Source organism: Cetorhinus maximus, chromosome 13, assembly GCF_964194155.1.
Source record: "Cetorhinus maximus chromosome 13, sCetMax3.hap1.1, whole genome shotgun sequence".
In the NCBI taxonomy this organism is placed as follows: Eukaryota; Metazoa; Chordata; class Chondrichthyes; order Lamniformes; family Cetorhinidae; genus Cetorhinus; species Cetorhinus maximus.
In genome coordinates this window covers 98,572,904-98,644,992 of record NC_135891.1, presented here as the reverse complement: position 1 = coordinate 98,644,992, position 72,089 = coordinate 98,572,904, and the positions used below count along the sequence as shown (strand labels likewise).

The following is a 72,089-nucleotide window of genomic DNA, read 5'->3' as shown; positions in this document are numbered from 1 at the left end:
CATAGGAAGTGTGCTGTGCACCGAAATCAGAAATAGTTACATTATGTATTTAAAGGGCACTTATTTGATGCATCAAACATTCGTGTGTGTGTGAGAGAGAGAGAGAGAGAGGGCCAGAGTGCCTCAGTACACTGGAATATGGTCAACGTTGCGACGGTGAGGGTCAGTGGCTGTGTTCCACATCATCGATCTCAGCTGCTAATAGCGCGAGGAGAACTCCTTCCCTGAGGAAACTGAGACGATGCAAACTCAGGAGGACAATTATCCATGGCCACTCTTGTTTTTAATACTAGTGACTGGTTCATAGTATCATTGTCACAAACCTAAAAGCAAGGCCGCCACCAATCTTACTGGCTACAGACCATGCATTCCTGTGGAAGACGAGCAAGGTTGGGGAGGTGCGGGAATATGTCTGTAACACTGGAACTCCTCAGGCCAGGCCTCAGGAACAATTGCGCAAACTCGGCTCGCATGGCAATCTGCGGCGTGTGTACGGTTTCTCCCACCGCTGGTGTTATTGGTGTGATGAGCCTTCGCTATGCGGTGGTTCCGTCCCCAACCGTTGCGAGCCAGCGTCTACCTAGCAGTCATTTCAGGGTGCCAAAATGGCATTGCTTCTCACCACGCACTTGGCAATCTCTGCCTTTCACATCACAGTCAGCTTATGCAAAATTCACATGCAGGAAATTATATAACGCAAACACATGTGAACCCCACGGCAGCCTGGGAATAATGTACACTAAAGTGTAACCTTGTAAGCAGGATTTACTTCTGGGATGTTTCTACTGGGGGGTAACATGGCACGAATTCCATAAATCGTCTTCAGCTTTTGGGCAGATCCATAATAATAATCAGGGCACTTCAATTGCTGTCTTTGACATCACAGGCAGTGCAAATACATGTGCAGCAAATGCGCCCTCTGCAGTTCTGGCATCATCAAACTAATATAATACTTAAAGAATATGATCCTTGTACAATCCAAATAATGTTGTCTTATCGATTTGCAGTAGTACAATATTACGTAAGTGTCACTTGAATGCACTGATCCCTGTTGTGAGACTGCTTCTGATGTAATTTCCACACCTGCTTAGCACTAGTCCAGCTGCTCCATCACACACACAGAAAATGCTCTGTTGATCATAAAGCAGTCTTTCTATAACATTTATATTCAAAATGGCCAAAATAAGGATGTCTTTTTGAGCTGGAGGCACCTTGAGATGTCGAGATAGACTGATGTGCAATTCAGAGGGCTAGAAGCAGTCCTTGCTTTGGGAATTTAGTCTTGGCCTTCATTCCCAATCAGTTTGGGAAAGTGAATCTGCCTCTGCTTTTGGGTAGTTAATTTTTTTATGTTGTAATAATTTTGGTGTTTTTCCCATGTCAACATGGTTCTATAGTAGCATTGTTGCTCAGAAACAGAACATTGTGGGTTCTAGCCCCACTCCAGGACATTGTCACATAATCTAGCCTGTCACTTTAATGCACTACTAAAGGAGGCCTGCATTGACTGTGGTAATGTCCTTTAGTGAGAAATTAAACTGAGGCTGTTCAGGTGACATAAAAAAATCCCCTTGCACTTATTATAGAGCAAGGAGTTCTCCAGATGTCTCAGTCAATATTGAACCCTCAATTAACTTCCTCATTTGCTATTTATGAGATCATGCTGTATGCAAATGTTCCTTTGCCACAAAATAACAGTGACTACATTTCAAAGGTAATGTGTTAACTGTGATTCAGTTTCAAATGTCCTGAAAATGTGAAAGGTGCTATATAAATAAAAGTTTGTTCTTTATTTCCAGTTCATATATCTGCCTAGTAATCCTAAATGGGACCACACATAAAAGGTGCAGGAGTCGAGCAGTTCAAGAACACTTTCTTTACCTGGTAGGAAGATTGTAAAGGTCATTGGTGCATAGAGTCTCAACTTCCCACAATTTTAAAAAGTGCAAAATAAAATCAACCTTCATACACAACATGAATGTGCTTTCAAAGCTTTATTAAAATGTTGGAGAGATTGTAGTAAGGAGACCATAATATTCCCCATTTTCTGATCTGGTCATGCAAAAGGCCTTTCTCACATTCCAAGAATGAATCAAAATGACTTTCACTTAAAAATTGTTCTGAAAGCAATACTAGAGTTAGTGATTGATGCAGTGATCTTGTCAGAATTTAATGATAGGTTAGATAGGTTTTTGAAAGAAAGGGAAATAAAAACACAGGGTCAAACACGTGCATGGGGTTGAGTCTATTGCACAAGTGGAGATAAGCATCCACATGGAATGGTTGGCCTGAATGTCCTCTTTCCCTGCTGTAATTTCTATCTAATTTTCTTCGTCTCCAAGGCTGCAGTCACTAGTAAGGTTATCTGTGCCTTATTTTTCATTTCTTCATTTCTCTTGTCACACGCATTTTCCCAGTCCATTACAACTGGACCCTGGAAAAATACTCTCGCTATCTCTCTCTCAATTCCCTTTCCTCTAGTGCTGCACTAATTACAGTACCTGTAGTACTACTGACCTGTTCAATTCCTTCCTTCAACAATCTAGTCATGCACCATAACCCACTTCTGAAATTTCCCCGTAGAGTTCACATCTTCATTCACATGTGTCTGTGGGCCAAATATTTGAACATATTTGGTGCATGACTGGTGTACTCCATTGGATGCCAGTTCGAGCTTGACAATGTTAAGCAATACCATGCCTCCTGCTCCTTAGGCAAAGCCTCTATTACTTCAAGTTTATTTTGGTGCAAGGACAAGGGTCCATGTCTCTTTTTCTCCAGGGTGAACTGTCCCCTCAAGCTCCTTTCACTCACCCCATGTACCCTCACCTCCAACACCAAGGAGATCATGTGTTTCTTTGTTTCGAAGAATGTGACCACCTGTGTAGCTGCCTTTTCTGCCAATTCCTCCTCTTCCCAGCTCTTGCTACCCCAATAACCCTATCATGAATTCCCCTTCATTCTGCCTCCACCTTCTTCAAGCTCATCTATTCCTTAAGATTCATCTTCTGCTTTGTCAATCCCCTCTCCACCTAATTCCAAATCACTCATTTATCTTTCCTGACTGTCATACGTGATAATATTCTTAGTGATTCATTTGCTTAGGCACTGTTCCTTTCTCTTTAAAACTCATGATCTCCACCCCTTTATTCAAAAATCTGCCTTGACCCATTTGTTCTTTTCAGATATCATCACATTTCTAACTTTCCCACCTTGTTCAAGGGCCTTGGACATGTCACAGCCGCCTAGTTTCATTTCTCTGCTCTAAGCTGCCTGCAGCACAAAAAGACCACCTAGCCGAAATAACAATTTCTATGTTTGCAACCACAGTGCATTATCCCTCTGTTATCCTCAACCTTCCTATGGCGTTAATGTGGGTCAACTTCACTATCCTCCTCTGGCATCACTCCCCTGACTTTGCATTGCTCAACTCTTGCCTGTGCCAATGAAACAGGGCATCTCTAACTATGGCATCTCTTCTCACCAGTGTAAGCTTCAGAATTTCTGAAGAATCTATCTTTTATTCCTCCAATACATTCTATCCCTCAGTGATTTTACCTGTGGTCAACTTCCAGATTTATGCTGGAAGTTTACTCATTTGCCTCCCTACCAGTTATGCACCCGACAGACATTGCAGTTCTGTCAAAGTGCCTGTCTGATAAGTTGCAGATGAGTCAAAATTTTCTTCAACTCGACACTGGAAGCAATCATTTTGGCCCTAATCATAAACTGTGCTCCTTTGCTGACTCCAACCCTCTCACTGGTCACCCGCTAATGATAAATAACACCCAGTGAAATTCTGACACCCTGACTGCACCAGAACTAAGTTTCAAGTCCTCTATCCTATTCATCACCAAGATTGTGCCCACCTTCATACCATTAGTCCTGCCCTTATCTGACCACCACTAAAACAGTTACTCATGGTTTTGTCATCTCTAAGCTTGGTTTTTCAAACATTCACCTTGCCAATTTCCATCCCATTCTCTCTTCTTTCCCTCCCCCCCACGCCCCCCCCACCCCCCCACCCCCCAATCCATAAACTCAAATTTGTTCAAAGCTCAGGTGCATTAATGTCTCACTAATCAGTCACCATCATCTTCACTGAACTACACTGGCTACCAGTGCCCCATTGCAATTAATGTAAAGTCCCCAACCTCATCTGAATTCCTTCTTTGACCTTCCCTACATAACTTTGAATTTCAGCCTTATGTTCCCTCCTGTTTGATCCTCCAACTTTGCTGTACCCATGACCCATCTACACTCAGTTACTATTACCCCTTTTTTAACTTCCTTCAACTGACCAACCCTAATCTCAGGAATTCTCTTCTTAAACAACTCCACATTTTTACTTCTTACCTCTTGGCAAGTATTTATAAAAAAATACCTTCTGTACCAAGGTTTCAGTCTCCCCTCCTAAGTCTCCCATTAAACCTCAATTTTGCCTTTGCAAAATGCCTTGGGATGTTTTTCTACATTAAAGGCACTTTATAAACTACAACAACCTGTATTTATAAAGGCATAACCAATGTAGTGAAAATAAAACCAGGCACTAATATTACTGCAACCATGCCAATAAAAGCCATTAATACTCAGAAGAATCCGCTCCAGGGTAATCTATAAACTGCTTTGTAAGATTCAATCCTATCACTTTGTATCATGGACACTGGACCACATATACTTCACCCTGACCCAACAATTTACAACATTGTAAGTGAGAATGGATGCAATAAAAAATGAACACTTATTGATTAGAATAAGTGAAAAAGATAATCTTTCCTAACACAAACATGTTAATGGAACACTGTTACTTCATAAGACTTTTTATTGGATTGCTAAGCAAAATTTTCTACAACAATCAGACTGGTTAGTTAATAGCATATTTTTTGATAGAACACAAATTATATTAGTCAAGGTTCAATTTGCAGTAGATAGACATTGCACAAGATGTATACATAAAATATCCAATATGCTGGTACATAAATCTATGAACCATGCTACATAGGCACTGTCAATCTATATATATAAAAATGAAACATCTGTCTGTCTGTTTGTTTGCTAGTTTGTTTGTTGACCTCCAAGCACTTTGGGCCAACCTTAACCAAATTGGTGGGATGATGCCTTGGACCAAAGAGCATGTCGTAGAGGAGTTGATATCTAAGCACTGCCATCAGGAAGGGAAGCTTTGGCTTCCTAGCAGAAATCCCGCAGCCCTGCTTATACTGTGTTCCTGCTGACACCGTATCTCAGACATGCTTTAACCAACCTTAACCATTCATTCCAAGCAAGAATACAACAAATTTATGACATTAATCCCCAACTTTCTTTCATATTTCATTTTTTTCTCATATTTTATTTGTTTCATGTAAGTTATGTTCTGAGACACTACACATTATTATTTGGTAAGGGAAGCGACAGGCGGCACACAGAGCTAGGGAAAGCGGAGAGGCTAGAGCAAAAAGGCAAATGGTTGATAGAAAATGACAGCCAGCAATTAGAGAAAGGGAAGATGACGAGGCTGGAGCAAGAAGGCAAAAAGTTGACAGAGGGCGACGAAATGCATAAAGAACCAGTTCTGCAAGTAAGAGATGAAGACTCTTTACAGAAGCTTTCACCTATGAGCCTCATCGTAATTATTAGTTTGACCTGGCAGTAGATCTGAGGTATTTTGGTGCAAAAACGTGGAAAAAAGAGCCACCTTCAATATGTTGCACAACTGGTAAAGCACAACTGCCATCTTTAAGTGAGGCACCTGATCCACTGAGTGCTCTTCTTATGGGGAACAATAACAAAATCAAAATACTTCTTGAAAAACATCAGAAAATATAACAGGTGAGTAGGATCAGCAAGAAATCTCTTCATTTTGTCTCAAGAAGGAAGGGCTTCTAATGTGGTCTTTTATGAAATATTTAATGTTTCAATAATCACTGAAAATGCAGAAAAATTGGAAAAATTGCAAAAAAATGGCACCCGAAGGGAGGAGGAGTGGCACCCTGGACACCCTTGGGTCATCCACTGAGGAATCTCAGAGGCTGTCCACTCCCTCCGAGTCTCCTTTGCCTGTGACCCTCTCAACCACATCCTCTGTCACCACAGAGGAGCAGCTGACCCATAGGAGGACAGCCAAAGCAAGCCGAAACCCTCAAGAACTTGGACTTCCTGAGTACACACGCCGAAGTCATCAGAGACAACAGGGCCAATCATTGAACAGGCTGTCTCCACTCCTGCTGCGGATGTCAGGGCAGCACCTAAAAGAAGTGGTAGGCCTAGAAAAGTTATGAGATTCTGATCATAAGCGGTTGCATGGGTGAACAGACTTTGTCAGTTTATAATCTGAAAATATATCCACTTTCACTGAATAATGTGTAATGTTGTTTTTCAGCTGCAATGACAAGCTTTGCGAGTCTTCCCCTTGTATTCCACCCCCCTGCCCCCGCCACCCAGCCCGCCACTAGCAGTTCAGCTGCACACAGCCAGACCATGAATGATTCTGGAGGGAGAGTGTGTGTGTGGCAGGGCCTTTCGGAGTCTTGTGCAAACACTCTCCCACACACACAGAGTCTTCATCTATCACAATCATCTCACTTTGAGCATTTTCACTGCTACCTGCTGGGATTCTCTTCCAGTTGTCCATCTGAGCTCATCTGCATCTCCGCCCACCCACTGGTCCCACTCCCATGCAGCACCTGTGCCCGTCCAGTATGAGGCTCTGCTCACTTTTGACTTCGACAACCATGGTCGTGGTCAAGTATCTTGTCAGCTCCCCCGTCCTTTCCCCTCCCCAACTCATGTCCTTTCCCCTATCATTGTGGGCCCCTTGGCAGCACCTCCCATCTCCACACCATCACCTACCAACTCAAACACTTGTTATTCCAGGATGTCCAGGTGAACGTGCACATTCCCTAACTTTCTGAGCATCCCACCCCCAGCCACATTGACCTCCTCGACCTCCTTCCCTCTTGCAAAGTTCATGTCTGCCTCCGAGTCCCCACCAACCACCCTCACCATCCCTTCTACCATTATCGACACACCCTCCCCCTCCCACCCCACAGGCTGCTTCTGCCCCCTCTCACACTCACCATTCCCTCCTACCATGCCTACCCTCAGTTCGCTCCCCAAGAGGCAGTCATTGACTCTACAGACCCCTCCCTTGCACGTTCACCTGGACATCCCACCCTTACTCCCTCCTCCACCCTTAATCCCTCCTCCTCCTCTCGAACACCATCCCCCCTCCGCACTCCCTCCTCCCCCAGAAAACCTTCCCCTCTCGCATGCCCTCCTCTCCCTGGACTCTTTCCCCTCTCTGCACTCCCTCCCTTACACCTTCCTCCCCCCTTACACCTACCTCCCCAATTGCAGCATTGTCCCCTGTTACACCATCCTCCTCCGTACTCCCTCCTCCTCCCTACCGCCTGACACCTTCGTCCCCTACTCCCAACGCCACCCCACCGGCACTTTTGTTTCCACCCCTTCCCAACCTCACCCAACCCGACACCTTTGTCCCCTCCCTCCCAATCTCATTCCTCTCTGGTACACCTTCCTCTGCCACTCACATCTGGACCTTCCTCTCCCACCCCTTCGCTGATCATTCACAGAAGCCCATGGCCAAGACCGTGATGTATACGAAGCAGACCCGAAGCATCAACAGAGACCTTCCACCTTCCAAGAGCTGCTTCGCTGTGGAGCCGTGTCCATGAGCACCCAGCATGCAATGCACATGTTGCTCCAGGGTCCGGTAGCTGTGGGGCTCCAGCATCTTCTGCTCCTCGGATGTCCGCAATCTGAGCAAGGCCCTAAAGGTAAGTCCTGACTTCTGCACATCTCACTTGTCCAGCCGTGTTCCGGGCCGGTATGTTTTCTCACCGGCGTAACGGTAAAAGGGTAAACCGATTCCAGTTGGGCGTTACTTTCGCATCCCATTAGCAGAATGCAAATTGTGTTCACGTCGGCCACCAGGGGGATTCAAGTTCTACCATGGCAGAGCCCATCGGATGATCCCGCTATGAATTCATTCACACCGACATGAAACCAATTCCTGCCCCTCACAGAGAATTGTTACCCCTGCCCCCCCACCCACCACCAACAGGACTGGACAATTCCGCCCTTAGGGCGGGATTTTCCAGGGTTGTGGTGGCAGAACCCACTGCAGGGGATTCACCGGCTCCACCAAAAATCCATTGACTTTTGGCAGAACCAGATGATCCCAGCAGTGGGCAGGGCCCGAAAGGCCTATTGACCAAATAACTGGAGTTTTGAGCCTGGAGGGCAGATTGTCATGGTAATTACAGAAAACTTTCTAAAAGGGACAAGGAAGAACATTCTGAATGAATTGGGCACAAAGTCAGTACTGTAGTTGTCTGGCTAATGGGACATTCTGCCTACACAGAATTATATAGAAATTACAACAGGCATTTGTCCCAGTTAGTTCACTCTATCTAATTAGCAGAAGCCAGTACCTTCAGCAGGAGAGATTTTTTTAAAGTTTTAAATTACTTAATGTTGTGAAAAAGATAGTAGCAAACTGTTGTAATCTTTGGATATTGTTGCTATTGGCAAATGCTATTCATAAAATTACTCAAATTATCAACAGTAGAATTATAATGACATTTTGCTATGAATGTTATGCCTGGGTAAGAAATTGTACATAATTGCTCCAATAGTACAATATATAAAGTGCTTTAAATTGATAGAAGCCTTAATTGGTTACTTATATGGTCCTTTGAACTTACGCAAATTCTGCTTTGAGTTGGCAGGAATCACAATATACCAAATTTATCATTAGCAAATCACAGTGAAATAAATCCACAGGGATGTTGAAGAAGGAACACTCTGTTCTATACATGCCACTCATCCCTTTTTTACTTGAACAGTCAGCATATTTAGGTCAGTTTCTACTTGCCTACATTCATGGATGAAAATCACTCCCACTCACAGCTACTGTAGGCGGAAATGTTTAAGACGATTTTGCAAGATCAGGAATTCTCTCCCACAGCAGCGTTCCATCTGCTAGAGCAGAAACTGTGGTGACAGTAAAGGACAAAGGGAAAAGAGTACCAGCATGAATTGAACAGAGAGAGAGAGAGAGAGAACCAACATAAACTAAGCAGAGGACAGAACAAGCATGACTTGGGGAGGGAGGACAATACCAGGATACTTGAGAGGAACGGAGAATGGCAGTATGAATTGGGAAAGTGTGCCAAGAAGAATGTCTCCATTAACTAGGGGAATGGGGAAGAGAATGCCATTATGTCACTATGATAAACATGGAGGCTGTTTTTAAAGAAGTATGACAGGTTTAGCAACAGAGATTTCACAGTGATACATATTCACAGTAGTCAACAATGAGGGAATATAATGGCATGTTAAGTATTCCTTCAGCATAAATTCTGACAAGCCCACACCCCGTTGCATTTTCAGTGTAACTACATGTCGCAGATTAATATTTGGAGCTGTTTTTGAGGTGTTAACTTTTCGAATCTGTCACTTGGCCTAGCCAGCCACTCAATTCAAGGGCAATTGGAAATGGGCAACAAATGTTGGCCTTACCAGCCCACATCCCATGAAAGAAGATTTTTAAAAATGTTTTTAAACTGTTAATCAGATAGGGGAAGATTTTCTGTGGGGTTTTCCAAACTTTCTACTGTAAGTTTGGAAGATTGGGAGAAACCCCCTAGAAAGTCTACCCTGGTTTCTAGTATAAACATAGGTAATTTGTTAGAATTAGTATAATTGTGGTTAACTTAATAATAGGGTACATATGATTGACTAGAAAATGAGGAAAATCATTCCTTTCATGGGATGAAGTAGTTGAAAATGAGTATAAAAATGACAAGGGGTGTGACGTGAGGAGAAAGAACAAGAGCCAACAAGGTCTGCACACTTTCCAGAGGATTAAATGTTATTGCATTCTCATTTTTCCTTAAATTGTTGTTTAAAATCTTAAGTACATTATACTTGGTATTCCTTGATTCAATAAACTAAATTGTCATATACATACCAATTGTCCTCTCCCCCTAATTTTCTTACACTAGGTCATGAAACATCTATGCTCTCCAACTGAGCATTTGAAACTAAATTTCTTCAAAGAGAACATTTTGAAAGAGGTTTTGAAAATTATCCATTATTTTACATCTGCCAATACCCATTTTTGCATCTGGTGTTATGTCCTTTCTCCAACACAATTACATGTGAAATGTTGTGTTTTAGATTCACCTAAATTTGTATTTTTTAATTCTACAAGCCAGCATATATAAGCTTGACCCAAATAAGTTGTTTGATTCAATCTCAAACTCTGCAACCAAGAGACATTGGCTCAAGTTCTGAAAACAGAAAGGGAAGCTACAGAAAAATAATTCTTGGCCCACTTTCACAATTAGCCTGCAGCTATTTTCAGTGCAGGTTGCTTACCATCTACTCTTTTAGTTTCTGATTAAACCAAGGAGTACATTTCTGAAAAAGGGACCTTAACCCTAAATTTAAGTGTAAAATGTATACTCTGTTAAATGCATTTATCATTCCCTCATAAAAATTAAAAATTCATTTTGATGAGTCTGCTGTCTAGTGGTGAAGATAATTTAAGATCTTTATACTTGTGGTTTAAAATTATCTATTGCCCTTTAAAGTCAAAGCAGTTGTATTGACTATTACAAAACTGACTTTTCTCACTGCTTCTCATTAGCAATGTAAATGAGAATGGAAAAATCAGTGCAGAGGAGAGAATCAAATCTGTAGCATGTGATAAAGGACTTGAAAGACTTGCCTTTGATAATCACTAGACATCCCAAAGCACTTTACAGCTAATGAAGTTTATTGAAGTGTAGTCACTGTTGTAATGTAGGAGTCATGGCAGCCAATTGTGCACAGCAAGCTCCCACAAACAGCAATGTGACAATGGCCTGATAATCTGTTTTTGTGATGTTGATTGATGGATAAATATTGACCAGGATACCTGAGATAACTCCCCTGCTCTTCTTCAAAATAACGCCATGGCATCTGTTACATCCTTAAGAGAGAGTAGGTGGGCTTGGTTTAATGTCTCATCCAAAAGACAGGATGCAGAATATTGGCGCTGCAACATTCTAATTACAAGATTTGAGTTCAGACACAGGCCTCTTAGTTAGAAGTCCTCATTTCATCACTTCATACTTCTATTTAATGAAAGGGCCTAAATATTGTCATCATTTATGTGGTGGTTTAATTTGGGTCTGCCTAACAAAGGAAACATATTTCATGTTGTGACCTGTCTGTATATTAATTAGGCTCATATAAATAACTGGCTGAAATTAGTAATCTTTCTTGATCAAGTTGTAGCTCCTCCAACAATACTCAAGAACCTCCACACCATCCAGGACCAAGCAGCACACTGATCAGCACCCCCTCCACCATCAGCACACAGAGGCAGCATAGTGTACCATATAGAAGATGCACTGCAGAAACTTGCCAAGGCTCCATTTCGACAGCACCTTCCACACCTCCAACATCTACCACCTACAAGGACAAGAGAAGCAGATGCATGGGAACACCATTACCTGCAAGTTCCCATCATTGTTACATACCAGCCTGACCTGGATTTATACTGCTGTTCCTTCACTGTTGCTGGGTCAAAATTCTGGAACTCCCTCTCACATAGCACTGTTGGTGCACCTACACCAGATAGACTGCAGTGGTTTAAGAAGGTGGCTCACCACCATCTCCTTCTCAAGGGCAATTAGGAATGGGCAACAATTGCTGGCCTTGCCAGTGATACTCACATCCCATGAAAAAATTTAAAAAGAAAAAAAAATACTGCCAATTAGGTATTAACAAGTATGCTATTTGTTAGGATTCTACTGTCCTTGCTGGCATCTGTTTAAAATCTATCATGGAATTGAAGTCTTTTCAATTAATTGGTCACAAATTAGTTCATTAGTTAGTGTGTCAAATTTACATGTGGAAGCCAATTATTACAACATTGCCACGTTTTGTTTTATGGGCTTACCATTTCCCTGGCATCCCTGGCAGAATGTATATCGTTTGATCATCAAACTTTTCTTTGGCCCCAAGTACTTTTTGAGAGCACTTACTACCAGGGGACATTGACACTGCTCTCTGCAGTAAAGAACGAGAGTCCAGAAGGCAGTGTTGCTGCATGGTGCCAGGGTTTACGACATCTGCTCAGGGCTGGAGAGGAACGTGCAATGGAAGGGGGAAGGATCCAGTTGTCGTGGTCCATGTAGGTACTAATAACATGGGCAGGACAAGGAAAGAGATTCTGCATAGTTAGTATGAGGAGTTAGGCACCAAATTAAGAAGCAAAACTTCAAAGGTAATAATCTCTGGATTATTCCCTGAGCCACGTGCAAATTGGAATAGGAAAAATAAGACCAGGGAGATGAATATGTGTCTCAAGGACTGGTGTGGGAGAAGTCGGTTCCAGTTCGCTGGACACTGGCATCAGTACTGGGGAAAGTGGAAGCTGTACCATTTGATCAGTCTACACCTGAACCGTATTGGGACCAATGTCCTAGTGAGCTGCATAACTAGGGAAGTAGAGAGAGCTTTAAACCAATCAATGGGGGATGGGATCAAGCTTTGGTAGATTGAGCAAATCAAAGGATAGAGTCAAGGCAGGAGAGCAAAATAGTAAAATATGGGAAAAGAGGATCAGAAAATGGCAAGGAGGACAGAGAGAAAAAGCCTAAGAATGCACCAACAAAGACCACATGTTACAAAGATGACAAAAAGACAAAACTAAAGGCCCTGTATCTTAATGCACGTAGCATTCTTAACAAAGTAAATGAATTTATAGTGCACATTGAAGTAAATAAATATGATTTGATAGCCATTATGGAGACGTGGCTGCAGGATGACAAGCATTGGGTCCTAAATATTGAGGGGTAAATGACATTCAAGAAGAATATGAAGCTAGGTAAAGGTGGAGGGGTAGCACTGTTAATCAAGGATGGCATTGGTGCAATAGTCAGAGATTACCTTGGTTCAGGAGATCAGGATGTAGAATCAGTTTGGATGGAGATGAAGAATAGTAGGGGAAGAAAGTCACTACTGGAAGTGGTCTACAGGCCCCCTAACAGTAACCACAATGTAGGGCAAACTATACAAGAAGAAATATTGGGCTCTTATGATAAAGGAATGGCTATAATCATGGGTGATTTTAATCTACATTTAAACTGGAAAATCAGATTGGCAGTAGTAGCCTGGATGAGGAGTTCTTTTGAGGTAGTTTTGTGGAGCAGCACGTTCTGGAACCAACCAGACAGCAGGTTATATTAGACTCGGTATTGTGTAATGTGACAGGATTAATTAATGGCCTCAGAGTAAAGGCACCCCTTGTTAGCAGCGAACACAAAATGATTGAATTTTACATCCAGTTTGAAAGGAAGAAGAGTGGGTCGAAGAATAATATTTTAAACTTAAATAAGGGCAACTATGTGGGCATGAAAGTGAACTGGGATACTAGGCTAGAAGATAGATCAATAGAGAAGTAGTGGTAGACATTTAAAGGGATATTTCAAAATACTCAGAATAAGTATATTCCTACTATAAAGAAAAATTCTAAGAGGAGCACCCACCATCTGTGGTTAACTGATGAAGTTAAGGAAAGTACCAAGCTTAAGGAAAAAAGCATATAACTGCGTAAATTGAGTGGCAGGTCAGATGATTGGTCAGAATATAAAGAACGGCAGAGAATAACTAAAAGGTTAATCAGCAGAACAAAATTCGAGTATGAGGAAGCTAGCCAAAAATGTAAAGACAGATAGTAAGAGTTTCTACAGGTTTTTAAAAAGGAAAAGAGTGAGTAAAGTGGGTGTCGGTCCTCCAGAGAGTGAAAATGGGGAGTTCATAGTAGATAATAAAGAAATGGCAGATGAAATGAACAAATATTTTGCCTCTGTGTTCATTATAGAGGATACAAAAACATTCCAGTAATAGCTGTAAATCAGGAGGTGGAGGGGAGAGGGGAACTTGGTGAAATTACAATCACGAGGGAAGTGGTACTGAGCAAACTGATGGAGCTGTGGGCTGACAAGTCTCCGGGTCCTGATGGACTTCATTCTAGGGTCTTAAAAGAGGTGGCTAATGAGGTGTTACCACCGGTCCCTGAGTAAGATCCCCTCAATTTGTTAAATTCCCGGATGAGATCCCTAATTTGTTATGATCCCAGAAGAGGATCCCAAATTGCCAAGCTCCCGGGTGAGGAAGGATGAACAGGCTCACTTTCTTTATTCAGCCCCCTTGGTTGGTCGCAACAAGGTTAATTTAAAGAGGATCCCCTCCCTCCTGGATACCTTTTTTAAAGAAACACATGTTTTTACTTAAAAGGTCAATATGTCCATAAATAATTAGGGGTCATGGCAGAGGTAGTAGGTGTGTTGGTGGTAACTTTCCAAAATTCACTAGATCCCAGAAAGGTTCCATCAGACTGGAAAGTAACAAATATAACACCTCTATTCGAGAAGGGAGGGAAGCAGAAAACAGGAAACCATACGCCAGGTAGCTTCACGTCTGTCGTGGGAAGGTGTTGGAATTGAGCATTAAGGAGGTTATAACTGGGCACTTAGAAAATCTCAAGGTAATTGGGAAGAGTCAACCTGCTTTTGTAAAGGGGAAATCATGTTTAACCAATTCATTGGCGTTCTTGGAAGGAGGAACATGCGCTTTGGATAATGGGGAGCCTGTAGATGTGCTGTACTTGGATTTCCAGAAGGCATTTGATGAAGTGCCACATCAAAGGTTATTGTGGAAAATAAAAGCTCATGGTGTAGTGGGTAACATATTAGCATGGATAGAAGATTGGCTGGCTGGCAGAAAACAGAGAGTAAGAATAAAATCTTTTTCTGTTTAGCAGGATGTGATGAGTAGAGTCCCACAGGGGTCTGTGCTGGGGCCTCAACTTTTTACAATTTATATCAATGACGTAGAAGAGGGGAGCAAAGGAATGCTAGCTAAATTTGTAGATGACACAAAGATAGGTAGGAAAGTATGTTGTGAAGAGGACATAAGGAAGTTGCAGACAGAGAGATAGGCTGAGTGAATGGGAAAAAATCTAGCAGATGGATTATAATGTGAGAAAATGTGAAGTTGTTCACTTTGGCAGGAAGAATAAAAAAGCAGAGTAGTATTTATATGGAAAACAACTGCAGAATTCCGAGGTGCAGAGGGATCTAGGTGTTCTGGTACATGAGTCACAAAAAGTTAATATGCAGGTACAGCAAGTAATTAAGAAAGCTAATGGAATGTTATCCTTTATTACGAGAGGAATTGAACATAAAAGTAAGGATGTTATGATCCAGTTATACAGGGCATTTGTGAGACCACATCTCGAATGCTGCGTGCAGTTTCAGTCTCCATATTTAAGGAAGGATGTAAGTGCGTTGGAGGCAGTTCAAAGGAAGTTTACTAAATTGATACCTAGAATGAGCAGGTTGTCTTATGAGGAAAGGTTGGACAGATTGGGTTAGTTTCCACTGGAGTTTAGAAGAGTAAGGGGCGACTTGATTGAAGTATATAAGATCCTGAACGGTCTTGACAAGGTGGATGTGGAAAGGATGTTTCCTCTTGTGGGTGAGTCTAGAACTAGGGGGCACTGATTTAAAATTAGGGGTCGCCCTTTTAGGTCAGAGATGAGGGGAATTTTTTTCTCTCAGAGGGTTGTGCAACTTTGGAACTCTGCCCCAGAAGGCAGTGGAGGTGGAGACATTGAATATTTTGAAGACGGAGGTAAATAGATTCTTGTTAAGCAAGGGAATCAAAGGTTATCGGGGTAGATGGAAATGTGGAATTCAAAACACAACCAGATCAGCCATGATCTTATTGAATGGTGGAGCAGACTCGAGGGGTTGAATGACCTAATCCTGTTCCTATTTCTTATGTTCATCTGTTTGTATATGAAATGTAGAATACCAAATACAAACCGAACAATTGAACACTATGGGCAGAATTTTCCCAGAATTGCGGTAGTGGGCGGGTAAAATGGAGTCTTACTCGCCAACGAAAATGGCGGATTTTCACGCCGTATCTTTCTGAGCCCGCCTCATTATTTATGCATTCCCGGGAGACGCTGTTTCCATGGCGGGTGGGTTCTCATTCTCTCATTCGCCCGCTCATCATCACCCCACTGTTGTATCACGCCGGTTGCCATCTTTAAAAGGCAGCCGCCAATAAAGCGCTCATCGCCACCAGCTCATCTCTGCTGCTTGGGAGACACGGCCAGCAAAGGAAAAAAGACTGCAGCCACCCCCCCCCCCCCCCCCACCCCCCTGCTTCAACGACAGGCCCTTGAGTGACTCCTGGAAGCTGTGGAGGCCCCCGGGTAGAGATGGGATCTGCTCTACCTCTGCAGAATGGGTAACAATGTCACCAACCCGGCGTGGGAGGCAGTGGCAGCGGTGGTCAGCGCAAACACCCTGCAGAGGAGGACAGTCACCCAGTGCCGCAAAAGGATGAATGATCTCTTCTGTTCTGCCAGGGAAAGTCACTCTTTTCATCACTCCCAACTCACACACTCATAAACTCATCACACATCCACAGGGCCCTCACTCACTGCCAGTGCAAGGGACATCACCATTCACCCTTTCAAACACACACACACCATCATTGTCCTCATCCAATCCACGGGACCAATCACCACCCGCATAGGCCAGGCACACTTATCATCTGGCCCGATAGGAGTCCTGATACACTCTCCCCATCTCTATCCATGCAGGACAAACTGGGTCACAACAGGAGGGAAAGGTCACAGACAGGTGGAGGGACACCGGACGATAGAATTCGAAAACAGAGCCATCCAGCTGGCCGGCGATGACCGGGACCGGTCCTGTGCTGACGGTGAGGTCGGCGCTGCTCTACCAAGTGAGGATCCAGCAGTGCAACATCCATCAGACAACCATGCTGTGAGTGATTTGTTATTATTGGCATTTATTTCGAGAGGACTAGAATATAAAAGCAGGGATGTGCTGCTGAGGCTTTATAAGGCTCTGGTCAGACCACATTTAGAATATTGTGAGCAATTTTGGGCCCCGTATCTCAGGAAGAATGTGCTGGCCCTGGAGAGGGTTCAGAGGAGGTTCACGAGAATGATCCCAGGAATGAAAGGCTTAACATATGAGGAACGTTTGAGGACTCTGGGTCTATACTCGATGGAGTTTAGAAGGATGAGGGGAGATCTGATTGAAATTTACAGAATACTGAAAGGCCTGGATAGAGTGGACATGGGGAAGATGTTTCCATTAGTAGGAGAGACTAGGACCCGAGGGCACAGCCTCAGAGTAAAGGGAAGACCTTTTAGAACAGAGATGAGGAGAAACTTCTTTAGCCAGAGAGTGGTGAATCTATGGAATTCATTGCCACAGAAGGCTGTGGAGGCCAGGTCATTGAGTGTATTTAAGACTGAGATAGATTGGTTCTTGATTGGTAAGGGGATCAAAGGTAATGGGGAGAAGGCGGGAGAATGGAGTTGAGAAACTTAGCAGCCATGATTGAATGGCGGAGCAGACTCGATGGGCCGAATGGCCTAATTTCCGCTCCTATGTCTTATGTTCTTATGTGTCCTCTTTCACAGGCCACTGCTATGCACTAATTATCTCCCCTTGCTTTCACAGGCACATCTGCCAAACAGCTGACAGAGTCCATGACCCAGGGCCTCCAATCAAGCTCCAAAGGAACCTCTGAAGAGGAATCTGGAGGCACCCTCCCTGAAGTCCCATCACAGCCTCACCCACACCCTCCACCAGCGCAGAGACACACACCTCAGTGGGACCCAGCTTTAGAGTAGCCTCGGGATCACAATCTGGTGAGCACATCGCACTGTCTGATCCACAGCAGGCGGAGGCAGGGACTTCCCAGGTCCCCGGCACTCGGAGAACGGCTGGAGGCCAGAACGTTGCTGAGTCCGAGTCAGATGAGGAGCCTCTGGACTCGGTCATGTCACAGTTGCTGGAGCTGCAAAGGCAAGCTCGGGAACATCAGGAAGGGATGTCCGCTGCACTCCTCAGATTGCAAGGCACGATGTTGTGTGCCATGGAGAAGATGGTATCCGTGACCTCATGGATGCGTTTGTGGGTGGCGGATTGTGAAATCCCACAGAGGTCACCTGTGGAGCCCTGAAAGGAGCCACGGGCATAGAAATTGAGCGCCGCAGTCACTTTCACAGCCACTGGTAGTGGATGCCCTTCATGTCCCCTTGGCGCCAAGCCCTGCAGTAAGTGGCAGATGTGAGTGCCCAGCTCCCTAGACATGCGCAGTCATCGGCGACACAGGTTCTCAGTCATCTGCAGGAATGGCAGGCCGCGTCTATAGACCCTGGGTGTCGCTAGGTGCTGACCAGCCACGGCTCACTGTCACTCCTGGGCAGTGTGTGTGGGAGCCCCTGCTGACCCTTCTTCATGAGGTTGCTGCTCCTGCCTTTGCACAGCCAGGAGCCTCAGTCACTCTCTCCTCAGTCTTCTATGGTCTCTGTCGACCATCAGACACACAGCTAGGTCACCAGGATCCATGATCCTGACATGGTCCTCCTGCAGCATGCAAGAGAGAGAGACGTGGTTATCATGGGTGTGCTTAGCACCTTTCCTGGCCCTGTGTTAACACCCCTTAATGCTTCCCGGAGAGTGCTGGTCACCCCTCGGATGCCCAGAGATGAGTGCGCTGCATGGCTGCCCTGTCAACCTGTGACATGGGGGACACTGGTCCAAACCGGGATGCTGAGATTGCAATGGGGCTGTGAGCACCTCCAGCAGTGACTGCTACATGGCCAGTGTTGGCCAGGAGATTGTACAACGTGCACAGTCCAACTGCTCCGCGGTCCAATAAGTGGTGGAGGACTCGAAGTCTATGCCAGCGGGGGTGGGGGTGGGGGTGGGGGTGGGGGAGGGGTAAGGTATGGAGCGCTTGGTGGCCCTTTTGTGCTTCCTCATTCATTACATGGGTGGCCGGACCAGGAGCCTGACCACAATCATATCACTGTGACTGCGCCTGATCTGTCTCAGTTGCAGAGACATGGTCAGTTTATACAGGCGTCCCTAATGCGTGTTCACTCCCCTCGCTTACCCTGCCCCCCACCTCAATTGCCTGTGTGCAGGATGCAGCTCCAGGGCAGCACTGGACCCCTCATCTCTCAGCAGTCACCTCCGAGGCTGGCCAGCACTTGCCCCCAGACACCAACCCCCCCACCACCCCCCCAACAACCCCCACCCTCAGCAGTTGCCTGTGAGGCCGGGCATCAGTTTCCCCCACCCCCCGACTCCCCTGAGGCCTGTAAACAGCGGGTGAGCTGTGGTGAACGCTGCTGATAACTCACCTCAGTTCCCCCAAAGTGAAGCCACCAAGTGCATGTCGCCTGCGTGTTGTTGTGAAACATGTCGCCGTGCCTCCCCCACAGACAATACGACGGGTTCTGAGAGCCTGGCGGGATGGCCTTTTATTTATATGCTAATGTATTACAATTAGCTCCCCGCTGACCGATGGCGGGAAACGCGGCCCGTCAGCAGCGGGCTGAGCGGACGATCGCGACTTTGTCTTCACGCCGTCGTGAAGCAGGTAGTGTCATATTTTCTGCGCTTGCTGCCTATCACACCCTCCACCAACGAGCTCATAAAATTCCACCCTACATGTGCAGCTCATTGTGAACTGCACATGGTTGTGAAGTGCATAACAAGACAAATCCTACTATTCTGCAGACATTTTACATATACAAAATAACTTTAAAGAAGTGTTCTTGGGAGGTGGGTGATGCCAGTGAAGGCTGCGTCCAGCTCTCCTCTTCTTACGCAGTCCCATGGGAACGAGGATGACCTGCTTCCATTCCAGTTCGATTGGCCTTATTAGCCATATCTGAACCATTGCATGATCTGCAGACTCTGGCACACGCAAGGTGCTTGGAGACTCAAGTAGCTGATCTGTTTGCAGGTTTGTACGCTCTCTCCAACACCTCAACTTCATCTCTGCGTGTTTCCGATGAAGACTCTCAATGTGTTCAGTGCATTCTGATGAACTTCTCCATTTTAGTCCATTAGAAGCCAAGAATTCCGAGTTGGTGAGAATGTTTGACCTCCTCAGGGTGTGTTTCCACAGTCCTCCCTGGAGTCTCCAGACATGACTGAGTTCAGGGGAGAGCAGTTGCTTGGTGTTCTGGTGGTGCCAGGCAAATGAACAACATGCCTTGCCCATTGGAGCTGGTATTGAGTGATTAGCACCTCGATTCTGGACATGTTGGCTTGGGAGTGGATGCTGCTGTTGACCACCTTTCATGCCACCTGATTTGGAAGATCTTGTGAAGGCACTGTTGATGGTACTTTGCCAGTGCTATGAGATGCCTGCTGTAGGTTGTCCCAGTCTCTGCAGCATATAGGAGTGCAGGAATCACTGCTGCATTCAGTTACTGTGAGGTGAAGAGCCTTCTTTCCAAGTAGAAAAGCTTGCATATTGCATAGAAGTGGAGTCACATGTAAGTCAGACCAGATAGGGGAAGCATAATCCCTATCGCAAATTGAATTTTTAACAACAATCAGCTTTAAAACCTTAATTCCCGCACCCCTTAAACATCCCATAATTGGCAATATTACTGAATTCAGTTCACAACATGGAAAATAGGAACATGATTTAGGAGCAGGAATAGTTCATATGGCCCATTTACCCTACTTCTTCATTCAAAAAGATCACAGTTGATCTCTACTTTTACTTGTGCCTATTTGATCGGTTCAGCTCTTTATGAAAATTAAAATTCCCCACGATTATTGTCTTATTATTGTTGGCTTACCTCTTGATCATGGAACTACAACTCAGCATTGGGTCATCTTTAAAAGTCAATTCCTTTTAGATAAGTTTTTGCTCAAAACACATTCAGTTGTTAGCCAAAACATCTTCAATGGTGACAATTGACAAAAAATCAATTTTCAATTACTTACTCCCATTGTATTAATCTGGTTTAATTTAAATCAACACTTTTTTTGCCAATTGATTTGTGATGCTATCCCACAACTGCAACATTTCAATTATTTTAGTTTAGGTTCTGATGGCCGTGTGAGTGAAGGTACTGCTGGGCTGCACTGCACTGAAGCAGAAGACTCCAGATTTGATTCCAGTTCTTTGTTGCAGAATTCAGTTGGCCATTCAGCTCACCTGGCCTATCCTGGCACTAATGTTTCACACACGTCTCTTCCCATCCCTACCTCCCTCACGTGCTTATCTGGCATCCCCTATAAATGCACTTTGATAATGTGGCATAAGCTATAAAAGTTAATAAGATTTTCTGTATTTAAAAATCAGTAGCAAAAGTTACATCTCAATCCACAATCCCACTCCCTGCAGTGCTCCCATTCTGTCCTCTCTGGCTTTGGTTGTTGAAAAAAAAACGGCACCCCAACTCAGGTGTTGAGCTGATCTCAGCCAGAGTGGTGACTGGAGTGCTACAATTGGTTGGAACGTTCCTAGATTAGGAAGGGCAAAAATAAAAAAAAGTTTCTGAATGCTACACATCAGTTCCTGCAGGATCAGGACCTGCACGTATCCCAGGAGACAAGCACCTTCAAAAGAGAAATGGGGGGATGGTGAAAGAGAGGGAGTCACAGGGGCAGGACCAAATGAGCAGAAAACATTTCAAAAGATTGCATGGATTTTTCATCCTCCTTGCTAGGAGAGGAAACAGTCAGAGAAAGTCACTCTTACAACTTTTAGCAACATCAAGAACTAATTAACAGCTAAACCTAAAAGAAAGAAGACACTTCTAAGGGGATAGAGTTGCACTTTCAACACATTTAATTGACCATCCTTGCTAACTTACTGCATGCACCTACGATGACAAGACAGGTAGTTATTTGCTCGTTTTAAACATTGCATTGGTGCTTGTGAGGTTGGTGAACAGAGGTATACTTTAAACAAAAACAAAAATACCTGGAAAAACTCAGCAGATTTGACAGCATCTGTGGAAAGAGAAACAGGGTTAACATTTTGATAGAAACAAAAAGCTAAAAGCTACTGCCGATGCTGGAAATCCAAAACAAAAACAGAATTACCTGGAAAAACTCAGCAGGTCTGGCAGCATCGGTGGAGAAGAAATCAGTTAACGTTTCGAGCCTTCACGGCCCTTCGGCAGAACTGAAGCATAGTTAGGAGAAAGGAGAAATATAAGCTGATATTTCTCCTTTCTCCTAACTATGCTTCAGTTCTGCCGAAGGGCCGTGAAGGCTCGAAATGTTAACTGGTTTCTTCTCCACCGATGCTGCCAGACCTGCTGAGTTTTTCCAGGTAATTCTGTTTTTGTTTAACCTTTTGAATCCGTATGACTCTTCCTCAGTGCTAAAGAAGAGTAGCAATGTGATGGATTTTATGCTGTTTTAGAGGGGGTGAAGCAGGTGGAGCAAAATGGAAAGTCAGGGATAGGTGGGAGGTCAGGAGAAATTAACAAAGATGCCATGGGCACAAGACAAAGGGAATGCAGTGGTAGTGATAGTGGCATTAACGGTAAGACAGCAGAATTTATCTATCTTATCTTTATGCCACTATCATAAAGATAGCAGATACATTCTGCTATCTTACCATCATGCCACTATCAACATCTTTTTACCTTTGTCTCGCGTCCATGACATCTTTGTCAATCTCTCCTGACCCCCCACCTATCCCTGACCTTCAATTTTGCTCCACCCCTTCTTACAAGAATATCTTTCTTTTTATTCATTCATGGGATGTGGGCTTCACTGGCAAGGCCAGCATAAAGTATTATCAGGTATTTTGGTGGACTCCCAGCATTGGTTCAGCATTGGCCAGGAGCTAGCCCGCACCATGTAAGCGATGGTGACTATGCATAAATCAGACGTTTTTTAAAAATTAATTTACGGAATGTGGGCTTCACTGTCTAAGCCAGTATTTATTGCTCATCCTTAATTGCCCTCGAGAAGGTGAGCTGCCTTCTTGAACCACTGCAATCCCTGTGGTATAGGTACACCCAGTGCTGTTAGGGAGAGGGTTCCAGGATTTTGACCCAGCGACAGTGAAGGAACAGCGATACATTTCTAAGTCAGGATGGTGAGTGGCTTGGAGGGGATCTTCTAGGTGGTGTTCCCATGTATCTGCTGCCCTTGTCCTTCTAGATGGTAGCAGTCGTGAGCTTGGAAGGAGCTGCCTAAGGAGACTTCATGAGTTCCTGCAGTGCATCTTGTAGATGATACACACTGCTGCCACTGTGCATCAATGGTGGAGGGAGTGAATGTTTGCAGTGCCAATCAAGTGGGCTTTTTCCTGGATGGTGTCAAGCTTCTTGGGTGTTGTTGGTACTGCACTCATCCAGGCAAGTGGACAGTATTCCATCACACTCCTGACTTGTAGATGGTGGACAGGCTTTAGGGAGTTAGGTAAGTTACTCACCGCAGGATTCCTAGCCTCTGACCTGCTTTTGTAGCCACAGTATTTATATGGCTAGTCCAGTTGAGTTTCAGGAGTGCTAATCCATCAGCTGAGGGTGGGGGAGGGGTTGGGGTACATAGCTATCAGCAGGAAGTTTCCTTGCCCATGTTTGACCTGATGCCTTGAGACTATGTTAAGGACGCCCAGGGCAGCTCCCTCCCAACTATATACCACTGTGCCACCACCTCTGCTGGGTCTGTCCTGCTGGTGGGACAGAACATACATACCCAAGGGATGGTGATGTCTGGGACATTATCAGTAAGGTATATTTCCATGAGAATGAATATGTCAGCCTGTTGCTTGATTAGTCTGTGAGACACCTCTTCCAATTTTGGCAATTTTAGCCCCCAGGTACAAGGAGGACTTTGCAGGGTCAACATGTCATTTCCGGTGCCAAGTTCAATCCACCATTTTCATTCCTTTTAGACTTTTTAAGCGGTTTGACACAACTGAGTGGCAATTAAGTATCAGCCACATTGTTGTGGATCTGGAGTCACATGTAGGCTGATTTCTTTCCCTCAAGGGCATTAGTGAACCAGATGGGTTTTACAACAATTGGCAATGGTTTCATGGTCATCATTGGACTTTTAATTCCAGATTTTTTTTTAAAAATTGAATTCAAATTTCACTGTGGGACTTGAACTGGGGTCCCCAGAGCATCACCATGGGCCCCTGGATTACTAGTCCAGTGACACTACCACTGGTGTAGCTATAAAATGATGTGAGGATGCGTGGTGGAGGAAGAAATAAAGAAAATAGATCCTCGTCTATTATGAAGAGCTTTTTGTAGTTACCCCAGTGTCAGAGGTGACTTGCCTTTTTCAGTATCACAAGTGAGCTATGAACAATTTTGCAGTTAGGTTGGAAGGGAGAAAAAAAAAGCATGAAAAAGGAAATGTGGTCATTTTAAAGTAAAAGAGAATAGACGTAACTTGAATATTTTTATTCCAGTACACTGATTTTGTCATACAATTTTATTGAGCATATAGGAACAGCAGTATGAAATGTGTCTTTGCTGGCAGAAGAATCTATCACAAGTTCCAAACACCAGCAAAAGACTACTGTACATGTAAAATAATTCTATTCACCTTCCATCATGAATCTATTCTAAATATTCTAGTTTCACCTTAAAAGTAATTTACAGAATTAGATTTTCTTTTAATATAATTAAATGTATATCATGCGGATTTTAACTGGATCAATTCTAAATTAGTGCAGAGTTGTTGACAATTTACGACCTATATAAATAGATACCTTCTAAAAAGAACTGCAGCATTTTTGTACCAAATGTAAAAAGGAATTCTACAGAATTGTTTGCATGAGAAAAAGACTAGCATGTTCCCCATGTCCTGAACCACATATATCCCCTCATTCCTGTACTATACATATCCCCCTCCCTAATAAATTTCTGTGGAATGTAATCTTAATTGGTAAAAAAAAAGTGGTAAAATTTCTAATTCCTCATCTGATCTCAGATCCCAAAGAAACTCACTTAATTCAGTCCTTTTATCTTACCTTTCAGAATATATTATTTGTACAGGTGTAAAATATTATAAATTGCTGCTTTTTTAGTCTAGCAATTTCTTACACTAGAAGTAATGCATTTTGTAGAAAATAGTGTCTGAAAACATTAAAAAAGATAAACTGAGACAGTAAGATCTACTGCATCATGTATAAATGAAATACTCATGCTTTTGGTTGTACAAAATACCAGAAACTAGTCAGTAAGAATCGGAAAAAAATAATTCATATATATATATAATATAATCTAAACCTCCTAGCTATGATAGCCTTAGGTTCCTATCTTTGCACATAATTCAATTCATATATTCTAGTTTACCATACATTAAAGGTATTCAAACATTATAAACATGCATACAAGACAGAGCAATACCTTTCAAATCACAGACATCCCAGTAGATCATAGGATTATCAAAACCAGTGCACCAAATATATGCAGTCACAAGGAGACTAAAAAGTTAACATTTTGCATAATTTCAACAGTTTGTGGTGAAAATTAGCTATTTAAAAAAAAATCCAAGTTCCACAAGTTGCAGCCCATGGTTTTGGATCAGCGATGAGTATGGTCATTTTGTGAATATTTCTTCCCATGTTCATAGTTTATCACTGAAAGGCAAAATTTAATAAAGTAAAACAGTCACAAATCAAATTTCAAAACACCAAACCATTTCTATTTTATAAATTATTTTGGTATGATAATGAGTCAAATATCATTGTCATCAATTTAAACTCAAGGAAAATTCAAGAAAGATTTTAGATTTCTATTTTGGGGAGTTGTTGAGCAGCTGTAAGTAATTTTCCCACATTAGACTTCAAGTGTCGGCAATCACTTCAAGATTAGATACACAGTCAGGATCACACTATTTATACAAACCTCAGACCGTTACCTCGAGCTGCATTAATGTGATTTTTTTCCATCTCCTACATCATTTTCTAGCCTTTGAGTGAGACTGCTAATTTAATCCTACAATATGGAGTGTGTACACAGAATAATGAGTAAATGTTTAAATATTTTATATTATGAATAAAATTTGTATCGGACTTTTGTACATAGATATAACAAAGGTATAGAATTATATGTTGCTGAGAGTGTCAGTTTGCACGATGGGCAGATAATTCTGTTCATTGCAGCAAATATGTGAAAGTTGATCAGTCAGAAGGCAGGTTGAGGTATAATGCGCAAGTAGTATATTGCTATTTTAAAAATGATGGAATTGTGTGTTTACACAGTTGGATGTATGAAGGGTAGATGTTATGGGTCACAATGAATCATGTCAGTGGTGAGCAGGTACTACGCAAAGATGGAAAGAGGAAGAAACAAGTGGAGATGATGATGATGAGAGGTTGATTATAGCAGCAGAAAATTCTGTTCCAGGCCTACAGCTGGGAACATGCAAGATGCCAGCTTAGGGTTAACAGAGATTCCAAAAATGTAAACACTGCTCCACGGGGATTCAGGTCAATGTAACTGTAAAGCACACACCACCTAACTTGGGGAAAGAAAAAACTGCATTAGTACTTTTCACAGCCCCGGTTCATCCCACAGAACCTTGCAACTAATGAAGCAAACTATGAGCTGGGTGGTTTCAATGTAAGTTTTAAGTATGATGAAAATACCATGACTAGAGGAGGTAATTATTTGTTACTAAACAGGAAGTGCACGTGTGAAGATTTTAATATCCTGTGATGCCACTCATGGTGAGCCAAAGTTTATCCTATTTTATAGCTGGTATTATCAATTTGTAATGAGCAAAGTGCTGCAGAATGTGCAAGCTATACACAAAATGTTCGTGTACATTGCTAATGGATCTCTGTGACATTGCACACAAGAAGCCAAACCAAATGAAGTCTTATGCTCAAGCAGAAAATAAGGGCATGTAGAATCCCCCATTATGAAGCCATAATTGTGTTTATTTATGTCCACACTTAAAATAGAAACTGCCTATGCAAACTTGTCATGCTGTAATGATATCCACCTACTAGTGGCAGCAAGGCAATACCTCCACTGAGAATGTAATTACAGGGTGACATATTTGGATAGTTGGCTTCCATCAACATGGAGACAGGAATTTTAAAAATGGGGGGAAAGTTGACTGAAAGTATGTGAAGACACCACAAGTGTATGATTATGCTCAATGCAGCAGCAGATTTTCGACTGGTACAGTAAAAAGTGATATTCCAAGGTTAAGGTAGTGAATTGAAAGACAATCAAGGCAATCAGTGGATCAGCATATGCAAAGTTTGGCTGCAATGCAAATTCAGATAACTTCAAAGAATAATGTGGTAAAGGAATCCAGCTACACGTGGGCACGTGTATAAAAAGGACACCAGATTCATTGCAGGTTGGAAATGATCCAAAGTGTGATAAGCCTTTCAGAAGAGTGAAAGAATTGGTGAGACACAAACATAACATAGGATTGCTTACAGGTCTGACCAGGGTTGAATAACACTAATTCTATAAAGAAAGATAAAAATTCATATTAGAGAAATGCCTTGAAGTCAATCATTTTTCTTCTGTTTGGTTATTCCATAATCTGTATGATAAATCCCTATCTAAATGTTATAATTAATTTTCCATAGATTATCCCACAAAGGGTGCAAATATTTAGTACAATCAACATCTTTCCTTTAGGCTGAGGACATCCCCATTAGGATTTGACGGAAAACAAATATCACCAGCCACTTAGAGACTTGGTAAAGATATTATAATTCTGGCTATCGCGGAACTCTAATTTTGTCCACAGCAAGATGGAGTTCCCATCCAAAGACAGACTAATTTCCTCATGATCCAAACTATAGATCCTTATACGTGGCATGGAAGGGAGCAGCATGACACAGAATTAACAATATATTATTTTGCACAGGGTTACTTTGCACTGGAGGTTATACATCCTGCTCACCACACATCTATCTCAATTGGGAAACACCATGCTGTTAATCTGCATAATTCAGGCTACAGCTAGTGGTCAAATTTATTTGCACAACTAATTATGCAGAAGCAAAATGTTTACAGAAATGCATTTATACATACATTCCAACAACCTACCATGTTAGTAAGCTATTCAACCACAGGGACCACCACAACTGAGCCCATTCCTATTTTTACCCAACATGCACATATGTAAATCTTTAGCTGGTGTTGCTATATAGCAAGGAGTGGGAACCTTGGACAATCTTCCCCTTCCTATCCTGCAGTGAGGTCAAACACCAGGCCCAACCACTAGCTTGATGGAGATGAATTAATCCAGCAAAGACTAGAAGTCAAATCTAGCAATTAGATCAATATTGCTCAAGATTTGAATTTAAAGCAAGTAATTTTCCTCATTTTTATCCAAATTATTTGTCAAACCTTACCTATCTAACTGGCTGATGATCTCCTGCACCCTTCCAACCAGTTTTTCATATTCAATGGGGCTGCTCCCGATGATATTGTGGAGTTTGGCCATGTATGTATCAAGTGTTCCTTCTGTTGGTGTTTCTCCAGTGCCTAGTTACAGAAAGAAGTGAGAGAGTATTGGATCTGATAGCCTGGAGATGAAAACAGGAACAAACAGATTTGGGCAGAAATCCCAATCATTCCCCGATGACATAGAAGAGACTCGTATTGCTTATTTGAAAAAAAAAAATCCATATTTACTACCAAATAGTAGAAAAGAAATTACATAAATCCACAACATTGTTGATGAAATTAAATCTGAATGATAGTGCTACAATTTCTGGACATGTTAAAATCAAGTGAAAATAACTTGAGCAGAAAAACAAATCAAATATTTTACAATGTGAGCAATACACACCCTTGGACTTTACTAAAATTCTAATGAATATCAAATCACCGAAAGATACAATCGGCTACTTAATAAGATCCTGGGTTGGGTAACGATGTTACTGTGATACATTTCTTTTTAGACTTTGAGGAGAGTTGATCGGAGTCTTTGAAATAATAAAAAGAGAGGCTAAACTGGCCATCTGGACAGACAGACAATTTGAATTAAATAGGATAGGGAGAGCCAAGAGCTTTGCATGTAAGTTATGCTGGCATAGAATTAGAGGTTAGGTTTTTTTTGTTAGAGGGTCATCAATCTTTGGAACATATTGCTAGGTCATGCAGTGAATGTAGATTCGCTGCAAGCATTCAAAAGTGAGCTGAATGCTGGCTGTGGCAGACAGTGTATAAAAGGTAGTTGGTAATACTGACTGATATGCCTCACGGTCAGTGATCTCCTGGAACTCTTTCTTCATTGCCTTCCGGCTGGGGGTTGGTGGTGTGGGGTGGGGAGGGGAAAAGGTTTCCCAGATTTTTAATTTCCTTAACTTGACCCAGGGATGTTGATTAATTTTTGATTAAATCTTTTTCTTTGCCTCTCCCAGAAAATTAAAGTGGTTGCTGTTGGGGGAGTGATAGGGTTCATGATGCTCAATTACACCTTGATCATATGGGTCAGGGTCAACAGATGAAGTGAGCTTTCATGCTCCCATATGTAATGTAGCCTCCTAATCTCAACCACCTCCATACATGAGTCATTATCAGTAGAATCTTGTAATCACGCACGCAATGGAAAATAACACTCTAGTGTTGAGGCAAAGCTGTTTCATTTTCAAAAGTTACTCATTAGCTGTTTTATAAAATATGAAAAACGGGTAGTTGCTATGAGATATTCATTTCCACTGCAGATTCAACTTTCTAAACTCAATAAAAGCAATTACAGGAAAGTTATCAAGCTATTTAAACAATGGAAATAAATATCACAGGACATAGCAGGTCACATCTACAAGAGGCAAGAAACTTTACCTGGTTATGCTACAATATTGTTTATACAGCAGACATTGTAATGATTTTATTATACTGGAGTTCAATTTCCAAACTAGTGGTATTTTTGTTCAATGGCAAAAAAAAAATTAGTGAAGCAGAGCCCAAATGTCAATAGTATTGTCTAAAAACACCATATATTTCTGCTTAAATGACTGACAAAAAAAAAGTTACTTCTGGACAAAGGAGCACTATCATGTGATGCACAGCAGGAGGATGTGGGTTACCAGCTTTCACTCCAGCCACATCATAGTAGAAAGGAGAGGCAGGTACTTCCCTAAAGAAAGAAGAGAAAACTGAGGGTCGGTGCTGACCAAGTTGAGCCCATACACCTTTGAAAGAGAGTCAGAATGAGTCTGTAAAAATGGGTCACTTATTCTCCCTTCACTTGGAATACGACTATGGTTAAGTACGGAAGAAAATAGCTTACAAGGACTGTTTCATACAACCTCCCCACAGATTAATACAATACTATGGTGGAACAGCCTATCTTGGGAGCACTAGATCCTCAGAACATAGGACTTAGGAGCAGGAGTTGGCCATTTGGCCCTTTTGAGCCTGCTCCACCACTTAATAAGATCATGGCTGTGGTCTCAACTCCAATTTCCTGTCTGCCCCCCCAAAACCCTTGTCTATTAAAAATCTATCCAACTCAGCCTTGAAAGAGTTCAATAACCCAGCTTCCACTGCTTTCTGGAGAAAAGAATTCCACAGACCAAAACCCTTGGAGAAAAAATTTCAGGGAAAATTTAACAGAAAAAACCCCCCACAAAAGTGCACTATGAACTACACCAGTTATTCGAATATCCCAAAAACTATACCTGCACAAAATAGGATAAATATTTTAATTACAATTTTCTTTTAAACAATTTCCTATTCTCACCTGGAATGGGAATAGAAGCAAAGCTAGCAGTCAGGGCCTGACGTACAGCCTGTAGCTGATGTTGCAGTGTCAGTGTTTGTCTCTCTTCCAGTGCCAACTCCTGCTCTAATTTCTCTTTGGCATTATTCATACTCTCTATGTGTTTCTGTAAGATAACATTCTGCTCTTCAAATTCCACATTTGACTTCCTTAATTTTCGCAGTTCTGATTCACGAGCTTAAAAGAAAAACAAAAACAACTTACATCTCAGTGTTGGTAAGAAAAGAAGTGATAAGTTCATCATAGTAAGAATATTATTTCCTCAACATTTTGCCTAGATAGAACAGAGTATATTCATTTAAAACGCTTGACTTATATTCTGTTCACCGAAGATTAATGCACTGCAGGAACACAAACTTAAATTAGTCTTAAATTAGCGTGATCAGTCCCTTGTCAGAGCAATCAAGGGTGGATGTTATTTCTTCTAGACCCTGATGAGATTTTGCTGTTTGAAGAAATCAGCAAAATACAAAACCAAAGCATATCACATACATTCAACCCAAAAATAGACCTACCATACAGATACCAATGTTTGGAAGCAAACATGCTCCAGGGTCGCCTGTTTGGTCCAAAATTACTCTAATGGCTGGCAAAGTAGCTAGTTTATGCTGCTCTATGAGATCTATAAACATATATATAACAAGCACACATTTAGGAAAAAATTACTTGTTACTCAGGCAACACACCTTCTCAGTCACCAACATAAAAGGTATCATACAACTGCATACAGTACCCGATGAACATCCTACCTTTAAGGTTTTACAGCCTCACCTCTGCCAGCTGTTCTAGAGACAAGCCGAGGGGACTGGTGAAATCGGGTACCAGTTCATTTTTTTCATGCAAAGTAATTCAAAGTATTTCTATATGTTTTGCTTCCTCATGAGGGTGGACCACATACATACAGCTCTTTCAAATGTAACTTCGCTAGTTACCACTTCACGTCAAAATAATTAAAACTTTCAGCTGAAATAAGGGGCCAGTAAAATACTAAAATAATCAAAGTGAACTGCTAAGTAACTCTCATGGGCCCTGGCATCTTGTATTGCCTTATCAGCTGGATCACTTACTATCTTTACTTAAAGTTGCTGAGAAAAAACTGTTTTGTTTCCCTAATTTGTCACTCTCCTGAATTGGGGAGCTGAATTCTGCATTCCACTGGTCCCAGAGGCCATTCAGTAGTTCAATAAATTGGTCATTTATTTTACTCATTAGTACTGCAACGTTTTGGCATGTTACTTGACTGTGGGGAAACACAATCCTGTCCTCATCCATTAAAAACAAATTGGGAATTTTTTTTGCAAAGATTTACTTTTCACTAACGTCCATTTATATTCTCTGACTTTATACTGTTGGGAATAAATGATTCTAGTGAAACACTGATTAATATTAATAAAATTTTAAGGGTAATGCTTAAATAATTTTTTGAATACTTCAATGTTTTGCATAATTACCTTATTTAATAGATTAATGTTCATCATTGATGCCAAGTTTTTAGTGGCCCTTTCTAGCAAGAGTGGGAACTGACAATTTTTGTGTTCTCTTCCCAAAAGATACTGTAACATCTCATCACCACGCTGGAGACTAGCCAACTAGATCAGACACGAACCCTGAGATCACCTTGGTCTGTATGCCTCAGCACAGTATCTATCCAGGGAACTAATTTTTGATTTCCAGAAAAGGCAAACAGCATGAAAATCATAGTAACAGAATACCTTTGGTCTGGTCAAGGAACTCTTCTGTAAAAATTGGGGTGTCAAACATGGAAATCCTGTCTGGTGAATCATCAGTGGCCTGAATTACAAAAGATAAGACACATGAAACACTGGCCAAATTCATTGAATTCTTTGAAGATTTAACAGAAAGAGCAGACATTGCAGGAGAAGTGTTTATCTAGATTTTCAAATGGCTCCAATAAAAAATACTATATAATAGACTGATGAATAAAGGTTAAAGTCAGAGTCGGAGAACAAGAGGCAGAATGGATAGCCGGATGAAAGACATAAAACAGAAAGTAGGGGTAAAAGATAGCTATTCAGAGTGGCAGAGATGGAAATTGGGGCCCCATCAGGATCAGTGCTGGAACTAATCATGTTCACAACTTCTCAATGTTTTAGGGCTTGGAATAAAAACACAATCTCTAAACTTGCAGACAACACCAAATTGGGAGAGGTAATCAACGATGAAGAGGGCTGCAAAAATCATAAGACGATATTAATAAACTTGCAAAATAGGCATTTCATTGGCAAATTAATTTCAACATCGATAAGTCTGAGGTATTACATTTTGGTAAGAAAATAAGGTCATATTATTTAGAAAATAAGAATCTAAAGGGTATAAAAGGAGCAAAGGGATCTGGAAGTGCAAATACGCAAATTACTAAAATAGAGATTAACAAGACCAGCAGTTGGGTTTATTTCCAGAGGGAAATATGCTAAACTTCTATCAATCTTGGTTCGAGGGTTATGCTGATAGATTGTATAAGCAAGGATGGGAGGTAGCTAGAGTGGAGCATAAATGCCAGTATGAACTAGACGAACCGAATGGCCAGTATGAACACTGAGATTCTATGCAATTTCTAGACAACTCTGATATTTCATTAATAATTTACATCACTCTATAATACTGAAGAGAACATCATTCTACTATGTCGATATGTGTCATTTAGTTTAAATTAGGATTTTATGTAAAAATATCAGTAAAAGTTAACGACGTTTCTAACTTTTTAAAATTTATTCTTGGGATATGGGTGTCGCTGGCAAGGCTAGCATTTATTGGCCATCTTAGCTGCCAAGGTTGTGGTGGTGGGCCACCTTCTTGAACCACTGCAGTCCAAGTGGTGTACTGGTTTGATTCTCGCAATGGCTTTCTAGGCCAATTCAGAGGGCATTTAAGAATTGAATATATGCCAGGGTGGGCAAGAGCAGGTTTCCTTGGCCTAAAAAGGCATTAGTGAACCAGCTGCAATTTTACCAAATTCCATTAGCTTAATGATCACTTCTTTTATAAGAAATTGGTGTCAGACTTTTTCTAAAATTTGAATTCAAATTCTCAAACTGTCATAGTATGATTATTAGACCAGGCCTCCAGATTACAGGAAAAATAAATACATTCTAGAACAATGGCCAAATCTTCAGGTCCCCAGATGGTCATACCCTGGACGTATCCTGGAGGATGCGGTACGAGACCTTAGAAGTCCCAGCACAAGGACTCCACTGAAGTTGCCCAGGCAATTTCAACTGCCAAAGGACAATTCCCCAGGACCCTCCGAGATTGTCTCCAACTCCGAATTAAGAGTTGGAGGCTTCGGATCGTTCAGACACACTTACCCAGATTGTTTACCAGGAAATATTAGAGACTGAAGGAAAAAAAAACAAATCTAACCCCTATACAGCTGACACCCCCAACCCCTCCTTGACCTCCCGACCCCACCTAACCTCACCACCCTGCCCACTCTGCCACCCTCCCCAGTGGCATTCCAGCACCCTGCTATCCTACCCAATTACCTCACCCACTCATTCACTAACACAGTAAAAAGCTATTTAAATGCCACAAAGCTTTCCAGTGAGTTAGTGAATGAAAACTTACCAGATTACAACAGCTAGTGCCATAAAAAGGGGGTGTGGCTTAGCTTTCCCAACAATCCTGCAAAGGAGGGCTCCCAGAACGGATACGCTCGGCATTTCTGAGGAGGTCTGGTTCAGAAGTCCAGGCCAGAAATGCGGAGTTCCAACTTAGTGTAAAAAAGTAGGAGTAGAGTGACAATCTGATGGTGAATGCCAATCCTCAGAAGATTCGGCTCATTGTTTTAATTTTCCAGTAATTCATCAGTATGAAGTTAGAAGTCGTGAATCCATTCACTATTGTATCTGTAGGACAGCTAGGCCAGGAGAGATAAACTCATTCCAGTATCTTTAAGAAATGAGCAAGAAGTTAAGAATTTGGCCAAAATTGCAGGGTTTTTCCTGTGTACAAGGTGGCTGTCAATTTAAACCCAAATTCTTAGGTCTCAGTCTTTATAAACAGGAGATGCAAAGACCATTGCAGTCATAGGAATCAGTAAGGATGTTACCCAAAGAATCCAATCATCAAATCTAAACCATATTCATGGATAGTTATAAACAAATTTAATAGTTTTATCCATGTGGAAAGGAAGCTTTACTTGTGGCATGAGCGAGTTCAGATAAATTGTGCAGGTTACGAACAGTCTATTGAAAATTTAAATTTGATGATCTGAACAACCTTTTCTCTTTTCATGCTTCACATTTTTAAAGCTAATGTAAGCAATTGTAAATAGGACTATGATTTTTTTTTAAAAAATTCAGTCTGGGGCCTCTGAAAAGTTGCATCTGGACGGGGGGGTGGGGTGGCTGGTGCAGAAAAAGTTGATTCATTCAACATTGTGAAGTATTAATAATAAACACAGAAAGTACTGGAAAAACTCAGGTCTGGCAGTACCTGTGGAGAGAGAAACTGAGTTAATGTTTCGAGTCTAATATGACTCTTCTCTGGAACTGAAGAACTGACTTTGGTTCTGAAGAAGAGTCATAGTGGACTCAAAACATTAACTCTGTTTCTCTCTCCACAGATGCTGCCAGACCTGTTGAATTTTTTTAGCACTTTGTTTTTATTTCAGATTTCCAGCATCCATAGTATTTTGTTTTTATTATAGTGAAGTATCACCTGCCATGCTAATGGCCTTTATTAAACAAAAAAATAATTTTAAAATGACAAAATATTTGCATCACATTATAAGATGTTCCTTACAGAATGAATGGAGTAATGCATTATGTATCTTCCATTCTATTTGGACAGTACAGTTATAAAAACTTAAACAGTTTTGTAATGTTTTTATTAATATTTTTACAGCTCACCTTAGGGACTGGTCCATTAACTCCTGGCCATAATTCTTCTAAAATTATGAAGTAAAAGATGTTAGTTTTTTAAAAATACTAAAACCTCTATAACAACTTGCATTGACACAGCACCTTTGCAGTGTCAAAGTTCATCACAGGGACGACCAAACAAAATTTGATTCCGAACCACAAGATATTAGGTCAGCTGACCAAAAGCTTGGTCAAAAAGGTAATGCATAAAAAAAAGAGAAAAAACAGAGAGAATTAAAATTCTACAGCTTAAGATCTAGACACCCAAGGCACAGCGACTAATGGTGGAAATGTTTAAAATCAGGAATGCACTAGATGCCAGGTTTGGAGAAAAGCAGAGATCTGAGAATTGCTGAGCTGGAGGGGTTACAGATTCTTAATAAGGATGAGAATTTTTAAATCAAGGTGTTGCCAGCCCAGGAGTCAACATAGGTCAGTTAGCACAGGGGTAATGGACCAACTGGAATTGGTGCAAGTTAGGATAGGGGCAGTAGAGTTTTGGATGAGTACAAGCTTATGGAGGATAAAGTATAAAAGCCATAGCAATCAATGCAAAGAAAATTCCACATCAAGCATCACAGCTCATCAACCTACATCAACTTATACATTTATCTCCTTCACTCTTAACTCCTCAGTTCACACAACTGTCCCACTGTCAGACCTGAACTTAGCATGAGGCTCTTTTCTAGCTAATCATTACTTCTGTCACTGTAGACTCTTTTAGCCAATATTGTTACAAATAATCTTTAGTGTGACATTTTCCTATCACCAACACCTCACCAGTGTACCAATGGCACTTGCAATATAGTCCATTCAGCTTTTGCAGAAAATAGTTAATACTGAAGTTAATCTAAAAGCTATCCAGAAATGTTTTATTGTGCCTCACTCCCTGTAGTCTACTCCAGGAAGATCATACAGGGCAAAGATCCTGTTCTCCATAACTAAGTACCTCAAAAATTCCTTTTCCTCAAAACTCCACCCACTTCAACACTAAACGTGAAGAGCTCATGGATTTCTTCATCTCCAAGAGGCCATCCATGCAGTTACTTCTGTTGCTATGTTTGCTTCCGCTCCATGCCCCAACCTTCCAATAGTCTCCCTTCACCATAACCCTGATCCTCCTAGTCTTCTTCCAGCTCATCTCTTCCATGAGTTTTACCTCCTGCTCCCATTCAGCTTGATGACTCAACTACCTGCCCCCTTAACCCCCACCCAGTGCCAATGCTTATTGGCACCATAAATTTCTAAATAGTTCCCTTTCCTCAGGCACTCTATCATTCCGTTGCAAAAATCATGGTCATCACCCACACCCTCTTTAAAAGATAACTCACCCTTAATCCATCCATTCTTTTGAACTACTGCCAGCTCCAACCTCCATTTCCTTTATAAGATACTTTAATATATTATCACCTCCCAGCTCAAAGCCCATCTCTCCCCAAACTACTGAGTTTCAATACTTCAATCTGGCAACTGCCATAGCCAAATCTCAAATTATATTCTCAGGTGACTGTGATTGCAATGAGTTTCCTGTCCATCTCCTCTCCATGTTTGATATGGTTGACGATGCAAGTAAAACAATGCTCCTCCTCAGCACCAATTGTAAAACGGAGGAGGGAGAATAGAGATTATATGTTAATAGTGCATGGAAAAATGAGAATATTCTCCCTTTACAAGATTTCAAAGTATTCTCATGTACTGCATTTTCCCAAATTTACAACAAATAAATGTGGACCAGGACAAGGTGAAAGGATTTCATATAATGTGACAGTGCAAAAACTTAATTTTGTGCAACAGTTAAAATCTGACAACAGCAGGAAGTCTACACTGCTCATCCTGCTGGAGCAGAATATTGTGAGAAGGCATCCGTTAAAAGAAATGGCAGAAATTATAATCTTAAATATTGATAAAACTTACTCTCGTACAGCAAGGGCACTAAAAAGTGAGGGGGAGCAAGAAAGATGTTAGGTATGTTTCAGCAATGATGACTGGTGGCACTGGACTCCAATCCAGGGTCCTACCTTTCTTTAGTTTCTTCTCCTGGATTTTTTGTGTACTCAGTTTATAGGCCTCAGTTTGCTGAAATTCTTTAAGTTCCTTTAGGTACTGTTGCTTGTCCTTTTCTGCTTCATCCAAATAACGCTAAATAATAGGATTAAAAAAAAATCTGAATTTTCAACTGTGGGGCAAATAGCAGGCAGTGACAAAATGAGTATTAAACTTATGCCTGCATGTCATTCATTCCAATCTTATTCAACTTAATAAGTAGCACTAGGCTTTCACAAGGTTGAAACTCTCTTGTGAGAGCTGAAATTGTGGAAGAAAATGACTGAAAAAACAAGGCCATAGGCTACATATATTAATACAAAGGGCCCTGTTCTTTGCAGACAGAAAGAACATGTAGACACATTGTTTCTGTTTCAGCTAAACAAAATAAGTGACAGCCATTAGCTGGTTCATTCCTCAGGGAAATGCCTTGACCAGAGTCAAGCTGCCTGCTTTAAATTTCAAACAATGCTTGGCAGCTAACTGTCAGTCACCATCAACCAGTGCATTCTCCAATGACAACACCTCTACCAGAGTCCACTTGCCAACCAATCAGCACTCTCTTTTCACACAGTATAAATTGTTGATCCCTCTACATTTGGTATTCTTGTGAATTGTCCTGCTGAGTGCAAGATGAAAAATTTTGACAAAAAGATCTTTTCTCCCCAGCAATAATCAATTGTGAATTGTGCAAAATGTCATAATTCCCATTTCTTTTTAAACACTTTCACAATCGCTAGATTTTGAATCTAAATAAATTTTAAAAAAATTAAGTCACATTGTTTTCATTCATTTTCAATAGACCAACCAGCCCACAACTTCTTCAAAATATATTTGAACAATCACGTACCCACAATATCCAAATTCACAGAGATATTTAGTTTCCTTCAAACCCCTTTTCCCAAGACACTTTTGTGATGCGTGCCTAGTACTTGGTAGTAAGAACAGTTGTTTCTTGATTAACAGTACATTTAAGAAAACAATTGAAACATTTCCTGTCACTAGTCTACATGGATGAAATATATTCTCAAACGCTCCATGCAAGAATTATAGTAAATGAAAAAAACTCATCAATTTCCATTATAAATGATTTAAGTATGTTTATACATAGCACTTTTATTTTTCTTAGAGACATAGGTATTATTGGGATATGTACATACATACACTAGTTATCTAGGACAGAAAATCAGCTACTGAAGTGGGAATGTGCAGTGCAAGAGATGGTTTACTGCTCTTAGGGATCAAGACTGGAAATCACTGATGAACTATTTACTGTTGGCCCTGCTCTGCAGAGTGGTCATTCCAGGATCACTCTGTGCTGCAAGTGAAAGCTTTACACATAAATCAGAAACTCTGCTCATAGCGATGGCCGATCCCTGAATAAAAAGCAGCATTAGGTACCACCTTCTGCAAGGATGAGCAGTGAGGAACATATTAAAAAAGCAGAGTGTCTTGGGAAAAGGGGTTTGAAGGAAACAGAATACCTCAGAGCTTGGATATTGTGGGTAAGTGATTGTGCAAGTAAATTTTGTAGAAGTCACGGCCTGGTTGGTCTGTTGAAAATGGTTTAAAAAAATTAAGTATATTTGTTTTAGATTCAAAATCTAGCAATTATCAATAAAAATTCCTATTTCATTTTAAACACTATGAAATTTTGCACAATTCACAATTCCCTGTGGCTGTAGTTATTTTCTACCACAGTTTTTTAAAAATTCATTACTGGGGTGTAAGCATTGCTGACAAGGCCAGTATTTAATGCACATCCCTAATTTGCTTGGGAAAATGATGGTGAGCTACCTTCTTGAAGAACTATAGTCAGTGTGGTGTAGGTGTTTCTGCAGTGCCACCAGGAAGGAAGTTCCTTCATTGTAATGTCCTTTAGGGAAGGAAATCTGCCATCCTTACTTGGTCTGGCCTACATGCGACTCCAGACCCAGAGCAACGTGGTTGACTCTTAAACGCCCTCTGAAATGACCAAACAAGCTACCCAGCTGTATCAAACCACTAAAAAGTCTCAAAGGAATGAAACCAGATGGACCACCCGGCATTGACCTAGGCACTGGAAACAACAACGGCAAACTCAGGCCTGTCGACCTTGCAAAATCCTTCTTACTAACATCTGGGGGTTTGTGCCGAAATTGGGAGAGCTATCTCATGGACAACAGCCTGACATCATCACTCACAGAATCATACCTTACAGACAATGTCCCAGACACCACCATCCCTGGGTATATCCTGTCCCAATGGTAGGACCAGCAGAGGTGGCAGTACAGTGGTTTACAGTCGGGAGGGAGTTGCCCTAGGAGTCCTCAACATCAACTTCAAACCCCATGACGTCGCATAGCATCTGGTCAAACATGGGCAAGGAAACTTCCTGCTGATTACCACGTTCCCGCCCACCCCCCTCCCCCAAACTGATGAATCTGTACCAACTCTTGGAGGAAGCACTGAGGGTGGCAAGGGCGCAGAAATTACTCTGGGTGGGGGACCTTAATGCCCATTCACCAGGAGTGGCTCAGTAGCCCCACTACTGATCGAACTCATCAAGTCCTAAAGGACACAACTGCTAGACTAAGTCTGCGGCAGTTGGTGAGAGAATCAACAAGACAGTGTCGGTAGGAGTGACCACCACACAGTCATTGTGGAGACGAAGTCCTGTCTTCACATTAAGGATACCCTCCATCGTGTTGTGTGGCACTACCACCGTGCTAAATGGGGTACATTTCGAACAGATCTAGCAACTCAAGACTGGACATCCATGAGGCACTGTGGGCCATCTGCAGCAGAACTGCACTCAACTGCAATTTGTAAACTCATGGCCCAGCATATCCCACACTCTACCATTGCCACCAAGCCGGGGATCAACCCTGGTTTAATGAAGAGTGCAGGAGGGCATGCCTGAAGCAGCACCAGGCATGCCTAACAAGGAGGTGCCAACCTGGTGAAGCTATAACACAGGACTACTTGCTTGCCAAACGGCATAATGATGGGGGAGCCCAGCATGTCAGTGCAAAAGATAAGGCTGAAGCACATGCTACAATCTTCAGCCAGAAATGCTCAGTGGATGATCCATCTGTGTCTCCTCCAGAGGTCCCCTGCATCACAGATGTCAAGTCTTCTGCCAATTTGATTCACTCCATGTGATATCAAGAAACCGCTGAAGGCACTGGACACTGCAAAGGCTATGGGCTCTGACAATACTCCGGCAACTGTATTGAAGACTTGTGCTCCAGAACTTGCCGCACCCCTAACCAAACTGTTCCAGTGCAGCTACAACACTGATATCTACTCAACAACGTGGAAAATTGCCCAGGTATGTCCTGTACACAAAAAGCAGGACAAATTCAACCTGGCCAATTACCCCCTCATCAGTCTACTCTCCATCATAAGTAAATTGATGGAAGGGGTCATCAACAGTGCTATCAAGTGGCATTTGTGTAGCAATAACTTGCTCACTGGTGCTCAGTTTGGGTTCAGTCAGGGTCACTCTGCTCCTGACCTCATTACAGCCTTGGTTCAAACATGGACAAAAGAGCTGAACTCCCGAGGTGAGGTGAAGAGTGACTGCAGTTGACCGAGTGTGGCAATCAAGGAGCCCTAGCGAAACTGGAGTCAATGGGAATCAGGGGGAAAACTGTCTGCTGGTTGGAGTCATACCTAGCACAAAGGAAGATTGTTGTAGATTTTGGAGGTCAGTCATCTCTGTTCCAGGACAACGCTGCAGGAGTTCCTCAGGGTAGTGTCCTAGGCCCAACCATCTTCATCTGCTTCATCAATGACCTTCCCTCCATCATCAGGTCAGAAGTGGGAATGTTCGCTGCTGACTGCACAATGTTCAGCATCATTCACGGCTCCTCAGATACTGAAGCAGTCCATGTCCAAATGCAGCAAGACCTGGACAATATCCAGGCTTGGGCTGACAAGTGGCAAGTAACAGTCGTGCCACACAAGTGCCAGGCAATGACCATCTCCAACAAGGGAGAATCTAACCATCGCCCCATGACATTCAATGGCATTACTATTGCTGAATCCCCCACCATCAACATCCTGTGGGTTACCATTGACCAGAAACAACCGGACTAGCCATATAAATACTGTGGCTACAAGAGGTCAGAGTGTAGGAATCCTGCGGCGAGTAACTCACCACCTGACTCCCAAAGGCCTGTCCACCATCTACAAGACACAAGTCAGGAGTGTGATGGAATACTCCCCACTTGCCCGGATGAGCGCAGCTCAAACAACACTCAAGAAGCTCAACATCATCCAGGACAAAGCAGCCTGCTTGATTGGCACTCCATCCACAAACATTCACATCTTCTACAACTGACACACAGTGGCAGCAGTGTGTACCATCTATAAGATGCACTGCAGAAACTCACTAAGGCTCCTTAGACACCACCTTCTAAACCTCCGGCCACTACCATGTAAAAGGACAAGGGCAGCAAATATATGGAACACCACCGCCTGGAAGTTCCCCTCCAAGCCAATCACCATCCTGACTTGGAAATATATCGCTGTTCCTTCACTGTCACTGGGTCAAAATTCTGGACCTCCCTCTCTAACAGCACTGTGGGTGTACCCACACCACATGGACTGCAGCAGTTCAAGAAGGCAGCTCACCGCCACCTTCTCTAGGGCAATTAGAGATGGGCAATAAATGCTGGCCTAGCCAGCAAAGCCCACATCTCTTGAATGATTAAAAAAAAATTGTTGCCGAGTCAAAATCCTGTAAGGGATTAGGATGGTGTGTGACTTGCAAGAGGTGGTTTTCTGCTGCCCCTGCCTTTCTAGATGGTATAGGTCACAGGTTTGGGAGGTACTGTTAAAGAAATCTGGGCAGGCTGCTGCACTGCATCACAGATAGTGCACACTCCAGCCACGGTACACCAGTGGCGGATGGGGTGCCAATTAAGTGGCTGATTTGTCCTGACTGGTATCAAGCATTTTGAGTGTTATTGGAACTGCACTCATCCAAGCAAGTGGGGAGTATTCCATCACACTCTTGCCTTGTAGATGGTGGACAGGCTTTGGAGAGTCAGGTGAGTCAGTTGCCACAGAATTCCCAGCCTCTGACTTGCTTTTGTAGTCAGTGTAGCTGGTCCAGTTAAGTTTCTGGTCAATGACAACACTCATGGTGTTGATGGTAGGGGGCAAGGAGGGATTCGTTGATAGTAATGCCATTGAGAGTTAATGGGAGGTGGTTAGCCTCACTCGTTAGAGATGGCCATTGCCTGGCACTTGTGTGACGCAAACGTTACTTACCACTTAGCAATCCAAGCCTGAATGTTGCCAGAGTCTTGCTGCATGTGGCACAGACTACTTCATTACCTGAGGAGTTGCAAATGGAAATTAACAATGGATAATCATCAGAGAATATCCCCATTTCTGACCTATCAACGGATTATATCAAGTCACTTTTGCTCAATACTTCAGAAACTTTTGAACCTTCTCTTGCCCTATCCCCAACAGCTGAAGAACAGCAGAGTACAAGCAAGTATTTTTCTACCTACATTAATGGAAAATACACAAGTAACAACACACACCTGTTTTTCTAAAGCAGGAAGTTTGCTCCATTCATTTCCAAGCATGCGTGTGATTTCTGGGAAAGGCAGATCTGGGTGTTGCATACGAATTTGCTCTCGACGCTCATTAAGAAATCGGACATACCCAGTCACAGGTGCTTTGGGACCATTGGGTAAAACTTTCTTCCTTTTCTTTCCTTTTGGCCAGCCTCGCTTTTTCACTACACGTTGCTGTAAAGCAAAGACAAGCAAGCAGGTGTACCGTTAAAATAAAAATCGACAACAATAGTGAATAAGAATTCAATCCAGAATCACTGTGCTGTACCTCCAGTTAGAACATGAGGAGAAAAGGCTTGTCAAGACTTGCCTTCATGCACTACCCTCTGCCAATACTAGTAACGCAAACAATTTTTGAAATATATGGTACAAACTAACAGGCTAATTTACATAAATTTGATTTCAAGAATTAAAACCCAAGCCTATAGTCATTAATAATACTGGCACAATTATGGGCATGCATCTAATTAACTTGCCACATTGATGGATTGAAGTTCTACCTTAAGATTACAGGTTAAAAGGTTTTGTCGCAGATATTAAGCAATGAAGGCCACCTGTACTGAACTAGAAAATTTGGGGACAAGGTGTGTGGAGACACCATGTAAACTTCAATTGGCCCGAATCCCATTTTGAGATTTTTTTTGGCCTTTGGCAATTTTAAAATTAATAACAATTGTTAAAATTAACAATAATTGTCACCTAAATAGATTTATCCAACAATAATTGACATCCTCCAACACCGATGAACAACAGATGGTGATACCATTAATTGTACCAACAATCCTCTATTAAGCCTGAGCAGATTGAGTTCAGCAAATTAGAATTGTATATCTTCAAACTCTGCGCATTAATCTTTCACTTTGCCTAGTCACACCTCTTAATAAAACGGAAATTACTCACCAATTAATCTAAAACTGCAAAATATGTTTTGCATTGCAGCTGGCTGCTAAGGCTATTACAATCTTTAGTAATTAGTAGATCTCCAATGTGCTCCTTACAGATAAAAGCTTTTAAAAATGATGTACTCAGCAAGAAAGTGAAGGCACAAAATGATCCATAGGAAGGACCAGATGACAAGAAGGTATGTTGTAGACTCCCATTCAGCATGGTTAGAGAACTTTTCTTGTTTTTGGTTTCTCTCTTCCCTTATTTTCCTTCCCTCTCCCAAAATCATCATCATCTGGCTCCCTGCATCACAATGCTCAGTGTGGGGGTGGGATTCTATTTCAGTGTGTAGGGTGTATCAGACTGAGGGAGGAAGGAGAAGGGGGGGAAAAAAAGGCAACGTTACTTCAGTGACTGTAAAGTGTGTTGAGTACATTTGTGGTTTCTGTTGATAATTTTTTATTTAAAAAAAGGGCATATAGTAGGGCAGGTGCCAAATGGGTACCGAACAGCCACAGTGGCTATGGCCTGTAAATTTGAGCTTTGTTCAGTCACTGAACAGAAATTGCATTAGATAGGATTATGGTTTCAATTAGTTAAACTTGCAGATTGATGGTACACTGGTCTCTCGTTCTTGTGTATACTAGTGTCAAATGGGAAACACAAGGACACTACATCATAATATAAATGCGTCATATGCATTTTATACAGACAAAATTTTGACAGACTGAATTAAAGGCTTTAAAGTTCAAACACAACATAAATCATTTTCTTACCTCTTCCTCACCATTATTTGCACCCCCAGCTGTATTTTTGTCAGATTGCTTGTGAGGTGATTGACTTTTGGAGTTCTCAATGGCTTCTTGTTTAATAACAGTCTGCAACACTCCATTTTGATTAAAAGCTTTAGAAACAAGGCTCCTGTATATATGATAAATGTACATTTTGTTTTAAACCATAGTTCCATCTATGCATGTATATGGAACAGAGGAGTTATCACATCATCATGCAATCTAAATGCTAATTTTCAGAAATCTAATTACGCTTGTTCTGCACAAATTCTGGTGGTGATTAGTTTGTGAAAGCATGATTTAGAAAACTAGAATTTGATTAAGGGTTAGATGCATAAAGTATTCAGGTCAGTATAAGAGTTTATTTTCCATACAAATAAGGGCACATGCAAAAACTTTGAATTTTTGTCTGCAAAGTTTAGCCCTTCCCAGTTGGTCATCCTCTGAGAAAGTACTCCCCATTCTACCAAACACAATACGCGGAGTAAATAAAGAAAATAGCTTTTTTTAAAAAAAATAACTTTACAAATTGCAATAATGAATCAGAATGGCAGCTTCTTCAATAAAACTTTCATTCACCCTGAACTTGCCATCCCTCTAACTCTGGCCTTTTATGCAGCCCTAATTCCTGCCTTCAGTCACCTACGTGGAACAATTTTACTCAATCCCTCTATTGCTCCACTTCCCTCTCTTCCTTTAACATTCTCCTTAAAACTAACATCTTCAATACAGCTTTCATTCACCTCTCCCAGTATCTCCTCTTTTGATCAGCAGGCATTTTGTAATTATGCATTTTGAAGTTTTTGGGATGTTTCTCTATATTAAAGGCAACATAAATGCAGCTCATGTAGTTGAGAAAAAGAACATAGAAGTTTTTTAAAAATTGCTAATTTAAGTATTTTCAAAAATACTTTGTATCACTTTTGCTAAAAAATTCAAAGAACAAGATTTGGATTTATATATTTTATAACATAATTAACATAATAAAAGGTCCTAAGCATTGTCAAACAAATTCTGACTCTAAGACACAAGGAAATAATATGGCAGATTACCAAAAATGGTCAAAGTAGTAGTTTTGGAAAGAAATACAGATTTAGAAAGAGAATTCCAGAGTTTAGGGCCTTGGCAGCTGAAGGCACATCCACCAATGGTGGAGATTAAAATCAGGAATGCTTAAGAGGTCAGAACAGGCTCAGCACAGGGATCCATGGAAGTGGTAAAACTGGGGGAGATCAGAGATGGGCAGGAGCGAGGCCATGGAAGGATTTGAAAACAAAGATAAGAATTTTAAAATTGATGTGTAGCTTAGCCAAAGGCCAATGTAGGTTAAGAGATGGGTAAGTGGGGTTTACTGAGAGTTAGGCCATAGGGAACAGAATTTTGAATAACCTCAAGTTTGTGGAAATTAGAATTAGGGAAATAAGCCAGCAGCACAGTGGAAGGGTCAAGTCTAAATGTAACAAAAACACAGACTAGCATTCCGAAACCAAACGAGCTGAGGCAAGGACTGAGGCAGGCAATGTTACTGAGGTGATTTTAGAGATGGTGAGGATGTGTGGTAGGATGCTCATCTTCAAGTCAAATATGACACAAAAGTTGTGAACAGTTTGGTTCAACCTCAGACATTTACCAGGGAGAGGGATGGAGTCAGTCACAAGGGAAGAGAGTTTGTGATGGGCGCTGAATACCATGGCTTGTGTCTGCTCAATGTTTAGTTGGAGAAAATTTCTGCTCACCCAGTGCTGGATGTCAGGCAAGCAATCTGACAGTTTAAAGACAGTGGTGGGGTCAAGCGAAGTGAAGGCAAGTTACAGCTGGAAACTTGTACTGTTTTCAGATGATGCCACAGAGGGGCAGCATGTAGATGACAAATAGGAGGGGAGCATGGATAGATCCTTGGAGGACCCTGGAAGGAAAGGACAGGAGTGCTTAGAGGAGCCATTGCAGGTAATTCTGGGGTTGTGACTAGATAGATAAAATGCAATCAAGGTGCCACCCAGCCTGACAATCATGGAGAGATGTTGGAGCAGAATTTCATGTTCAACCATGTTAAAGACTGCAGCCAGCTCAAGATGGACAAGGAGGGAATGTTTATCTCTGTCATAGCCAACTAGACGTCATCTGCGGCTTTGGTAAGAACTGTTTTAGTACTATGGCAGAAAGCTGATTGGAGGCATTTGGACTTCTGAGAAAGATGGGCATGATTTGGAAGACAATAACACATTTCAGTGAGTTGAAAGGAAAGGAAGGTGGGAGATGGCGTAGTTTGCAAGGACTGAAGGATCAACAGGCTTTTTTGAGAGGGGTAATGATGGCAGATTTGAAGGAGTACCTGAGGAGAGAGAACGGTTAATAATGTCAGCTGACACAGCAGGGAAGTGAAATTGGATGGTTAAGTAAATAATCTACTTACCCAGCCATAACTACAGATTCTTTATTATTTTGCGACATCGTAATAGGAGAATCTATGACAATTTTAAAAATTTACATATTAAAACAAGCCTACATATTAGTGCTCTTACAATCAGTAATAAGAAATAAGTAATTGGACATATGCCATTTTTGCCCTCTTCAATTCCATTTTAATATTCTTAATGTGAAAATTGTTGTCGACATGACATCTTTTACGTTAATTTTATGAACATGGTGATCCAAAGTGCATAAAAAAGCTGAGGCTGGTGACCAGTAGCACTTACCACATAAAAGGTTGCTAAAGATTCAGTGACCAGAAGCAAAGAGCAAATGGGAGTGGCTTATAGAGACTGGATCAGCTCCATATCACAGGGCAGCCTTCCTGCAGACATAGATGACAGGAAAAGAATAGTACTGGCTGAAAAGAAAAGGTAACTCAAACCACCATAATGAAATCTGACTACTGGAAATCATGAATAATAATTTTGTAAAATGAACAGTGCATAAGAATCACCACTAACTTGGTTATTTTTGACATTGTGCCATTTGCTTTCGAAATTTAAATGAAAAGAAATTATGATCTAGAATCATGCTGCTATACTTCCTGATTTGAAACTACTAACTATAATTAGATCTTTGCTAATTTTAAAATTACTTCAGAAATTAAATAAACTAGGTTGCTTGCTGCCAAAATCAGACTGGTGGACAGTTTAAGACTAATTGCTTTCTCTCTTGACTTTTACCTTATTATTCTTCTATTTTTCTGTGTAAAATATTTGAATTTCAACATATTACAGGAAACCTCCAACACGGTTCATGCTGTTAATATTGAGAAAAAAATTGGAGAAAAGAGCAAGATGGATGGCAACTGGTCAGTTAGAGTTCAAGTGTTAAAATTAAATGAAGTCCTTATTTTAGTTTAGGGATAATATTACAGAGCTGAAGTTGCCCCTGACATTCAAGTAGCTTTATTTACTGGTGTAATAAGTGGCTTTTCGGTGTCACTATGTGCAAGCTAAATGTTTAGGTGACCAATCTGCCCAAAGGAAAGAACTCCCTGGCCCAGAGGTAAAGCCTGCCAACTGTTGTCTGGTCAATATTTTGTGCTTAGAGTAATTGATCTAAAAATTACAAGCAGACTAAACAGGATACACAGCAGGACTTGAAGCTCCACTCAAATTAAATTACACTGTGCTATAAATAATATGGCCCACAATAATAAATATTAAAAACTTAGTGCAAGTAAGCACAAACACTGAACAGGCAGAAATTTAGTTTTCACCAAATTGGTCAGCTTTGCACAATAAAGGCAGTGGCGGGCGGTCTCGCCTGCCAACTGGAGTGCAGCATGAGCCCCGTAACGCCTCTTTTAGGGAAGTCCTGCCATATTAAGTGCCACCCAGTCACTTCACTGGACAACGCTGACCTGCCCCAGGATCAAGGATCAAGGATCCTGGAGTGGATGTCCTGCGTGCCAAGAGCAGCTCCAATGGCAACATCACCGGGGAGGCGTGGTTACTGCCAGGGTGATACTCACCTGGTCTAGTATCATCGTTGGACCTCCAGGCCACAGGCAAGTGATGGGAGGTGGGTCGGTCACAGTTTGAGGACTGTGGTGCGTCATAGGGGTGTGGGAAAGTGGGGAGGGGGTCAGCAGCAAGGGCAGTGTGTGGTGATCAGCAGGCAGTCCCTTTCTGATGCCACTGAGTGCCTTTGAACAAAGTACCCTGCCTCGGAGCCTGCAAGCAACCCCACACGGATTTGCTGGTCATGTCCCCCCGTATGACGAGACCCGCATCTGTCACTGGGTTAATCCCAGCATTGGCAGAATGAGGCCCTTAAATGAGCATTAATTGCCCACTTAAGGTCTTAATTGGAAACAGGGCAGGAAGGTCAACCAATGGATGTTCCCGTCACAGCCTTAAACGTGGAGGCAGTGTCCCCACCTACCACCTTCCCGCCTGATTACATGCCACTCTGCCAATTTGCCAAGAGGGAGGGCATAAAATCCAGCCTAAGGTTCTAAATCAGTTTAATTGTTAAAAGAATCATTCACTGTCAAATCTTCGAATGTAAAACTGCTTTAAAATAATTTCCAATACATAAGCAATTTCAAATAAAATCAAAATTCGGAATCATGATAAAATGATATAGCACAGAAGAATTTGTTTGACTCACTGAGTGTGTGCCAGTTCTTTGATGGAGCTATTCAATTAGTCCAACATTTTCCCCATAGTCCAGCAATATTTCCTCTTTTGAGTATTTCTCCAATTCCTTTTTGGAAGTTACCAATGAACCTGATATTTTTATTACAAAAAAACCTTAAGGTTGCAAGAGCCCCTCCAGATTAATGGTTTAGCACAATAAATGTCTTCCTACAACAGTCCTTTCTCCACAACCACAACTGGCAAAAACAGGCAGTTCCTTGGTGTAAAAGGCACTGCCCTCGTCTATGCCTGTGTTACCTCTAGAACTGACTATTCCAATGATCTCCTAGCCAGCCTCCCATTTCTATCTTCCATAAACTTCATTTAAAACTCTATTGCCCACACCCTAACCTGCATCAAGGCCCATTCCCCTCATCGTCTTCATGCTCAATGACCTCAATGGCTCCCAGTCCGGCAAAACTTCAATTTTAAAATTCTCATCCTTTTTCAAATTCGTCGATGGCTCCATCCTTCCCCATCTCCATGACCGTCTCCAACCATACAGGTCTCCAAGTTCTCCAGATTCCTCCAATTCTGGCCACTTCAGCGCTCCAATTTTAATCACTCCAACAACCATCACCTGCCGAGGCCCTAAGCTCTGGAATTTGCTTCCTGAACCTCTCCATCTCTAATTTGCTTTCCTCTTTTAGAACACTAACTGTTTGAACAAGCTTAGGGTTCCATGCCCTAATTTCTTCTTACGTGGCTCGCTTCCGTGAGCCTCCATGGGAGTATTTTTAAAAAAAACTATGTTAAATGCACTACAGAAATGCAAGTTGTTGTTGTAACTCTTGCCATTGCACTCTGATTGTTCCTCAAGTTGTTGTTGTACTCTGCTATTGCACTCTGATTGTTCCGCAAGTTGTTGTTGTACTCTGCTATTGCGCTCTGATTGTTCCTCAAGTTGTTGTTGTACTCTGCTATTGCACTCTGATTGTTCCTCAAGTTGTTGTTGTACTCTGCTATTGCGCTCTGATTGTTCCTCAAGTTGTTGTTGTACTCTGCTATTGCGCTCTGATTGTTCCTCAAGTTGTTGTTGTACTCTGCTATTGCACTCGGATTGTTCCTCAAGCTCGCTCTCTCCTGCACGCATGCGCACTCGGAGAGACCCCTCCCCCCCTCTCACTGGCTGGGCCGTTAATTGTTTTTTCCTCAGCATCGTCCCCAAAGCCGCAGATTAGACCCGCAATTTTTAAACGTGAACTTTATATATAAAAAAATACAAAATAAATCGGAGATTTCCTAAATTGCAGGTTTCCTCCGCTCATTTTAGATCCAAACCGGCGGATTATAATCACCCTCCCTGACAGTTAAAACATTTAAAGACGTTATGAAAATAGACGTTATTTAAAATACCTTTTTTTTAAAAAAAATTTTTATCAATTTGTCGCCGTTAAGCCGAAATTGCAGATTTTTTTTTTCCTTTCTTTCAATAAAAACCCAATTACAATCTCCGGCCCCCTCAGCGATTTCTCTCTCCTCTTGTGTAAAGGAGGCTCCTCACAACCGACCCTGCTACCGGAAATCCCCGCCCACCTCTCGCTCATTGGATACGGTGGCGTTGAATATTTAAATATGGAAATTCGGGGCGGCTTTTCCTCGCTGTGATTGGCTAGGCGGCGTGTCAACTATAAACGTCACAAGCCATCCTGAGCAGGTTAGGGTGTACCTCGGGCCAATTGAAAGGTCTCATGCAAATCGCCCCGGGCCGTTGTCCCGCCCACACGCCTGCTGTGGCTTTTGTACTTTGGGCATTGCGGGGCCGCAAATGAAATTTTTATCGGAAGCAATTGCATCATAGCAGCCATTCCCTGTATAGTCAACAATAAAAAATACATAATTAAAAGCAATAAGTGCTAGTAATGCACATTAGGTTAATCACGTTTTGAAAGAGAAAATTTAGGCTCGGGGCTAGAGTTTAGTTAGAATGTTCCTTAAACGTTAATGTGTTTAAATGAATGCATTTCGATTTAATATCCACAGAATCCCAAATGGTTACAGTACAAATTGGCCCATCCAGCCAATGCTGGCTCTCTGGGTGAGCAATTTGATTAGCCCCACTCCCCTGCCCTTTCCCTGTTGCCCTTCAGTTGCTTGTTTCCAAAGCCAAAATTGCATCTGCCTCCCTCATCCTTTCAAGCAATGCATTCCAGATCTTAACCACTTGCTGTATAAAAGTTTTTCCTCGCCGAGCATTTGGTTCTTTAGCCAATCACCTAAAATTTGTGTCCTCTGGTTTTCGACTCTTCCACCAATGGGAACAGTTTCTCTCTATCTACCCTGTCCAGACTCCTTGTGAATTTGTATACCCCAATCAAAACTCCTCTCAACCTTCTCCAAGGAGACCAGCCCCAGCTTCTCCAATCTACCAACCTATCCAGGAAACTGTTTGTTTTACTACATTATCTCTACACTATCTCCAAGAAGGTAAAAACAGTTTGGACCAGTAATCTTGCTTCCCAGTTTTTACTGGTGTTCCATTTTAAAGTATACAAGACCAGTTCGGACCAGTATTCTTATTTCCCAGTTTTTACTGTTTTTTCATTCTGCAGCTGTACCTTCTCTAAAGCCTTCACATCTTTCCAAAAGTGTAGTGCCCAGTAATGGACACAATACTCCAGGAAAGGGTTGCATGCTGGGTTACAAGTCAGCAATAACAGAAGCAATAAATTTTCAGTGGTGATGGCAGAAGAGCTGGGATCTCAAGGGATAATGGCTGCTTACAGGCAGGGAATCCTTTGGGAAGAGATCTTGTGTTTCCTTTAAGCACAATGAGAAAGGCATTGGGAAACTACCTCATATACTCTTTTCCATTGTCATATCGTTCATTTAAAATTTAAAATGGGAAGCTCCTACAAGCAACTGAAGAGGGAAGTGCTAGACTATGAGGTGTGGAGAAATGGGCTAAGGGCTTAATGGCAGGTCACCACTACTCCAAGAGAGGCCAAACTGGTGTTTTATTAAGGAATATCAATCTTTACTTCAAGAAAGCCCCAATCTAGTCTGCTTCTTACTTGCAAGTAAATGTTTAGTAGATATGCATTAGTAGATAATGTCATATGCACATCAAGCTCTGGGCACATATTTAGTCAAATAATAAATAGAGCAGCTAATAAATTGATCAAATTCAGCTATAATAATAACCATAATTTAAAATATGTTTAATTTAGCTGATTTGTCAGAATAAACAAGCTGCCAGGATCCAACATGCACAATCTTTGTAATCTGGCAAGCAAGTCCTAGTATACAAAACTAAATTGAATAAAGTACTGTATTAAATGAAAAAAAGTTATTTTTCTTGAATACAGGATCCGTTTGAAATTCATTCATTTTTAATTTATTTTATTTTAAGACGGTCATTGGCAGCAAAAACCTTGGATTCATAGTTCAGCCTTGTTAAACTCCAAAATCACAGAAGAATGAACAACATGTTTCACAATTTCCACAATTCACCTTCTGTGTTAGCAGAAAATAGCAATAATCTAAGTAGCTTGCCCAAATGGCAAAGATCTGTCTTACAAGACCACTATTCAGTTCAGGTCACGTTTGATTGATCCAACCAAATATGGCTAGGGTATGAACTCTAACCAACTGACATCCCTGATTTATAATTGATTCATTGAACAACTACACAGTGATGATATTTGTTGCAGCTTCAACCTAATATAATTTTGCAATAAAGGTACCATCTGGACACTGCACAGGAGTGGGAACTGCAGAGACAATCCCATATGGTGCATTTATTAGTATTTTTTAGGCATATCTGTTCATTTTTTCCCTTTCCATCTGTTGATCTCTCAGTCATAGCATAGAATGCCTATACTTCTGCTAATGACTGTTCTTTTCTCTTTGCAACCACCTACCTCAGCTGATGAATCAATACTCCTCTAATAAAAACAAAAAACTACTGCGGATGCTGGAAATCCAAAACAAAAACAGAATTACCTGGAAAAACTCAGCAGGTCTGGCAGCATCGGTGGAGCAGAAAAGAGTCGACGTTTCGGGTCCACATGACCCTTCAACAGAACCTATGAAGGTTCTGGTGAAGGGTCATGTGGACCCGAAACGTCGACTCTTTTCTTCTCCACCGATGCTGCCAATACTCCTCTACGTTGAACATGACTTGGAGGAAGCACTGAAGATGGTAAGGGCACAGAACGTATTCTGGGTGGGGGACTTCAATGTCCACGGCAAAGGGTGGCTCAGTAGCACCTCTGCTGACTTGAGTTGGCTGAGTCCTGAAGGACATATCTGTCAGACTGGGTCTTACAATCAGGTGAGGGGAGGTGGGCTGGCTGCCCTCTTTTCCATACTCCTTGCTTGACCCCAACAGGATTTTTAAAAGGATGTGCTTGCCAATTCAATGAGTGTTTAATTGTGTACATGCTGTGACTATAAAAGACATAAACAGACAGGTTTCCTTAAGTTTTTTGAAAAGAAAAGAGGGTGTTTTTTTTATTGTACTTAACCCAGTCTAAGAAAAATAATAAAAAAATGCTCCAACTTTCATGTACACATACTCTCAGGTTCACACATACAAAAATCAATTACAAAGTGGGTGGATAGATTAGGGGATAATTTTAAAGTCCAATAAAGGCGAGAGTGATACGGTTCTCATAGGTTTATGGCTTGGATAAACCTAGGCTGAGCTCGGTGGTCTTTTGGTTCCAGTGTCAAGGCAGTTTAAAGCTGTAGATGGACGATTTATCTATTCTTCTGGAGACAGCAGCTACTGGGTTGGATTCTTTAAAAAATATCTTTGCCTGCAACACATGACTGGTCAAAAACAGAAGACAGGGTTCAAGCTTGCAAAAAAAGGTGGTGAGGGAGAGAGACCCACGCAGCTTCTGTGCTGTTTATTTACAGTCTGGCTTGTTTCTCCCTGGTGTTTGCATTAAGTAAGGTTATTTATCTGAAGTCAGTTTCAATCAGGTGACCAACTGACCAATACATCCATTGTCCACATAAGCGATTCGCAGTTAGAAGTCATTGCTACACAATGGGGAATAGATTGTGGCTATTCACATCTCTCATGATGAACTGGTTTCTCTATAGCTCTTTTCGTTAAGTATCAAGTTCAGAGACAGTAAGTCTGGGAGTCCATGGATTTTGTGTATTGTTAAGTTCACAGACAATAGAAGTTGTGAATTCCACAGATTGCTTCGTCTCTGCATGTCAGTTTAACCCCATCCAATGTCAGTTAACATTAACTCTGTTTCTCGCTCCGCAGATGCTGCCAGACCTGCTGAGTTTTTCCAGTACTTTCTGTTTTTATTTCAGTTAATTAAGAGCTTTCTGGAGACTTGAGGTAATTCTAAGTCTGCAGCAATTAATTACAAAACTCACCTGACCCACAGTGGCCATCTTAAAAGCTTGAATGTTTTAGTCCTTTTAAAACTCAGTGATTTCCAGTAAATAAATTCATCAAATCATGTTTTGATAAAGCAAGGCTTTGTAACACTGGGCCTGCTGTGGGTGTTGAGGGAACTAATGAAAAGGAAAAACCTACTAGCCTTTGTCCTCACCAATCTACCTGTCACAAATACATCTGTCCATGATAGTATAGGTAGGAGCCACCACCTCACAGTCCTCATGAAGACGAAGTCCCATCTTTACTCTGAGCATACCTTCCATTGTGTTGTGTGGCACCACCACCACTGTGCTAAATGGAATAGATTCAGAACCAATCTAGCAGCTCAAAACTGGGCATCCATGAGGCCCTGTGGGCCATCATTAGTAGCAGAATTGTATTCAACCACAATCTGTAACCTCATGGCCATACATATCCCTCACTCTACCAATACCATCAAGCCAAGTGATCAATGCTGTTTCAATGAAGAGTGCAGAATGACATGCCAGGAACAGCACCAGGAATACCTAAAAATGAGATGCCAACTTGGCGAAGTTAAATGCAGAACTACTTGCATGCCAAACAGTAGAAACAGTTTGCAATGGACAGAGCTAAGCGACCCCACAGCCAACGAATTAGATATAAGCTCTTCAGTTCTGCCACTTTTTTTTATTCATTCATGGAATGTGGGCTTCGCTGGCTGGACCAGCATTTATTGCCCATCCCTAGTTGCCCTTGAGAAGGTGGTGGTGAGCTGCCTTCTTGAACTACTGCAGTCCATGTGGTGTTGGTACACCCACAGTGCTGTTAGGAAGGGAGTTCCAGGATTTTGACCCAACGACAGTGAAGGAACGGCGATGTACTTCCAAGTCAGGATGGTGAGTGACTTAGAGAGGAACTTCTTGGTGGTGGTGTTCCCATCTATCTGCTGAATCAGTCATGAATGGTGATGGACAATTAAACAACTAACAGGGGGAGGAGGCTCCACAAATATCCCCCTCCTCTATGATGAGGAGAGCCTAATACATAAGTGCAAAAGACAAGGCTGACATATTTGTAGTCATCATCAGCCAGAAGTACGAGTGGAGGATCCATCTCAGCCTTCTCCTGAGATGTCCAGCATCACAGATGCCAGTCTTCAGCCAATTCAATTGACTCGATGTGATATCAAGAAGTGGCTGAAGGCACTGGATACTGCAAAGGTCATGGGCCCTGACAACATCCCGGAAATAGTACTGAAGTCTTGTGCTCCAGAACTAGTAAGACCCCTAGCCAAGCTGTTCCAGTACAGCTAAAACACTGGCATCTACCGACAATGTGGAAAATTGTCCAGGTATGTCCTGTCCACATAAAGCAGGACAAATCCAATCTGACCAATTACTGCCTCATCAGTCTTCTATTGATCATCAGCAAAGTGATGGAAGGTGTGGCTACCAGTACTGTCAAGTGGCACTTACACAGCAGTAACCTGCTCACTGATGCTCAGTTTGGGTTCCACCAGGACCACTTGGGTCTTACAGCCTGGTTCCAAACATGGACAAAAGAACTAAATTAAAGAGGGGAGGTGGGAGTGACTGCCCTTTCCATTAAGGCAGCATTTGACCAAGGTGTTGTTTTCAATGGTTTAATTGTTCTATGTGTCTGATTGGTTAGTCTGGTTCACCGATCCTTGTACACTTGCTTGATTACTTAAGCCTGTGGGTGGACCTAGACAGATAAGAACTGACACCATACTGGGAATGTTCCAGAAAGGTTCTGGGCTCTAAGCAAAGACCATATGTGTGTGTTGAAACTCCTGTAAGTTGAGATGTTTTAAAGTTTGTAAATAAACTGTTTGGATTTATAACCAGTGTCATCTCTGCATTGCTCTGAGATAAATAAGATATGCAGTAACCTGGTACAAACATAAGATATGGCACCAAGAAGCCCTAACAAAATTGAAGTCAATGGGAATCAGGGGAAAAGCTCTCCACTGGTTGTAGTCATACCCAACACAAAGGGAGATGGTTATAGTTGTTGGAGGCAAATCATCTCAGACCTAGGAAATTGCTGCAGGAGTTCCTCAGGGTAGTATCCTAGGCCTAACCATCTTCAGCTGCTTCATCAATGACCTTCCCTCCATCATAAGGTCAGAACTGGGGATGTTCGCTAAATATTGAACAATGTTCAGTTCCATTTACAATTTCTCAGATACAGAAGCAGTCTGTGCCAAAATGCAGCAAGACCTGGAAAACATTCAGTCTTGGGCTGATGTGGCAAGAAACATTCGAGCCATACAATGCTAGGCAATTACCATCTCCAACAAGAGAGAATCTAACCATTTTGCCTTGACATTCAATGGCATTACCATTGCTGAAGCCGCCTATATTATCATTCTAGGGGTTACCATTGACCAGAAACTGAACTGGACCAATCATATAAATACTGTGGCTACTAGAGCAGATCTGAGGCTGGGAATTCTGAGGTGAGTAACTCGCCTCCTGACTCCCCAAAACCTGTCAATTATCTACAAAGCACAAGTCAGGAGTGTGGGTGGAACACTCTCCACTTGCCTGGTTGATTGCAGCTCCCACAACACTCAAGAAGCTTGACACCATCCAGGACTAAGCAGCCGGATTGATCAACACTCCATCCACTACCTTAAACATTCAATCTCTCCATCACTGACACAGCGACAGCAGTGTATTCCATATGCAAGCTGCACTGTAGCAACTCACCAAGTCTCCTTCACCATCACCTTCCAAACCCGCAGCCTCTACCACCTAGAAGGATGCATGGGAGCATCACCACCTACAAGTTCCCCACCAAGGCATGCACTATCCTGACTTGGAACTATATTTCTGTTCCTTCACAGTGGCCGGATCAAACCCCAGAACTCCCTTCCCAGCAGAACTGTGGGTATACCTGCATCAGATGGACGGCAGCAGTTCAAGAAAGCACCCCACCACCATCTTCTCAAGGGCAATTAGGGATGGGCAACAAATGGTGGCCTTGCTAGCGATGCTCAAATCCCATGAAAGAATAAAATAAAGTGCATTCTTCCACAATACTTTTCTAAAACAACATATGGGGACTGAGGTTACTCGAGTGTCTGATCGTCAAAAGCTAAAAATCTTTTATCACAGGGCTATCATTTTTTTGTGCTATGTAAGATTGTTTCCTGCCTGCCACTCAGACATGATACTGGTATGATTGTGTTAATTAAAATTAATTCAATTGTGTGAAACCAACCCTTAGGATTTTTAAAAATATAGCATGTGAAGCATTCTTTCAATCAACTTTGTTACAGAAACATAGTTGCCTACAACATGATTATTTGAGCTGGCATAACAAATGACTATTATGAAACTATGCATGAAACCTTTGGAAACAACAATTTTGTATAATTTGAGAAAATTGCAAAGCATGTAGGTAAAAAAAAGGGGCAAACCTGTGAAAATAGTTTGAGTCAGATGTCCTATTGTTACCTATTTTTGGCAAACCAAAACTACTTCAGATGAAAACCATCCTCTCAGCTGGGATTTTGCCTTCAGATTTTTTATTTGTTTGCAGGTCTGGTTTTTCTTCCATTCTTGGATTTAAGTGGGCAGATCTGTCCCTCGTTTCTTTCTCTTTTTACTGTGTTACTCCTTCTTATGTATTTGTTGCTTTCCTTTTTGTTTCCACTTTCACTTTAATATATTTTCTTCCTATTTCGTTACCATCACCGTTAATTTCTATTTTACTTCTGTCACACTCCCTTGGTTTTGTCCTTCTCTATCTCCTGATTATCTCCTAGGTTGGCCGAAATTAATTCTATTTTAACAAATATACTGTTCAATACAAATTTTTAACAAGACTTTTTAACAGTGTTGAAATGACTGAGGTGATAACTTAAAGTGAAACCTTTACTTAATATACATGTGATTTGGTATTATTGCAGACATAATGTGGAATGGGCACTTATGAGTCCTAAAACAAGGACTGAATGATAGAAAAATCTGAACAGTAATATTACTTTGGTTTGAATATTAACACAATGAAAGTTTATGGGTGGAATTTTCCATTCTGGAAACTAAGTCCAGTGGCAGAAAAGTCGGCGTGGTTTCCGTTGGGCATCTGGGTGGCTGAATATGCGCGATCTTCCACTTTTCAGCTCATTAATCATGCATCAGTGAGGAGCTCGGCGAAATCTTGTAGCAGGGTGGATGGGGATTCACTCACTCTGCCAATACCACATGGGGTATACCACTCCAAGTCTGACCGTAGTAAGGTTCTTTGTGAATTTAGAGAGGATGGAAGTATTTACTCAACGTCTGTGCTCAACCATTGATGTGCTGATTTCAAGGAAACTAATCCGAAGGTTTTCTTGCATTTAAAATGAAAAGGGGTTAGTTTTTATTGAGTTAAAAACCCACCCAGGTAAATATATAAAAATATTTAAAAAGGTAAACCCATGCCCAACCTTTGCAACGCACACTCAGACAAGCGTGCAGAATTACAAGATATACAAGTAGGCAGTTGCTTTCTTAGCCAAATTAAGAATTCAATGTTAAAAGGTCAGAAAAAGAGAGTTCACTGTTTATGATTCCTTTGCTGGTATGTGTGGCTATGGCATGTTTTTCTCCACGGTAATCTTGAAATTCCAGGAGTTGAAGCCCGTGTAAACTGCAATTGCCGGAGACAATTACTTTTTAAAATGTAATCCACCTTTTCTGGAAATGGAGGATTTTTGTACCTGAGGTGCCTTTCAGCAGAAATTCACTATGTCTGTGCTGGGTTTTTTTTAACTGTAACAGAGATTGGGTCTTAACTTGGGAGAGAAGAGAAGGGAGCTTGTTATTGCTTCATTGACAGTTTTTACAGACTACTTTAAAAGCTTGTGTGCTGTATTAAAAGACATTCAGAAAACGGTTACTCCAGTCACATGGCCTCTTTCCCCATAATGATTTCAGAAGGTATTTGCTTAGCTGATGTCTGAACAGACTGTGGCTATTGTCCCATGGCCTATAATGTCCCAACCATTAGCTTCTGAATGATTCATTATCTATCTTGATGAGATAGGAAAAACACCTTTTCATGTAGCTATTGCCCTAGTAGACTTTTTGTTACCGCTTCAGGGGCAGCCTTACAGAAGTGCAAATGTGAGGTCCCATATTGTTTTAGTAAATCATTTGAAGTAGTCCTTGACATCAGCAGGCATGAAATTCCATAGAAGGATGTCGTGGCATGTCTAAATTGTAATTCAGATTGGAACTTTCCAGAAACTGGTCAACTTGCAATACCAGATGTGAGGTGACTTGTGACAGCCATCTTAAGTCAGTGTCTTTGCTTGCTTTTTTAAACTCTTTCATAAACAGTTTAATATATATGTTTGATAAGCCGATGAAATTGAAGTGTAATATCACTCATGCACAAGCCAGATCATCGTGACAATATTCAGTGTGATTCAATGTCCCGTGTTCATTCAAGTGTCAAAAATGTAGCCCCTCCACCCCGCCATGAAGTCCCATCTGGATCTTCAATTGTATTAATTTTCACACAATCTCACCACAGTGAGTAGCCTTTAGTTCCACATCTGCAACATCAGCAAAAGCACATGATATGTGACAAATATGGCTGGACAATACACTTGTCATCCTTAAATCTCAGGCAGACATTATTTGGACTCAGGAGAATTGCTCATCCAGGTTAGTGACTTTCCTGCTGTTGTACTGATGTCTGTCATTTATGGATGGCACAATTATTCATCGGGACCAATGTTATAATCATTTTTCCAATGTGCACTTTGCAATGGAGCTTACTTTATGAGAGTGAGTTTTTGGACAATGTAGTACCAAAAGTTGAACACTGTAGGTTACCATGCATTTCTACAGGTTGTTCTCATCTCTGTGTTTAAGGCTGAATGTCATTCCATGCTTAGTCCCCATTCTCCGCATGCATGACGCTGAACTAGGAAAGTAAGGATCAATCAGGAAAATTACAAATGCCTGCAACAGGAGTTTGAGTGTGCGATGTCAGTGCTGTGTGCTCATCTTGATGAAGCTGTCTCCTTACCTGTTACGATATTACATTCTCCTAGACAGTTGCTTAGCAGTGCTTTACGTGATCTCTCTAAATGCACATCACACAACTCAATATATAATTCATTGCATGACAGGGCACTCATTGACTTAGGGTATATAGAAAGGACTGGTCTTTGTGAGCTGGACCAGGTCGAGGACTGTCATGCTCTCAAAGCAATGATTTGCAAATCTCCTAAATCCTCAGCAGGATCTATGAAGGGAAGAAGTTGTCGTTGACCTTCTGTATCAATATTGACTGGGCCACATTTCTTCCTAATGAAAAGGTCATCCAGGACAGAAGCTTGGCAGGCTTCCAATGATTGCAGGGTCGTCAGTGATTGTAACTAATCAAACCATTGTCCTGGTAAGGCATTCTCTGTGAGGACAATGCAAACAAACCTCACAGCTTTGGGTGCATGATGTAGAGTTACAGATCACTGTATCCTGATGTGCAAAGGGCAACTGGAGGTCAGTAGCAAGATGATGCCTCTGCATTACGCATCTATGGGAGCTGGTGATGGGAGAGATGGAGTTTTCTGGATGCTCCTCCTCCTTGAAATGTCCATGTGCAAACCATTGAAGAATGTTTTTTGTGTTTGTGCCACCTTATGACCACCTGGTGCCACACTGACATGAGTGCATCCACATGTGAATTGGCTTTTCTGCCACTTGAAAGCTTTCATGTCCATTGACTTGGTGGCACCACGGTTGAAATGACTTTATTATGTGGAGTTGCTTAAGGATGTGCACTAAGGGAATGCTAATCACATTCCACAGCGGCCACACGTTGTCAAGGCTACTATGCCTTCCAAAGATGACTTCATCGTTAGGGCAGAAGGTGACTAAGGCTACTTTCATGATCATTGTGAGATTCTTGACCTTTCCTGTGATGTTCAAGCTGAGAATGAAGGTGTTGCTTCCCCTGCATTGAAGGCTGAAGAAAACTTTGATGGTGAAAATTAGCCTTCAGCTTATTCCTGCTGGAATCTTGTAGATATGAGGATGTCATGGAAGTTCTGTCATGTCATGCCCATGTAATGACATCCTCATGTGGCTCATCTGAATCCTCACCCTCTTGAGAGTCATCCCCTTCAATGTTCTCCTCATCCAAGGAGACGTCTAGCAACTCAATGTCGCCCTCAGGCAACATGTCCCACCTTTGCAGAGTAAGGTTGTACAGAGCACAGCAAACAATGATTATGCGGGAGACTCTCTGTGGTGAGTATTGGAGAGCCCTACCTTACCGGTCCAAACATTGGAAATGCATCTTCAGGAAGCCAATAGTTTGCTCTACTAAGGACCTTGTGGAGGAATGTGCTGCATTGTATCTCCCCTCAGATGCAGTCTGTGGCCAATGAATGAGCGTTATTAGCCATGTCCTTTGGAAGTAGCCTTTGTTACCAAGGAGACAACCCTCTAAGCACCGAGGGCCCTCAAAGATCTATGGCATTTGTGAGTGATTCAAGATGTAAGAGTCATAGGAGCTCTTCGGGCACCTACCACAAGCATACAGGATCTGATTTCTGTGATCACAAATAAGCTGGACATTCAGAGAGTGAAATCCTTTTCTATTTATGAATCTCACAGGCTGTTGCCAGGGAGCTCCCAAGGTCACATGTGTGCAGTTGATGGCACTTACAGGAAACCTGGGATTGCTGCAAATCCCACAAGTCTGGCAGTCTGCTTGCATCACCCTTGTGAAATTGCAGGTAATGGTCAGCTTTATTGAAAAGGGCATCTGTCACCTCCCTTATGCATTTGTGTCTTGCTGATTTCAAGATTCCACAAAGGTCCCCAGTGGAGCCCTGGAAGGATCCAATGGTGAAAAAGTTTAGTGTGGTGGTAACCTTCAGAGCCACCAGCATGGGATACCCCTCAGGTTTTCACGGCATGAGCTCATCACAGAGAAGGTCACAAATATGCACCACCACATCCCGACACAAGCAAACAAAAACAGAAAATGCTGGAAAAACTCAGCAGGTCTAACAGCATCAGTGGAGAGAAAAAAAAAGACTAAACAAACAAAGTTGCCTCCAGCACTGTCTTTTGCCCATCTCCATGTATGAGCTGCTTCTTCTGTAGACCCTTGGTCATGCCAAACCTCTTTGTGGATTTTGCCCCTCCTTGGGAACACCTGGGACTTCCTGAAGCCCCACTGGCTCTTGCTCCTCAGGGCAATGGTCTTCCCAGAGTTGTGCCCATTGGTGAAGGGCCCTTCTCCTCATTGTAATCAGAGCTATCAACAAGGCAGCATTGCCTGCAGTCTGTATTCTCCACTCCTCCTTGTATCTCTGAATGGATACAATTGTGCAATCAATGTAGTTCCTCCATTTCAAAGCCAGGAGTCCAGTCTCGAGTCCTTGACCTGCAGTCAGTCTGCACATGGCATCCCAGGCCTCCCCTTACAGGCTGATCACATCCTGGAGGTCGACGGCTGGCTGAGCATCCCCCTCAGATATGAGTGCGCATTCACAATGAGGGTCTTCATTAGGCTTAATAGACTCATGTGCTATAACCCTCAGTCAGGCTATTGTCAGTTCATCTCCATTAGCCTAGACAATAGCTATTGATACCCAATCCTTGTACTTAAGCATGGTGCCTTGTAAACCATGAACAGTGCACTGGGAACATTGAGGCTTGTAGTGTCCATTTAGTTTCAGAGCAGCAGCATGGCCCTTGATTATTCGATCCTCATTCCATTTTCACATGCCCCTGTGAGGATCAGATGGCCATTAAGACCAACTGCACCACAGAACCAAAACTTCATTGATTCTCCCCTGAATGTGCACCATTAGTATAGGAGCACAGCTAATTCATTGTGTATTGGACCCTCAAGTCTAGCACTCAGCTGAGCTGTGTTCTCCATGGTTTGAGTAGGAAATGAATAGGGTGCCCCTTCAACTGGCCCAAAATTGTTGTGCTGAACTCCTTCCATGCACCCTGAGACCCCTCTCATGTAGTTTTGTTTTCCAACTGCATCATTCATTAATGATTGTGAACATGGTTTACGTCACTTTTGTAAGTGCAACCAGCTTCAAACCTCTCCCTATCACCCACCACATTCCTCCCATCTTCTTCCATAGTCACCACCTCCTAAATCCCATTCCTCCACTAACCATCCAGCTTTCCCTATTACCCTTGACCCCACCATTGTCAATATTCCTGTTCTTCCCCCCTGAACCTTTCAATGTTGATGTCCCCATGCCCTTTGTCGACCTGATCCCTCCCCTTCTCAAGACCACATGTACATTTACCTTTTGGGACTACCCCATGAGACCTTCCAATACCCTCCCCATGACTTTTCAGCTATCAACATACAGAATACAGAAGCCTCCCTGAAGGTTATTGTGCCCTCTGTCTCCCAATACCATGACTTGAACCCCCATCACCAAATGCCTTAGTTGACTGAACATGCCCTACATGCCATTCTGCGCACAACTGTCACTGCCCAGAGAGGCCTTTCCCCACCCAAGACCGAGACCAAGACATGCGTGCCATGCACAGCACTCTAGCATGGCCTGTACAGCCCCAGGACAGTCTCTGCACCTTCCCTGGGCAGTGCTTTTATTTTTGTCCCAGGACAGTCTTTTAACTCCTGTGCCTGGAAAATTGCTGTTTTCCCACTCTGTTCCTTGACCCCCAACCCCCACTTGTCCTGTCTCTGTCTCACCATCCTACCTCATCTTCCCCTGCCATCTTGTCTCCATCTCAGCCTCCTCTCTCGTCTTCCCCCTCACCTCCGCCCCAGTCCTGCCTCCATCTCACTCCGCCTCGCTGGTCGTGCCTCCCGTGCTCAGCCTTAGCGCAACTTTTTGCACCCGATATTTAGCTGTTAGTGTTAAAAGCAGCGCCTACTGACCTCTAAGTCATGGATGAAGTGAAGCTAACCACGTGCATGCCACTTAGATACAGTTGTAAAACAGGCCGTTCTAATTACCTGCTGGCAGGGCACTTAATTTGGAGGAGGAACTTGATTCGGGCGTGTTGACCTTTTAATCAGCATTCATGAGATGCAAATGAATGCAAATGGGGTTCCCAACCTAGCTCAGCAGGAATCTTGACCTGCCTTAAACCCACCCTGGAAGCCAGGAGAACAAAATTCCAAACTAATTTTCCGTCGGCGGGCAATTGACTTTTTCATTCACGCCAAATTTAGTGCCACTGCCCACCACGATTCCCACCGCTGGCAGGAGCGTGAAATTCTGCTGCATGTCTAATATGCAGAAAAGCTGTTCTTTGACCCTTCAATATGTACAGTACAAATTAAAGTCGAAAATAAGCCTTACCTCATCAGACTAAAAAACAAAATGCTAGCATATAAATACACAAGTACTTAACAATCAGATTTTTAAGTATACTTTATATTATATATATAGAGAGAGACAGTCACCATTCACATCATTTTAAATAAAATTGACTGCAAAATACATTATTTTTCACCTTGCTATCCTCCACAGCAGTTGCTATGGGAGTCTTGTTGCTAGCAACCAGTCAGGCAAACACTGCAGTTTACATTCAGGTGTCAGCACCATTACAGCCATTGCTGTTACCTACCTTTCTTTGAAAAATGGATTCTTTAGATAACAATCTTTATGTTCCACGAAGAACCTTAGAAGCAAACTTTCCACAGACAGCTGACAGGTAAGGCAACATTCCTTGTTGAATTCTTTATTGTTGGAATGTTTATTAATTGAAAAAGGAAGCTTTAATCTTATGAAAAGCAAAATAGCAGATGGAGAAATCCTCTGCAAGTAATTTCAGGTGAAAAATTCAACACCATTGCACACATTTTTTGGGTATGGTATCACATACGGGGCTAGTTTCTGGGAGTGACCTCCAATGCCCAGTCTCCCCAGGATGTTTGTGGCCAATTTGAAATTCTATGCCCTTGAAAATTCTATTAACTTTTCTTTTCGTAGTATTATCAACCTGAGTTGCTGCCTTTAATCTCCTGTAAACCTCACCATTCCCTCAGGTCTCTCTGCTGCTCCACAGCATCAAACCTTCCATTTAGATATAATTACTACTGATAATTTTTTTCCCAAAATGCATCACCTCAATTTGCCAATCCTTCACAGTCACTGGGTCAAAATCTTGGAGCTCCCTTCCTAATAACATTGTGGGAACTGACACAAGATTGAATGCAGCGGTTCAAGAAGGCTGTTCACCACCAGCCTTGTGGAGTCCGTGGACCATGGATATATAGGGTGTTGTAGGCTGCAATCCCTTTTCAGTTATTTAAAAAATCTTTTGCTGATGTTTTGTTTGCACTTCAGCCCCATGTGATCTACGGGCACCCGGTGGGGAGGGGGGCCGGGAGGACGGAGAACCTTCTTGTGAACCTGCTCCTGGTCCTGGCCGAGTTGGCCATTAACAGGTCCAGGCAGCAGGCGATTGAGGGGGTCATCTGACCCGACTGTCTGTCCCTCTTCCGCGGCTACGTTCACAGCCGGGTGTCCCTGGAGAGGGAGCACGCGGTGTCTGCCGGCACCATCGAGGCCTTCCATACCCGGTGGGCACCACGGGGACTGGGGTGCTTTATCGACCCTCTTAACCACATTTTGGTTTAAAGTTTGTAAGTTTCTTTTAAATTTTGTCTTTGTTTTTTCAGTCTCCCTAATTTAAGGGTCTGCATTTGTTTTGTCCCTGATTTTGTTAATTTAGTTTAATTGGTTGGCTTCAAAAGAGTTAATTCTCCTTAACTTTCCTAACCCTGCTGCTACGTCTTGGTGCTCCCCGGACATCCACAGCAGAGGTGGAGGCAGCCTGCTGACTGTGACGTCCTGTCTGTGATGACTTTGGTGGGCGTCCTCTGGAGGGCCGAGACTTGGAGGGCCCCGGCCTGCTTTCAGGGTCCTGCTGTGTGGCAATGACACCCTCCTCGACCTGTGGAGCTGGAGCTGCTGAGATCACAGGAAGAGGGGATACGGATGGGCCAGACACTCCCAGAGTCACTTGGGTGGATGGCCACAGAGTGAGCACCTGCTGATCCTCCTCCCTATGGGTGCCCGAGGGCCCCTGGCTGACTCCGTGAGGAGAAGGGGTAGCTGGAGTGAGATCGAGCTGCCCAGCACCCCTCTCGCATACACACTGTTGGAGGCCAACTTTGGCATCAGCGATGGAGTTAAGCCCATGCAGCAGTGCAGGAGAGACGTCCTGGACCAAGGTCTCCATGGCAGCCGCCATCCTGCCAGTGTTGACCTCAATGTGTTGCAATGCTGGCGTTAACATCTCAGCCTGAAGACGGATGGATTCCTCCATCGTGCCTTGCAACCTGAGGAGTGCAGCGGACATCCACTCCTGTTGTTTCCTCGCTTGTCTTTGCAGCTCCAGTAACTGCAACCTCCACTGCAACCTCTGTCCAGGCCACTATGGTGAGACAGGAGGGCCTCCTGCTGCCACCCTTAAGGAAACAGGATTTCCTGCCTTTCCTGGATGGCCTGGAGAAGGAGAATCTGCAGTGAGGCATCGCTGAATCATGGTCCACATGTTGTCTGCACTGGGACATCATGAGGCATTCACAATCTGGAGCTCCTGACTTGCCAGGAGTGAATGGCTGTCTGGGTGCCCTTTAAATATGGCGCCAAGATGTTCGATGCCTGGAGATAAGGGCAGGAATGGCTACTTCTCGCTGCGAGATTCACCGTGTTCCTTGCGAATGTGTACGTAATGAGCTGAACAGTGTGAGAATGTGCTTGGCCAGCCATTCTGCCCCTGAGTGGAAGCTGCTCTCATTTCCACTCCCGCCACCCAACTTATATTCCAGAATGGAAGATACCGCCCTGCATGTCTTTTGAAAGTCCATGTACACAACATCAACCCCCTACCTTCATCAAACCTCTCCATTACTTCAGCAAAGAGCTCATTCAAGTTAGTCAATAACTGACTTTTAAATGTTCAGCCAAATAACACATGACTTCAATTATTTTAGGTTGGTTAAGTAAATATATTTTATTCAAAATCGCAGCTTTTCATCTTTGCCACTTTTATAATGATTCACAGGATGAACATAAAAACAGAAGAAATAGGAGAAGTAGGAGCAGGAGTAGGTGATTCAGCCCCTCAAGTTTGCTCTGTCATTCAATAAGAACTTGATCAATAAGATGGTTGAATTGTGCAATGTTATTCAGTTATGGTGTTCTTTAACTGGAGATTATAAAATTGAAATACTTCTTTGGTCTTTTGCAATCAGCCATATGGTATAAGAAGATCAAAGGAAAAGCTGCAAATGGTGGAGCTGAAAATGAGCAGCATAGCACTTTCCACTAAATCTGACATTTCCTGGGTAATTTTATTTTATAGATGGGTTGTGTCATTCACATATTTTTGAAATGATTCTGAAATGAAAGTATTGTTTCAGCTGGGATCCTAGAGGCTAAAGTAACAAACTTAAACCTTCAATACAAGGACCTATTATGCATTGCCAGTAATCCATTCAGTTCTGAAGAAATATATTAATGTCAACAAAGATGTTGCTGTATAAAAGTTATAAAAAAGTTATTTTTGTCTAAAAACTGCTCTGGGTTAAGACATGTGTTATGTTTTATAAAGCTTCAACATTTAAAAATTTGCTGAAAATTATTTCCTCACATGTAGTCTGAGGATCGTGCAACCTTGGCAATGGATTCAGTGAAGGGCAAAACATGCTTTAACTTCTCTTTTTAATAAATGATTATTCTGTGGCTATAAATTTTAAAGAGCTAATTTTCCATACGTCTATTCAATAGCAGTTTCAACCAATTAGTAAAAACACAGTCTCTAAGTCTTCTTTCGATATATTATATTTTCCTGGAATTCCCAACAGTAGTTGTAATTATTCTTATTCACATAGAGCAAGAGTAGCACATTTATCAGATCCTAATGGTGCGACACAATTGCTGTTTCCATTCAGCTCAGGTGACCTGACATGGCACAAATGCACTTCTCACTGTCTTTCAGTTGCACAATCTTTCACTACAATTGTATTGCTCCAGATCTGTCCTAAGACAGTACTGCCATCACTGTGTTTAGCCCAAAGTAAAATAGGCTTACATAGCTTTGAAAACACATCATGGATTTGAAAATGTAGACATAATCACCGGGACATTCCTCAATTAGCTCCCCTTAACTTTGCCTAATGATTGATGGAACGCCATTTACACTGAAGATACAGTGACTAACTGGTAAAATTGCTAATGGAATATTTATTTTTGAAAATTTATACATATTGCCAAACATTTCATTCTTTTTAATCATTTCGCTTGGTTCCTTTTATCACTCTAACTTGTTATTTCTACTCCCAAGCTGTTGGCGATGCAATGGAATTGAATCAACGTGACACATTTTTATTTACTGCAGGGTCAAGAAAGAAACAAATCAAAGTTAACCTGTTATTAGTGTTATTAATACAAAGCAGGGAAAGAGACTATTCAGCCCAACTAGTCCATGCCGACACTTCTGCAACACTCGAGCATCCTCAAACCCCACCTCATTTAACCCTAATCAGCAAAACTGTCCATTTCTTTCTCCCTTGTACACTTACCTAGCTTACCCTTAAAGATATCTATATTTGTCGCCTCAACTATTCTCATTGTAATGAATTTCACATTCTTACTGCTGCCTGAGTAATAGAGGAAATAGTTTGACGAAGCCAGCAGGAATTTGCAAAGAGTGGTTCAGGCTTGACAAACCTCATAACATTCTTTAAAGAAATGATGGGCTGAATTTTCCAGGAATTGCACTAAGTGCAGTAGCGGGCTGGTAAAATAGAGTCCTACCCGCCAATTAAAATGGCAGGCTTTCGCGCCGTATCTTCCCGAGCCCACCTCATTATATATTCACTCCCATGAAACACACCGTTTCCATGGCGAGTGGGCCCTCATTCGCCATCACCCCGATGTTGCATCACACCGGCCGGCATCTTTAAAAGGCAGCCCCCAGCACAGTGCTCATCACCACCAGCTCACCACCGCTGCCTGGGAGACACGGCTAGCACAGTGCTCATCGCCACCAGCTCACCACCGCTGCCTGGGAGACACGGCCAGCAAAGGTAAAGAGACTGCAGCCCCCACTTCAATGACGGGTCCCTCGAGTGACTGCTGGATGCCGTGGAAGCCCCCGGGATGTGCTGTACCCTCGCTCTGGCCGCAGGATGGGCAGCAAAGTCACCAACCCGGCTTGGGAGGTGGTGGCGCAAACGCCCTGCAGAGGATGACAGCCACCCAGTGCTGCAAAAGGATGAATGATCTCCTCCATTCCGCCAGGGTAAGTCATTCTTCTCATCGCTCTCAACTCACACACTCACAAACCCATCACACATCCACAGGACCCTCACTCACTGCCAGTGCAAGGGACATCACCATTCACTCTCTCACACACACCGTCATTGTCCTCATCCCATCCATGAGACCACTCACCACCCACAAAGGTCAGGCTTACTTATCTTCTGGCCTGGTAAGAGTCCTGATACACTCTCCCCATCTCTATCCAGGCAGGACAAACTGGCTCACAACAGGAGGGAAAGGTCACAGACAGGTGGAGGGATGCCGGAATTCAAAGTTCTGACAGATTTGAAAACAGAGCCATCCAGCTGGCCGGCGATAACCGGGACCGTTCCTGTGCTGACGGTGAGGTCGGCGCTGCTCTACCAAGTGAGGATCCAGCAGTGCAACATCCATCAGACAGTCATGCTGTGTGTGATGTGTCCTGTTTCACAGGCCACTGCCATGTACTAATTATCTCCCCTTGCTTTCACAGGCACATCTGGGAAACAGCTGACAGAGTCCATGACCCAGGACCTCCAGTCAAGCTCCGAAGAAACCTCTGAAGAGGAATCTGAAGGCACCCTCCCTGAAGTCCCGTCACAGCCTCACCCACACCCTCCACCAGCGCAGAGACACACACCTCGGTGGGACCTAGCTTTAGAGTAGCCTCAGGATCACAATCAGGTGAGCACATTGCACTGTCTGATCCACAGCAGGTGGAGGCAGGGACTTCCCAGGTCCCCGGCACTCGGAGGACGGCTGGAGGCCAGAGCGTTGCTGAGTCTGAGTCAGATGAGGAGCCTCTGGACTAGGCCCACAAGAGAACTGCCCAGCAGTGTAGAAACAGGATGAATGATCTGCTGCGCTCCACCTGGGTAAGTGGCATAGCCTACTCGCTGAAAAGTGGCAATCATAAGGGCATCAGGCAGTGTAAGTGTGTGAGTGCACAGGGATGTCAGACAGCAGTTTATGTTACAGGATTCGGCAGCAGATGGGACATGTGCACTGAATGTGCGGCAGCCACTCAGCCACTTCCTGCTCTCAATGTTCTATCAGTTGCAGAACATCCTACCTGTTAATCACTTACTGCAGTGGGCTCAGGAGCGGGCATGCTCCTAAACTGCTCATGCATCCATTGGGATCACACTCAATCCTTCTGTCTGTCTGCAGGACAAGAAGGTGCATAACTGGAGGGAATGGGCCAAGAGTGGCAGCAGAATCCCAGAAGTTCGAGTCGAAACCAACTTTGAGGAGGAGGCTGCAGAAATGGCCAGGGAGGAGCGGGACTGTGCCTGTGCTGAAGGATTCATCCAACAAGCCTATGAGGATACCTGCAGTCTGCAGTTGTCAAATGCACCAACAGAGTGAGACAGTGTTTAGATAAGGGAGCCTGCTTAGGCATCCACTAAATCTTTCTCTTCTGCATTCCAGATACCAGCAACAAAAGGGGGAGGCAAAGAACCCACAAATACACCTCCAACCCCACCTCTGAGGATGATGCCTCAGAATCCTCAGAGGATGTCCTGTCATGGCATTCACATGCACCCTCTACCAGCGCAGAGACATTCACCTCAGTGGGTTCACATTCTAGAGTAGGCTTGGGAACTGACATGGGCTCACAGCTGATGGAGGAAGTGACAGCCGAGGTCTCTGACACTCAGGGACTGCTGGAGGCCAGGCCTCTGCTTAGCCCCATGCAGATGACGAGCCTCTGGACTCAGCCCTAAGAGACATGTTGGAGTTGCAGAGACAGGCAGGGGGACAGCAGACAGTGATGCCAAAAGCCATGCGCAGACGGGACTAAAGGATGAGTCCATCCACGTCCTGCCTGCTGTCCCAGCTCTGGCATGCAAGCACCTGGCTGCCTTCATGAAAAGGATGGTGCCTTGGAGACTCAGCTCCAGCAGAACGCACAGTGTCTGCTGAATATGCGCTCGGACCTGCCCTCTGTCTCTCTAGCCATGAGTACAGTGTGGCAGTGGCTAATGAGAGGGAAATGGGGCACCTCCACCTCC

The 72,089-nt window shown here is 42.6% G+C and overlaps 1 protein-coding gene across 2 annotated transcripts; it reads right to left on the bottom strand.

Moving 5' to 3' along the window:
• Nucleotides 1-24,316: 24,316 nt before the first annotated feature.
• On the bottom strand, nt 24,317-50,952 carry hmg20b (high mobility group 20B). Of its 2 annotated transcripts, none has more exons than XM_078555873.1 (11): nt 50,795-50,952; nt 47,516-47,613; nt 47,233-47,284; nt 44,805-44,949; nt 43,108-43,317; nt 37,540-37,660; nt 35,510-35,547; nt 32,351-32,429; nt 30,600-30,815; nt 28,264-28,396; nt 24,317-25,515 (listed from the first exon to the last, which is right to left on the bottom strand). In XM_078555873.1, the coding sequence occupies exons 3-11, from the start codon at nt 47,268-47,270 to the stop codon at nt 25,503-25,505; spliced, it is 993 nt and encodes a 330-aa protein (XP_078411999.1). In that variant the 5' UTR covers nt 47,271-47,284; nt 47,516-47,613; nt 50,795-50,952; the 3' UTR covers nt 24,317-25,502. The 2 variants fall into 2 exon arrangements, with proteins under 2 accessions (XP_078411999.1, XP_078411998.1); XM_078555872.1 differs by lacking the exon at nt 50,795-50,952 and adding an exon at nt 49,410-49,528.
• Nucleotides 50,953-72,089: the final 21,137 nt, after the last annotated feature.

Excerpts from the sequence above, each read along its gene's own strand:
- hmg20b (XM_078555873.1), bottom strand. The coding sequence starts at position 47,270 with ATGTCGCAAAATAATAAAGAATCTGTAGTTATGGCTGG. Across the intron at positions 43,318-44,804 it reads CAAATAATGGTGAGGAAGAG|CAACGTGTAGTGAAAAAGCG; the intron begins GTAAGAAAATGA and ends TTTGCTTTACAG. Across the intron at positions 32,430-35,509 it reads TTAATGGACCAGTCCCTAAG|GCCACTGATGATTCACCAGA; the intron begins GTGAGCTGTAAA and ends TTTGTAATTCAG.